This window comes from Varanus komodoensis, unplaced genomic scaffold, assembly GCF_004798865.1.
Source record: "Varanus komodoensis strain SLA01 unplaced genomic scaffold, ASM479886v1 scaffold50, whole genome shotgun sequence".
NCBI lineage: Eukaryota > Metazoa > Chordata > Lepidosauria > Squamata > Varanidae > Varanus > Varanus komodoensis.
In genome coordinates, this window is record NW_025336088.1 from 2,361,410 (window position 1) to 2,433,498 (window position 72,089).

Below are 72,089 nucleotides of genomic sequence, written 5' to 3' on the forward strand. Positions count from 1 at the left end.
GAACCATTGGTCTGATCCAGCATGGCTTTTCTTATGTTCACTGACAAAAGTGATGGAAGGGAGGGATGTGGGTGATGGAGAAAGACTGTAGTTCAGTTATGAAGTACATGCTTGGTATGCTAAAGGCATTATGCCTGCGTGTGTCCCTGTGAAAACTATGGGGAATCTGTAAAAACAAAGAAAGGAAACAAAAAGCCCTGTTAAAGGAAACAGAGTTTTGACAGCTTTTAAAAAGGAGTCTCTCACACTTTTCCATGTTCTCAAACACTTAGAGTCTTGGGAACAAGTGGAAAAGTTAGGGAAAAGTTAGAACCTGGGCAATTTTCAGTACCTTGGACCTTGGTATCCTTCTGGAGCAACTCTCTGAGATGGGAGAAGGCACACTGCAAGTCAGTGGTTCCATTTTAACTTGGATGGGATTCCTCTGGGGTTGGTCTTGTCCCCATGCTATTTAACAAATGATGATTATTATTTATGATAATTTCATTTCTATCCTGCCCATAGCCAAAGCTCTCTTAGTGGTTTACAACAAACCATGCAAACAACAATAGAGTCAAAAATTATAGAATAGTAGAGTTGGAAGGGGCCAAGAAGGCCATCAGGTCCAACCTCCTGCTGTTGTAGGACTCCAATTTACACCATCCCAATTTTGCCTTGAATATCCTAGTGTAGGAGAGCCCATGACCTCTCTAGCCAACTTGTCCCACTCTGACAGTGAGGAAACTTTTTGTGATATCTAGCCTGAATCTGGGTTATTCTAACTTAAATGGATTATTCTGTGTCCTACACTCTGGTATCAGTGAGATCTTGACCTTCCTCTTTGTGACAGTCTTGGAATGGCTTATAGAATGATACCATGTCCCCCCTCAGTCTTCTCTTCTTAAGGCTGAACATGTCCTGTTCTCTGTCTCTCCTCACAGGGCAGTGTTTCCAAACCCTGGATTATTTTTGTTGCCCTCCTCTGGACCTTTCTAAATTTCCTACATCTTTTTAAATCTTGGTGACCAGAACAGGACTTAGTATTCCAGATGAGGTCTGACTAGTATAGGGGAACTGTTATTTTTCATGGTTTGGAAGCAATACATCTATTAATGCATCCAAAAATAGCCTTTGCCATTTTTGCATCTGCATCACATTCTTGGTTCATATTTAGTCTGTTGTCCACAATAACTCCAAGGTCTTTTTCAGTTCTTTTGAGCCATACATTCCCCATCTTGTATTGATACATTTGATTTCTTTTTCCTAGATGGAGGACTTGGCATTTGTCCACATTAAATCTCAATCTCTCTCTCTCCCTCTCTGCTTTCAGTCCCACATTTAAGCATATCAAGACCTTTTCAGTAGTTGTCCACCCAGTTATGGAACAGGCTTCCCACTGAGGCCAGTCTTGCTCCAACTTTAATATCTTTTGGTGCAAGGTTAAGACTGTCCTCCATCACTGGGCATTTAATTAATTTACTATTATACTGGGGCTTTGTTAGCTGCTTGAACAGGTCTTATGATTTAATTTGTACATAGTATTGTAGCTTTTTATATTTCTTTTAAATTTGGTTTTAGATTTTACATGGCAAACTTTTATGATTTTTTTCTTTGCTGTGTGCATTTTATATAGTATTTTTATGTGTTGCTGTAAACCACCCAAAGAGCTTTGGCTATGGGCAGTACAGAAAACAAACAAACAAAATTTTTGGAGCCTCTCTGAGTTAATGTCCAGGGTTGGAGTTTGCTCATTTTCAGTTCTCCATTAAGTGCACAGGTGTACACTTCTGAAATAACAAAGAAGTTTTTAAAAAATATTAATGCAAAAGTATTTGAAAAATATATACAAATGTCTGTGCCCATTGGAGGGAACAAAAAAAAAAAAAGGTTGGCAAGGCAACCCACTTGGGCCCTTTGAAGGGGTTGTCAGAGGCTGCCATTATGGGAATTACAAAAGCCAACTGAAAATCAGGAAATCTGATCTTCAAAAAACAAACAAACAAAAAATGAACAAGATAAAGTGTGGGGTGGGGAAAACAGGGAGTCAGACATACTGTAGCTCATGATTATGACACTGACCCTCAGGTGCCTCTTGGGCACTTATGGGAAGTGGTTACTGGCAACGGCCTGCGCAAGCTTGGCAAGAGCTGCGGGTGTGGGGGCATTGCTGTTCTTACCAAATGGCTCGCTTGCTCCTTCCCTTCACCCTAGTGGAAGCAGCTGCCTGAATGCAGACAGCATGTTAACTTATTGTGGATCGAACAGCCCCTAGAACTAGCCATCTCTTGCCAGAGTGGCTTATAACTAAAAATAAGTCACAGTGGAGTATCTTGTCATGTGAACCCAGTTGGTGTGAATGTATTTATTTAAAGGAGAAGGCAACCTCTGGGAAAGAGGTAGCTGCAGTGAACCGATTAATTACTTTCCTGTGAAATTGTTTGGTGATTAACGCTGCCTCTCTCCACACTTACCTTTCCTGTAGGAGTCTTCAGAATGAAAAGCAGCTGATCCCCCCCCCTCAAAAAAGGCAGAAATATAGTTACTTGCCACCAAAACCCTTCCCCATTACTGCTTCTGTGATTATTTTTACTCCCACATTATTATATACAAAGGGAGAATGGATAATACCACTATCCCAGACCAGAGGGTTGCCACACACCCTTCTCGCCATCCCTCCCTTCCCACTGTGGTTATAGTAACACTGCACCGCATTGTAAATCACACTCTCAGCATTGGCCTTGACTGCAAAATAAGCAGAGTTGTGCAGAAGGACTGTCGCAAGCCTCCCCCTCTATGCCACAGCCTTGCTCACCTACCAGCACAATACCGGCTCTTATATTGGCCATTTTTGCAAATTCTGTGAAGTCAAATATCAGCAATACGTCATTCCAAAGTGATTTTATTTTGCATTGATGCAGTAAGATGCTGCCTTGAATGATTTATGGAGATTTGGGCCCTAATTTCCTTCTTTATTTCATGCTGGCGATTCTGTAGGATGTTACGGCGTTAGCTGCCCTGGAGATCCTTAGAGAGGGAAATGCGGTGGGGGGATTGAAATAGCCTCAAATAGATCCACTTGCATTTCTGGACTGATAACAAGGGGTATGTGTGCATTTCCATTAGCAGGACAATCTTGAATCATCCTGCAGGAAAGAGCCTCTTACGCCACCTTATTGAAGCTTCTGCTCAAGTATAATCTTATTGCTGCTTGTCTTCTTAACTGAGAGTTCTCTTTGCATTGACAGTTTTTGCATTTTATTTTCCGAGTTATATATTGTATTGCTTTGTTTTCTTGGTTTTATATGGCTTTAATGAATTGTGTTGGTTGTTGTCATTTTAAATTGTTTTGGATGTTTTATTGTAAGCCACCCCATTCCTAAAGTCCTGCAATTTCCATGACCCCAACATCCATGCATGAGCTAATATCTATCTATAGCAGCCTTCCTCAACCTGATACCTCCCAGGTGTGTTGGGACAACCCCCAGCATTCCTTAGCCAATACACAGGCTGGCTTGGGGTGCTGGTGGTTACGAGTCTGCAAGTCTGCGTGTAAGGAGAACAAGAAGTTGGGGAGAGCATACTCATGCATACAAGTGGCCCATTTTGTTAACAGGCCAAAGGAATATAGAAGCAGTTGTGAAGCTTAGAAAGGCAGCTGAGAGTGGAGCACTGTTTGCTGTATGCTTCACAACTGATGTAATTGTGATAGAGAAGACCACTTAAACCCCCTTCCCCCTGAAAATGAGGGAAGAGCCAGTGTGGAGTAGTGGTTAAGAGCATGGGATTGGGACTCAGACTATCTGGGTTCTAGTCCCCGCTCAGCCATGGAGCCAACTGGGTGACTTTGGGCCAGTCACAGACTCTCAGTCCAACCTACCTCACAGGGTTGTTGTTGTGGGGATAAGATGGAGAATGATGTAAGCTGCCTTGAGCCCTTTGTAGGAAAAAAGGCAGGATATAAATCAAAAAATAAAATAAAAAATCCATTAAGTCCAGAGTCTAAAATTATACAAGAATGGTAGCTATGGCTACTTAGGACTGAATACACAGAATGAGTTTGCTACTAGTATATATGATACATCATTCCTCGCTATTCCTATTCTGGGTGAAACCTTGTTCACACAACTTGAAAATGATTCCTTTATTTTATGTATGTGTCTTCCACTCACTGGGTACCTACCTTCTCCAGGAGAGATCATAGAGAAAAAAAAGAGTCACTTTTGTGATGGCTCCTAAGCATGTTATAGGTTCCTTATGTTCACAGATGTAGAGTTGTTTCTATGTGAGGAATTAATAGACAATTTGAAGTGGTGCTCTTACATTCCTTGGTCCTTTTGCCTTTGTCCCCCATCTTACACAATAATGATTTCAACATGATGGCACTTTATAAAATATTTTTATTCCCATGATAATGGGCTCGGGTCATTGGAGCACTGAAGAATCAAACTGTAATGATGAGGCAGAGATTTGGCAGAATTTATTTTCTATTGTCAATAACATTTCCCCCCCACCCCAAATGAAACAACAAAACAACTTCAAACTGGAGAAAAAATCTGAGCGGTGCAAATATAAGGCTGGGGTAGGGCTGCTTCATTATTTGAAAACTCAGTAGCACATTCTTTAAAATGCCTCCTCCCCCTTGGTTTTCCAGAACCACCTGTCACAAGGGTTTTCATAAAATCATCTGCTTCAGAGGATTCACATTTGGCCAAGGAATATCACTCCAAGGGACAATGCAGAGAATAAATAAAACAAAATGCTTTCTCTTAAAAGAACTTGATCAATGGCAGAGACACTTTTCTCATTGTTCAAATCTTGTTTGCAATCTTTTTGCCTGCTGGTAAGTAACAAACCCTCTCCCCTTCAATTCTCGCCCAGCAGTAATGGGTCCTTTTGGAGAATACATGAATTTGCAAATCTGTATTTCCACTGAAGTTCCAGGTAGCAGAAGAAAGACACATGAAATCCACTACAGAGACAAACTTACACTAACTAGATCTAGTAATGACCTTCATTTTGAGATGACAAAAAGGAAAAAAGCTGGTTTGAGCCTAAGGAATTAATATATTCTGTTCCTGTCTCCAGGGTCATTATGCTTCTTCACTCAAATGGTCAAAGGACTGCAAAGGTTCGCAAATCAACATTTTAAAAACAAGCACAATTTTGAGCTGTGGTGTCTGATATAAAGAATGTCCATTAAAGTGCTGTGGATTTGCAAGGTTTTGGAATAAAGGGTAGCAGCTTAAAAAAAGGAATCAAAGATACCAGGCAACCTTAAGAGATCACCAAAAAAAATAAAAAATAAAAATAAAATCACACGACAGGACCAAAAACATTGAGTGATGCATGTGGGAAGTACTATTTTGTAGCATTGTACAAGGACAAGAAAGATATCAGGTTCACCAGCCTTCTAACTACAGGGGTGGGATCTACCACGCATCAGCCATACCCAATCACCGTAGCATTTGGCACCTCCAAGGGTAGAAAGCTGTATGTGTCTGGTTTCCAACTTGCATTTTCATATTAGCAACTCATGCCTGTACACTGCAAGTGTTCTTTAATTTATACTGCTCATGTTAGATGTATTATGTAGACTAGATTATATGTCACATCAACCTCCTTTCTCCCACCCTAGCTGAGTATGTCCAGCTCTCTACAGCTTTACTGGAGAAAAGTTTGCATCCTAAGGCTTGAGGGGCTGATCTAAGGCCATGTATAATTTTTTTGTTTTTCTACCTGGCACTGAAGTTCTCAGTTTCTTCATTTGAAGAATGTTACATTCAAGCAGAGGACAGCAGTGCTGTTTTAATGGAGACTGAGGCATTCAATATATAAGCGACAGGCACGGGATGCACAGACAGAGGATGGTGCCCTGTTAGTCACAGACTTCCTTGGCGACCTTATGCAACAAAGAAGATGGACGTCACTAAACACACGCACACACACAAGCACAGCTCTAGACCCCATTAGAAGAAGGTGGAGCACGGTAACCAGTCTAAAATGCTGTGGGGCAGGAGGCAATCAAACTCCAGAGGTGCATGGTATCCAGAATTCAAGCTCAGTTACACGCTGTTCAGCTATGATACTTGGATAATTCTTTAAAAGGGAGGTCTTTGGGAATAAAGACAGAAGGCGAATTTTGGCACAAGTGTGGAGCCCACAAAGTGGGTTTGGATAAGGCAGGACCTACTTAGGGTACTGCTGACATTTGTAGAAGCAAATGGCTACTACTTTTCCATTAGGGTTTGTAGAGAGACAAAGTGCTCTAGGCTGAAGTCCACCTATAGTCCCTGCAGGTCCAGTTGGTCCTTAGGCCTGCACAAGATGAATCAAGGGTTGCAGATCAAGGACTACAGATAATAGCTCCATGGCCAACCTAATCCAGTGCACCTTCCACTTCTGTCCACTGCAGCCCTGTATTTCTTGCTGCATCTACAACTCATGCTTACCAGAAGTGCTACTGGGACGACCTTTACACATAATCAAGATCATCTTACTTCACAAGACAAAGGTAATTCATACTGGAGAGGGAAATGCCCAGAAAGGAAGAGACAGCAGTCGGATGGGCCAAATTCAAGCTTCCTACTGTAAGAGAAAGCACCTCTTGCAGCAAAGGTAGCAGGAAGCCATGAATGAATGTGTCCCTCTGCAGTTTCCGAAGAGTGGGAGTGCCTTCCTGCCTTTCATCTGCCCAGCTCCCCAGACCAAGCCATCACACATGCTGGAAAGGGGTTTTCAGAATCAGTGTTAAGAGCAAAACAGCACATTACAGGCACATCTCAAGGAGACGTTCCAAACCTTCTTCCCTGCCAGGCATGGCACGCATGACACACATGCATACACGCTGAAAGGGGGCCCAAGATCTGTCCAGGAGGTGGAATACATCCAAAAGGGTCATGAGCTGAGGCACTGGAGGATGAGTAGGGCAGAAGGGCTTCAGGTGGCTGGGGGTGGACTTCTATTGTAGGCACTGGAGAAGATCATGCAATGAGCAGATCCTGTAACAGAAAACGGGGAGTTGGCTTTTGCCCCCACATCCCCAGTGGTTGGGCTGGTACAGCACCATGAGACAGGCTAAGGAAGAGATCTAGTACAGCAGAAATTTATAGAGGGGGGGCATGTTCACCTGGGGGCTGTTTGGCCTTGGATGGGGGGGCCAGGCAGGAAGGATCTAAGAGGGACAGTACGTGGTCATCTGTCCATTACAGCTATTGGCTAAGTGTTCAGGGTGACCCTAGGCACCAATGGAGACTGCCCCCCCTCTCCAGGTCTGCAGGGGAAAGCCCCCTCTGCAAGAGTGGAAAGAGGCTTGTAAGGTATATGTGATTATCCATGACCTTGTGGGAAAAGCCCAGGCAGTGCTGGCTGGCAGGACAAGGGCATTCATAGAGATTGTTGGCACAAATGGCAAGGCTGAGGGGGATGGAGGGTGTCCCCAAAGAAGAATGGCAAGGAAGGGAGCTCACGCACAGGCCTAGCCGGTGGAGGTGTGGCTTTTGGGATGGAAATACTACGCCCACTCACAGCCGCCTTGCGGGGCGACTGCCAGGCCTCCTGTGGACCACCGCATCTACCCTCAGGTGCTACACAGCCGAAGCCAGTGCCTGCCCCCAGGGGTGGAGTGGGAAGAGGCCTCTCCCTCAGCAGAGAAAAGCCCTGCCCTCAGGGCCTCAGCGGATGTAGGCATCACGGCCCCAGTCCTCCATGTCATTATGGTTGTGGCCCAGGGCTTCCTCCTCGTTGGGGCCATACTGCTCCCGCCCCTTGGCACGCCCACGCAGAGGCCGGTTGTTTGGTCGGTCGGGCTCCTCGCCCTCCCAGGAGCCCTGGCTCTGGGGGCGGGAGTGGCGGTGGCCCCGGCACTGGGCGCGATGAAGCACGGGCTCCTCGGCCTCCCAGGAGCCCTGGCACTGCAGCGGGCGGTGGCCCAGGCATTGCGGGTGACGAGGCTCGGGCTCCTCGTAGGGGTCGGTCTCGATGTCCATGCAGGAATCCGCTGGATCGGTGTAAGCAGAATCGCGGCCGCCCTGCATCTCCGAATCAAAGGTGTCCTGGCGGGAAAGGCCCCGGGCAGCAAAGTGCGAGGGCGGCTGCAGGGAGCAGATCTGGCTGCGCCCAGCCGGCCGCCCCGCGTAGTCGTGCAGGCCGGCACGCTCGGCGTCGTGAGGCTCCTCCCCATGCACTAAGTAGGGTCCCTGATGGAAAGAGGCATTCACCGCACACCATGCATAAGGGGGAAAGAGAAGAGACAACATGAGGGTCAGTGCAGCCCCAGCATAACAGCAATCGTGCCTGGAAACCAAGCATGTTAGGACACGTTCTCATGGTCTGGACTGGTAAACCTCTCTAAGCTGGAAAAAATCATTCCATTTCCACACACACTTCCATCTGCCCAGCAACACTAAGGCAATAAAAGCAGCAGAGAGTGTAGTGACACCTTAAGAGTAGCAAATTTATTATGTCATAACATTCATGGGCCTTTTTCATCAGAGGCATGAAATGGACCATAGTCCACAAAAGCTTATGCCCAAATGGATGAATTAGTCTTTAAGTGCCATATGACTCTTTGTTGCTTTTGTGGCCACAAACAACATGGCAACCTCCCTGAAAACTGTTTCTGCAGAGTGATTCTTCTTACTTGCCCTCTTAAACAGTTTGAAACAGTTTAAAACAACAATTTATATCCCGGAGAGAAGCCAAAGGACTGTGCAAGATATTTTTGAGATGAAATTGCGAAGGAGCGCATGGGGGCAGCTTGAGATAGTGTCCTGGCATGTCATTTGAATATGGCTTTGTACAGACTACAATGTATGTGACAAAAAAAGGGTGGGGTATTTGTATGCTGTTGGACTTCAGCCCCATCCAGTACGGCCAACAGCCCTGTGACCAAACAGTGGTGGGAAACTGCAGCCCTCAGCCTACTTTCAGTCTCTCTGCAGGTGATCAGTTCAGATCTCTGGCCAGGCTGACTAGCCCCTTCCCTGGCAGCCCACTGTGCTGGAAAAGAAGTACAGCGCCCAACAGGTGTTCAACCCTGCAATTATCTTCACTTCAGAGGTGGCAGCACATCTAACCCTCAGTATCGGTCTCACCCTGTTCCTTCACTCTTGGGTGGCAGGCAGCTCCTGGCACAGTTGGGATAAATGCAGTCAGGCAAGGAAAATGAGGCTTTCCCACTGTGACTGCTTGCATCATTCGAGAGGTTCACCATCCTGCTTGAGAACCCATTAGTACAACGCCAGAGCACACTGTTAGCATCACACAGAAGGCATCCCATCCACCTGTGTTGACTGCAGGACCACGTGGATTCTGGGGGAGCTCCCACATTGTACTACTGGTGTAGGAAACCAGCACCCTCAGCCATCCAAAGTCTGCTGCTTCTCATCAGATCAGGCAATAAAACTGCACTGCAGCTGGGTGCAGAGGCGTAAAGGTTGCCATGAGCAAAGTCCACTGGGTTGGCTTCACTCATTACCTCAGGATCCACACATGGCTTTAAAAATCAACAGACATGTGATTCTCCCTACCATACACTCCAAGATGCATTTGAAGCATGTTCAAATCTGTGTCTGGACAAATGACAGAGATCAGTCCACCTTCAAAGGGACTCTGCCATATTCAATGTAGGTCTGCTCTGCGTCAATTCAAGCTTTCCGTTCAAATGAGATGAACTTGATGGGCTCCGTTCCTCGGTTTAGCTTGTTGTGGTTGGCAATTGGTCTGGGAGTCAGCCTGGCCTTTGGGTTGCAGTGGAAGCGCATCACCAAAGAGGAGGGCACAGCACAAGAGGACACTGAACCCTGCTGAGTCACCCTGTCACGATTATTTTGTCAGCTGACCCTTAGTGCTAGGAAACAGAAGGCACTGCCACTATTTTGACATTTTGTCTTCTATGGTACGAAAAAAATGATAGAAAATGTTGTAGGAAAGCAAGGGAAGGTTACACGTGAAAGATGGCATTGTCTATGTACCCTGCCCCCCACAGAATTCATGGCTGAGACAGGGTGACGGCACAGTGCAAACCACATCTGGTCGGACCCTGAGTGAGTGCTGAGAATCCAGAGGAAGAGGTTGCCTTCAGAAGGCCCAGCAAATGATGGGTTTTGCTGCACATCTGGAGGGGGTGCACAAAGCCCTTCCAGATTCCTTTAGGTAGCCAAGATCTACTGAATTCCTGCCATTTTATGACAGGGTGATCCTGCATGGAGGTTAGGGTGGGAAGAAGTTGCCTAAATTCGCCCTGTTTATGAAAAGAATAGAAAATAAGGATTATGCCCAGATCAAAGTTACTACCCATGGGCCTCTCTGCAACACAACGGACCAGCCCCTGTATTCACATACACACATTTGCAGGGAAGTCCGTGAGTAGATGGAGGAAAGCTGTTGCTCCTTATGGAAGGTCTGATTGAAATAGCCAACAGGACCTGCCCTAAGTTATGGACCCACCATTCATAGATCTGCGACTTCTCTCATGTCCCAGGAAGCATCCCTTGAAGGACAAAGGCAATGGGCAGAGAGACAGACAGGTGATGTGGTGAACTCGTCCTTTCAGCAAGATCAGCCCGAGCTGAGGTGGGAAGGGGCACTCTTAGGCAGTTCCTCCAAGAAAGGTAAGGCGGTAGGGAGAAGAGGGGGGTGACCTTTACTGAACAGCAGCACCAACAAGTCATTTGTGGGAAAAGAGAAGCCTCATCAGCTGGGCTGCCCTGTGCTGAATTCTTCTTTCTGGAGAAACAGCTTGCATTTTTCGGAGAGCTACAACTCGTGCTCCTCTACCTGAACAGCTCCACTCAGCCCCTGGTCCAGGCTGCCCCTCCCAGCCCAGAACCCCAGGTTGCGCTTGAGTGAGGTCAGCACTTGTACCTGGAGGTTGGAGACTGGGGCAGGGCTGGCAGCCAGGGCAGCAGTTGCCATAGTGCGGGTCAGCAGGGGATTGGGTGGGTTGCTGCTGGGAGGATGTGTGGCCTTCCAATAGGCTTCCAGGTACTCAGACAGGTGCTCGCATGCATCTTCCAACTGGTTTTCATCCAGGATGATGTCAAACATCTCCTGCAGGAAGAGAAACAGAGGATGGGAAGGACATGGCCCCATGAGTGAGAAGGTGAACAGAAAAATAGGGGCAAGGTACCAAGAGTAGAATAAGAAAACTAGGAAGTTGGATAATTTGCAAAGAGAGATGCCAGCGAATGGGCATTACTTCTTCTTCTTCTTCTTCTTCTTCTTCTTCTTATTATTATTATTATTATTATTATTATATTACTAGCGAATGGGAATCCCAAATGTAGCATCTATTTGGGATTAGTATTGGTGTAATTACTGCTTAGATCTAAAAGGAGGCGCATGGTGCCCAAAGGTACATTCCCAATTTTTCACCCCTTTGCAGCTAACTGGTATTGCTACTCCAAACAAGCAAGCAAAATGACCATCAATAGTATACCCAGTTTACACATTGTTAGAGATTTAAATGTTTAAATTAAAAATTCTTTAAACATTTAAACAGAATTGCCTATCTACACACAGAGAGAGATTTTTAAAATGTGAAGCATTATGGTATAAGATATCAGCTTTGGTCACATGACCTGTGTGCCTTGGGTGGCCCTGCACGGCATAGCTCATAGCTTCATTGAGCTACGCAAGCCCCTTCGCCATGACAAGGCAGTGATCCATGAAGGAGTTGGTCACAAATAGGAGTATGTTAAAATCTCACTTAAAAACTGAACCAGAACCAATCGGAACAAAGAACAGGAATTTTTAATTTAAATCTATGAAACCTCTTTAAAATATTAAACATTACACCTACAAACAATGATCACTTACCACTATTGGTGGTAATTCTGCTTCTTTGGAGTACTGTGGCATGCGCCTTGCCTGCATAGCAGTTGATTTGATAATACTACTGTGTAGCACTAACAATGCCCCTCCAGGCTAAGTCAAAGCAGAGCAAAAGTTTTGGCAGAACCATTCTGCGCTCCCCAAGGTAGATGGCAAAAGGGAAGGCTCAGAAGGAGGATGTGTCCAGGTGCCAGCTAGACCTGGAAATCTGGACGCAGGAGTGAGGACAAGTCATCTGGAAAGATGCACATAAGTACTGTGGTTGGTAGTGAGGGCAGGGCAGTGTGATGCTGATAGCAGTGGGAAAAGCAACACAAAGAGCATGATTGTGAGTGTCAGTGCCGCAGGACAGAGAGCAGTGCCCAGGGAGGGAGGGAGGGAGGCCAAGAACAGAACCCGGACGTCAGGAAGCAGTGCCACTCACTGGGGGGCACTGGGCCAGCTTGTCTGATGCCACCATCTGCACATTCAAGTGCTTGGCCTGAGATTTTCCTCTAGATTTCACCAATCTCTGCAGCACCTGTTGGATAAAGAAATGGGGGAAAGGCATATCAGGGTCCAAAAGGGAGGTTCGAAACAGGAACAGAATAGTCTCAAAAGGAGCAGCATGCCTACTGCCCAAAGCTATATTCTGAGTTTTTTGCTCATCTGCAGCTAACATAACAAGGAAGATGCTTCAGAAGAGGAGATCCAAGCATATAGCCCCATCAAGTAAGCCTCAAGGGAGGCTTACTTACCTGGGCCTGTGTCTACCAGAACAAAGCGAGGATCAGCACGCACTCCATAATGCAGCAGTTTTGCAGGGAGAGCAGGGCACCTTTTGCTCGCACAAGGTGTGCTGGGCTCCTGCTCTTCTGAGCTACAATGATCTCAGGCTGAGAAAAATCCCTTCCTGTCTGAGGTCCTGAGGAGCCACTGCTAGCCAAAGCAGAAAGCACTGGGCAAGATGGGCTAATCACTAAGGATGGCACAAGGCACTGACTTATTTATGACTGATTTGGACATGGGAGAAAACCAGCCACAGCCCTTTGATTCCATGATGTGCTTGAAATGGCTGCTCATTCTCGAGACTTAAGGGCTCCACCTACAGTAGGCGTGAAAACACATTTAACCTTCATTTCAGAATAGGAACATGTTTACAGGAAGGAAAAGCACGGACATTTATTCAAAGCATCTGCAAGAAACTGCAATGTCTGAAGGGGTGTATCTGGAGCTTCTGGGTATCTGGGCCTTTGGTCTTTCTATACCACCATATGCCATATTATGGTCGGTCATCTTTTTTCATGACCAATGTCTCCCACATGCCTCACTCCTCTCTCGCACATCAATACCCAGACAAAATATTCAGGAGTGGAAATTGCAATGGCAAGCAGTTACAGAAAAGGAATGATTTCTGACAATTATCCAGATTTTGAATGATTTATCTGGACAATAGTATTAGTGGCTCTGAGTTGGGAGGCAGTCACGGATGCTCTGTTGGGCTGTGTTTGTGACCAAGTAGGAAGACACTGAAATATTTATTTTTATTAAACAAACAGAGCAGGTTGATCTTTATCTCTGGGAATCCTACATTATCCTAATTACTAAGTACCTCCCACCTGTCTGTCCCAGGAATGAGCAACCATGCGGCTTCTGATTGGAATCCTTTTTTTAAAAAAATCTAAAGTCTTAAAAATGTCTTAGGGTTTGTTTAAGATGGGTGGATGGGTGGCAGGAATAGTTTTAAAAATGTGACTATCAAAACAAGGAAAGAAGATACTTAATTGAAAGGAAGTATACAAAACATCTTGTTCATTATCTGTTTAACTGACTACTTTTATATCTTAATTTTCAAGTGGAAAATTAAATATTTTCGCCATTTGACAATAACTATTTCAGAATATAAGTTTTGCAGAGTAAATTGTTCCATAGAAGGATTCTCTTCAGTGAAAAGGCAAATGTTTTGCCTGCAAAAGTTTGCAGGTCTGGCCCTGCCAACTTCAGGCAAAGTTCTTTTCGGCAACGCTTTGCTGCCAGGCAGCGTCAGTAACATGGGCTAGATGAGCCAAATGTATTGTTACATTACATGTATGCCCTGCCTTTCTTCTTTTCACAAAGAATCCAAGGCAGCTTACAAGGTTCCCCTCCTCTCCATCTTATCCTCACAACCACATCCTTGTGAAGTAGGTTGGGCTGAGGATAAGTGAGCTAATTCACCCAGTGAGCTTCATGGCTGAGTGGGGACTAGAACGCAAATCTCCCCGGTCCCAGCCTAACACTCTCCTAATGGCATCATCCACAGTGTGGCATTTGTTTGGCGGTGGCGCCCAATCTATGGAATGCGCTCCCCAGAGAGGTCCGCCTGGCGCCGTCGTTATTTGTTTTTCGGCGCCAGGCGAAGACCTTTTTATTCAAACGTCATTTTAATTGCTAATATTATTTCCTTATTTTATTCTTTGGCCAGGGCGACTTATTTTATATTGTTAATTCATTTTATATTTTTAATGTATTATATTTTAATTGATGTTTTGTGAGCCGCCCCGAGGCTTTGGCGTATGGGGCGGCATAGAAATTTTCTAAATAAATAAATAAATAAATAAATAAACAAACAAATAAACAAACAAATAAATAAATAAATAAATAAATAAATATTTTCAAATCATATTAACTTCTTATGCATGCACACGAAAGCCTTCTGATGTAATGCACTCTAATGAGCTGCTCTTTGTAATTCTGGGGCTGGTACAGAAGCCTGCTAAGGGCTCCTGCCAGGCTTTCCCCACACCGGATGGAAGACAGTATGCCAAGAGTGATCAGGAGGAGGAAGAGAGGAGGCTGCTCACCTTGGGGGAAGATATCTTGATGTAGACAATGATTGGGGCCAGTGAGGTCTTGGAGAGTTGAGCCGGGTGGTTGATGGTATCGGCATCCAGGGCCACCAGCTGCAGTGTGCGGGCCAGCTCAAAGATGCGCTCTATCTCGCTCTGCACTTCCGCTACCAAGGCAAAGAGCAAGCAGCGGGGAAGGAGGAAACACGGTCAGCACTGCGACGGGGAGACACCACGCTGCTATCCCCACATCCATTCTGCTCTTCCAGAAGAGCCTTCCCCAGCCCTGTGCCCTTCAGATATGTTGGACCGCACCTCCCAGAATCAAGCCAGCCCACGAGGGATGATGGGGAACAGGGCCAGGCACATCTGCAGGCACCAGGCTGGGGAAACGCTTCTCAAAATCTGCTCAGCATTAAGGGCTGCATTTCTGCAGCACTGATTGAATAACTGCCCAGTGACATACGCAGATTTCCCCATGATTCACGGATTGTTCGCTCCTGTGGGTTACGTCGCCACAGCTGTATATCTGCAAGTATGGAAGACGCCACATTTGAAGAAGGATATGCTTGGCGACTTTTTCTGCCAGTCTTCTGGCTCCTGGATAGAGCATAGTTACCCCAACCCAGAGATCTGCACTTACTGCCATGTTATGCAAACCCTAACTGTTGGCTGTGGGCACCACCAAGGACCGTAAAACCCTGGTCCGTCGGCATGACTGCTGGTTCCCCTGGCAAGCCTCAGGCAGATGAAGAGGAACCATGTGGCTCCCCTCCATTTCTGCAGGGCTTGCCTAGGAGCACTTGTCAGTGGAGCCACATTCATCGGTACTGGGAGGGGAGGGGAGAGCGGGTGGGGGGACGCCGTGCTACTTCCCCCACCCCCATTTTCTGGCCTGGCACAAAGGGAGCTCACCCCCCCCCCCCGCTAAGAACCGAGCTGGCAGGGGGCAGTCGAGATGGCCGTGCTACTTCCTCCACCCCCATTTGGTGGCGAGAACGCTAACGAGTTGGTTGCCTACCAACTGCTCTGTGTGTGAGACTCTGGACCAGGTGAGCAGGAAACTGGATATGGGGGTGCTAGTTATGCCCAGAAACCTCTTGTGCTGGGGTGTTGTGCTGCATGCTCAGCATGACTGCCAGTGTAGCTGGGTGCCTAATTGTGATTGTCAATTCTCCTTTCATCCATGAAGTTCATGAAGGAAGCGTGGGCCAGTCACTTTTAACCAATCCTTCAGGGATGCTGTGAGGATAAAGGTGGGTGGGGAGGAGAGACCATGCCCCTCCTTGGAGGAAAGATGGCCTACATTAGGTATAACCAATTAAATAAATAAGATTCCCCTTAGTAGATTGTGCCAAGTGTCCCTCATTTTTCTCTAGTAAGGAATCATACAAGAAACTTCATGGTTTAATTACATTTATAGCCACCACATCAAAATTGGGACATAATCTAGTCAAGTGTTTTGAACATCTCACTGATTTCCACAGGGAAAGGGGCATGTGGTTAACTCTCTTTCTATTGTAATTGGCAATATGGTTTGTTTGCTTTAAAATTCCAATTTATATTTACTTTTTTTCCTATACACTGTATATGCAAGTTACAAATATGGTGCCTATTCTATGGGTTTTTATAAACATTTCTAGGGGAAAAATGTTATAATTTTACTCTCAACAGAACAATCCTAGTCTCAGATGTAAATTCCACTGAATTCAATTAGATTTACTTCTAGGTAAATAGGAAGGATTATAGACAATTTTTGAAAAGAACTGTTGTTGTTCTTAGCACAAGCATTTAAAAACAAACAAAGAAAACGAACAACAACATTCTTTTCTAAGTCTTCCTTAGCCTTTTAGAATTCTGGGAACTGAACAACAAAAATTGCAAAAATTTAAAAAACAGCTGTGACTTGCAATTTTTCACTTTTCCAAAGCAATTAAACATTTCAAAATGAACAAAAGTCAAATACATTTTGGCAAGACCAAAGTGTATGCCTCTGTTCTGATTTTGAAATCTGCTCTGCTTCCACCATGCAGAAAGAAAACTTTACCCCATTCTACCAAGCATCTTTCCCGCCCTGGGATTAAGTAAGTGAAATTTGCTCTGGGGGCACCTGAGAGCTTGCGAGGCTAAAGGCTACGTACCCAAGACATCTGTATCAGAAGAAAGGAAGAGGAGGCGAAGGTACAAAGGAAAGAAAATTGTGGGAAGGGGGGGAAGAAAAGAGAAGAGTGAGTTGGACATATTGGGAAGCAGCAAAAGATGTCCATAAAGTCCAATGCCATGGCAGCGAGAGGGAATGAAAACAGGGGCAACAGGTAACAAATAGTCCACCTACTCCCTTTTCACTGATTTGCAAGAGGCATTAAGGAACATCTTGTCTCCTCATGCATGGAGGTACAGACAATTTGAAATCTGACAATTTCTATCATCATTTGAAATATGTCCCACCATCTTATAACTTGGGACCATTTGCCATGTTATGCAAATGTGAGAGAGCTCTCATATGCACACCAAGCGTGCCACACCTCCATCCCAAGGCATAGAGATTTTCTTGTTGTAAAAACAGCCTTAATGCCCTGCTCAACAGCGCGATTGTGTAAGAGGAATTTGTCAGGGACGGTGAAAGAAGAGCTCATGCAGCACAACATTATGGGAAGTCCAGGGACATGCTGCAAAAAGTTTCTCTCGGCTGATACAGATCAGAGTGAGACAAGCAAGAAAGGATCAGAACTCCTCATGCAAGAAGTCAGTGCCATGCAGTCATGCAACCATAAAGTGACAATGTTCTCTCCTTCCCACTATGCCCACAGAAAAGACCCTGAGAGAACGTGTCCAAAGATGGCAGAGAGTCAAGTCTTTTCCCCAGGGACACAGCGCAGCCTTACCCAGGCTAGAACGGGTGCTGGAGCGCTCAATGATGGTGTGTTTGCTGGGGTTGTTGAGGACCGAGCGCTTGGCCAAGGAGATATCAGCTGTCACACGTGTGATGGATATTCTGTGGAAGGCAGAAGTGAATGGATGTCCAGGAGAATAAACTTGATTTGCTAGACATTCCCACCTAATTACTAGTGGGAATTAAATCCTGGAATTAAATCCTAAAATCCCCAGCATTTCCCAGCAAGCCATGCTGGGAATTGTAGGACTTTTTTTGGTCTAAAAATGATAAGATTGCACCCTCCGTGGAATGTTGCACCTATGCAGGGAACCAATCTATCTACCATAGTTAGCACAATAATTTCAGCATCCAATTCAAAACAAAAATACCCATGTTTCTAATCTTTATGACTTAGGAAAAGTTCACAAATCCAATTCTTTGTGAAGAAAAACTGCAGCACTTGCCAGTCCTTGTGTCCTAGAGAAGGAGGGGCAAAAAGGGAGGAAGGACAAAAGGCCCTTCTCCGGGAACCCTCTGTGAAGGATATTAGCAGGGTAAGTACTCGGAGGAGGGCTTTCTCTGCGGCGGCGCCCAGCCTATGGAATGCGCTCCCCAGAGAGGTCCGCCTGGCGCTGTCGTTATTTGTTTTTCGGCGCCAGGCCAAGACCTTTTTATTTAAATGCTATTTTAACTGTTAATGGTTTACTTGTTGATTTTAAATCAACCAGGCTGTTTCCACTATTTTTTTATGTATTTTATTTATTTGATGAATTTTTTTGTATTTTATATGGGATTTTAATGATTGTAAGCCACCCCGAGGCTCATGCGATGGGGCGGCATATAAGTTATCTAAATGAATGGATGAATGAATGAATGAATGAATGAATGAATGAATGAATGAAAGATGGTTCACAATCAGTGGGACAGCAGAAACTCTGCCTCTGTCCTATGGCTTTCACTCAGGTTTCCCTTGTAGCCACCCCAATACCCAGACGTGAAGATGACTGCAACACAAATAGACACCCTGAGGTTCCCAGTCCTGTCCAGCCCTCAGCACAACCCCTATCCACACAGCTTCTGCTCACACCTGCCATCAAATCGCCGCTTCAGGAAATCGAATAAAGCCTTCTGCATCATGTCTGTCACCTGGGGAGGTAAAAGGGGTGTGGGGAGGCAGGCAGCAGACAGAAAAGAGAGACAAGTCAGAATCCGAAGGCTGGCTTCTGTGTGGAGCAAGAGATGGAAGGAATGGATGCCGGAGAGGTGAGGGTGAGTGTGTTTAGGGCACTCCTTGGCGAGGACTCATCCAAGGGCTCTGGCCTCACATGTACTTCTTCAATCCCTGCAGCCCCTGTAATGCAGGTATATGAGGGACTAGAGCACATGCTAGAAGGCTCGCATCCACAGCTGGCTTTGGAGGGGGCCACCTGGAACTCATTCCTTTTCCTTCCTGCTGTGCCAGAGCAAAGATTCATGTAGGCTGGCCATGCTCTCCAACAGTGGCCAGCTTGCCCCAGGTTGGGAGGCAAGTTATTGCTGGTCATCACCAACAAGTCTGCACATGTGTGCCTGTGTGGGTGTGAGGGCAATTCAGTGAGGAAAGGTGGCTTGAATGCCCACCTCTGTGTGTAGTTCCAATCTGGATCAGGCTTCCATGTGCAAAGAGAACCATATAATAGTAGAGTTGGAAGGGGCCAGAGGGCCGTCAGGTCCAACCCCCTGCTGTTGCCGGGCACTAATTTACACTGACACAGAAGTTCTTAAAAAGTTAGGATCAGGTACACAATGTGTATCTAATGCAGCATCTAGTGTAGCCCTTGTACAAGAATTCCATGGTGCAGAATAACACCAGATATAAAGTTCCTCCGTCTGGGCAACAAGGCACCAGGCAATCTCTGAGAGCTTCAAACTGCTTTCTACCTGCCCAGTCTTGGAGCTGAACATTTGATTTCTGGTTTGACAAACTTTTCATACATTTTCCAGGATGTACTGAGTCATTATCTGTGTATGTATAGATTGAACTATGCACCAGATTGACTGCACAGACCAAAATCAAAATTTGGGACTACCAAGTGAAATATATGGTAGAGATGGCTTTTCGGCTTGCAACTACAGTTCTTCAAAATGGTTGTGAGATTCTCTATGAGTGAGAAATAGAGGATAAAAACAAACATATGCTGGTGGAGTAAGGCTGATGGATTTAAAAACTAGGGAGCAAGTGTGTGTGAGAGAGAAATGGAGCATGACTGCACAAATCCTCTAAATATCTGAGCAGTACTAATAAAAGATATTTCATCTGCATCTCAGCAGGGAAATGACAAAAGAAAGACCCTGCAGTGATTACACATCCCAGGCTTCCCCACTTACTTCACACGCATAATTACTAAACTCACCGCTGGGAACTGGGGCTGAGAAACAGGGTGAGGAGGCTGACAAAGGGATGGCCCTGGGAGAGGTGGGATGCAGGATCTGGGTTCGGAAGGACCACACTGGGAGGAACTGGAGTATGCCTGGACATCTCAGCCCAGTTGCCACACACATACATTGGAGTGGACTTGAATGTTGGATGGGGGGATGTGCACCAACCCTTGATGGCTCTCCTGAGTATGCTGAGCACCCTCCTTCCCTCCTTTCAGTTCACTTCTTCCTTGGTCCCCACCCCATGTTGTCATTCCCTCTCTACATGCTTACCTCATACCCCTTCAAGGACGGGCCTACAAGAATGACTGGCCGCATGGAAGGGACCACATCGTATGGTGGCACATGCTCTGCCTGAGAGGAAGTAGGACAGAAGAAGGCATTAGGCTTGCTCTAGCTCTACACAACTTCAAAGGATGCAGGGACGTGTCTTTTGGATTGTTGCAATCTCAACTATTTCCTGTCCCCTTAAGACACCCAACACCTTCATTTTGTGGGCATGGGGAAGGGTGCTGGGACACAGGTGGAAAGAAGGAGAAAAAAAGGCAGAAGGGGTCCTTAGGGAGCATCAGGGGCTCAGTTCTTCAGACCGAACTGTGACGCTAGCCTGAATGCTGGATATTCAAGATGAAAGTAACCTGAGACCTTTATGGTGGTCATGGCCAAGGTTTGCTGCTGAGTTCAGCTTACAGAAACAGGTACCAATATGGGGAAAGGCAATCACACACTCAACTTTGGGGTTTCAAGGTCATCCTCCCATGCTTGCTTGTTGCTCGGGAAAACCTGCTAGGGCAGTGGAGAAATTCTAGGAAACCACCACCATCTGTTCTGATATTTCATAAGCTTACTTACCGATTTTTGCTTCTGCTTGGCTATGTCCCGTGATCGCCATTAATGATTGGGATGGGGACGGGGACGCAGGGGATGGGAAGAGGGACAGGCAAGAGAAAAACAAACAAGGCATGCGTGTTACTGACAGCTCACTCCAGCGGAAGCAGAGGCAGGCACAGGAAGAACAAACAGCAACTAGTGCTGAGGGAAGCAGAAGGGCGGCAGCTTTTCGGAAAAGGTAAATCATGTTGGACAACATCCTCCAGTGCTTAATGGCTGGTTCTGAAATCCCCTTCTTTTCTCTATGCTATCCTGGCCCACCTTCATTGACTTACCCAGGCATGGTAACCCAAAGCCATGGACCACTCTAAGCTGGACGAACTGTTACTGAGGCAGCCACAAGCTGCATGTTACCATCTGACAGCCCGTCTGGTATTGCACGAGGTGCTCTGAAGGGGCGATGTGGTAATGAAGGGTGTTCTGAATCTTTCCACTGCAAGCCATTCTTCCCTTCACTCCTCCAGTGCTCTTGGAAACACACACAGCTGGCAGGGAAGGAGTTTAGCATTGCCTTCGCTATTGCAATGCTCCCCAGGCTGTCAGTATAACATGTAGTTCAGCCCTCTGATACTGTCTATCCTGCATCCTGAAATTGCTTAGCAACCAGACTCCAGATGTCTTCCTCCCACTCTCTTCTAGTTGGTCTCAACATGAAGGAAAAGGAGGGCCTGCAAGAACACATCCCATGCCAGGATGGACAGGCACTAGCACTGCTACTGGACCATTCCATATCCCTATTTCTGATATGGAGGAATGGTCCAATCCCGTGCTGAAATGTAGTGAACATGCTCGCCTATTTTTCACACTTGCTTTCCATCCTGGAATGTTCCACTAGAAGAGATGCGCTTGGGTGCGTGCGTGTGTGCACTGCAGTGGCAAGGAAGTGGATTGTAGAAATGCTCCACTTCTATAATCCACAAAGGGGAGAACAGAACAAATGGAGTGTACTAGTTGCACAGTTCCCATGGGAAAAACGATCAGAAGCTCTGGCTTTCAGGGGTTCGTACTGGGGAGACAGAGTAGGAGAAGGACAGAGCACCGCAGCATTCCATCCGTATCGCCCTCATGGGAGGAGCCATTTGATAACTGCATTCCCATGGTGCACAAGACAGGGGAACAGGTGAACAGGTGAACAGGGGCTGAGTGTTTTGGACCAATCTTTCACCAATGCTCACGTGAAGGCATGAATCAGTTGCCAATGCATCGTTTAACTCATACACATGCAGAGAACGAGTGATCACCGAAACATATCATTTTTGTGCCTTGTCTGCTTGCCCACGTGACAAACAGAACATGCGTGACCTCTCTGTTCCTCATTCTCCAACACAAGGCCGCACAGACTGGTCTTTCCCTAGTGATGTGCCAACTGCCTTGGGGCATCACCATCTAAGCCCGTTGCTTATGCCCTGGGTGCAGCTCTGTCAATGGGCGATCAGTGACCAAATGGGAACCCAGGACATGCCTCTCCAGGTGATTCTACCCAATGCACACAAGCGCTTCACCTTGGGCCAGAAACAGGCAGGCATAACAGGAGGAGATGGCAAGCAGGTGTGGGTGGGAGAGGCGCTATTACCTTCTTAAAAAAGGGGATGCGCTTGGTGGTGGAGGGGGGTGTGGTGACGCTGCTAACACTAGTCTTAGGGGTTCGCTGGTTTTCTTCGGCTGACGCATCCTCCTCCTCCTCTAAGTCAAGGGCGTCTGAGTCATAAGCTAAGTTAGTCATGTCCAAGTTACCTGGGAGGGGGATAGGGGGAGAAGGAAATAAAAGGTAGAAAAGAATAGGGGGAGAAACCCAACAGCAACAACTAAAGAGAGGAAGTGCAAACTGAAAAGGGCAAGAAAAACAAATGAAAGGGAATTACCAGAAAGGAAAAGAAAATAAACTTATCTAGAGAATGAAAGGTAAAAATGAATGAATGAATGAATAAATAAATGGAATGGACATTCAACTTTTAACAGTACATGGGCATCCTTATAAAGCCAGACATCAGGCAGTAAGAGGTCATTATGAGGTTACTGTGGGGACCTGACTATGGCCCGAGACTTAGGCTGGGTCTACATGCATGTACCAGACTAAATAATAGTGTCTTGAAGTAGGAGAGAAAACTGTAGCATTTCAGAATGTAGGTGTGGTAAAACTCACAATTTCTAAAAGAAACAACTGCCTTGGAAGTTAAAATAAATGAACTAGGATAGCAGGGGCTGTATTGGAAGCTTTTTCCTGCATGTTTTTGACTTGCAGGGAACTTAAAAAAACCCAAAACCTAATTCAAGATTCCCAAACTGAATGAACACAGTCTATTCTACCACCTCAGGATTGTACCCCTTCAGTCCGCTGCACCAGCATCTCCAGCTGTAAAATAAGCAGTGTCCTTCAGACGCTTCCAATCTCCTCATCCCACTAAGAAGGTTGGGAAGGCGTCCATCAGGGCTGGTTTGCGGTGATGGTAGCAACACCACTGGGTGGGAGCAGCCTTACCACTGGCAGGTGGGGTGGGTCTCCGGGGGCCTGTCACCACATCTCCCAGGCTGGAGGTGGAATTATCTCCCGATTTACTGCAAAAAGAAAGAGCCATTAAAGTCAAATAGATAAGGCAGAAGAGGCTGAGGAACCAGTTGGGAGCGAGCAACCTTTGTGTCTGGGCTCAGCGCCGTTTCATGAGTGAAAATATTAACTTCTGCACCATGATGGGCTTCATGGTCCTTGGACATACATGGGTGACACGGCATATTTATTTATTTATTTAGACAACTTATATGCCGCCCCATCGCATGAGCCTCGGGGCAGCTTACAATCATTAAAATCCCATATAAAATGCAAAAAATTCATCAAATAAATAAAATACATAAAATAAAATAGTGGAAACAGCCTGGTCAATTTAAAATCAACAAGTAAACCATTAACAGTTAAAATAGCATTTAAATAAAAAGGTCTTGGCCTGGCGCCGAAAAACAAATGACGACGGTGCCAGGCAGACCTCTCTGGGGAGCGCATTCCATAGAATAGAAACCAGTAAAAACACTAGCAACTGGCTGCCCTTTCATGAGACCCCAAATCTGCTGCCACGGCAGCCGCTTCACTCTGCCTGAAGCTAGGCCCAGCCTTGGATGGTGTGCTTACCAATTCTAACCAAGTGGCTCAGGTCCCCATCTGTGACATAACCTTTTTGTGGAAACTTCTGGTTTATCTATACTACTGATGTAAACAACCTGGAGAGCAGTCTTAAATGAACTCCACTGCCATGGATCCAGCACCCCAAATTGTGGCAATTGTAGGTTTCCAAAGGCATAAGGAATCATTCCTTAGCAGAAGAATTTATAGACAAACAGATCCCAGGAATCCCTGGCCAGGGTGAGGGTGGGGAATCCCAGGCTTGGCTCTTCAGCTGTGGTTTTCTGGGTTTGGCCAGACCTTGCCTAGGCCTTGGTTTTCCAGGGTTTGTACAGTTTTCCCCATTATTAAAAGCTGGTGTACCTCTCATAAGACTTAGTTTTGGGGAGGAAGAGCTTTAAGCTGCAACAGTATCTGATTCATTGTGATTTCAAATGATATCTTTGGAATCAGCTCTCCAGAGAAGCTCACCTGGAGCTTTCTTTACAATCACTTCAGCATCAGGCAAAACCAGCTTTATTTTCCGATTATTTTAATTACTAACTGAATAGTCCTGAATTAATTTTAAATTTTAGTTGATTGATTAAATAAAACAATACCATTGATGATTTATCCACTATTTTCCGATTATTTTAATTACTAACTGAATAGTCCTGAATTAATTTTAAATTTTAGTTGATTGATTAAATAAAACAATACCATTGATGATTTATCCACTATCCTGACTGAGGATAAATTTTGCTAAAATACTATGTAGCAGTCTTATTAGCATTAGTTTATGCTTTTAATAGTTTTTTAAAATATTTTAAATCACTATTTATGTATAATTTTATATAATATCATTGAATGTACACTGCCAGAGAATCCCATTTGGGACTATCGGATGTGGTTTTATAAATCAAATAAATCCATCAAATAAATAAATGAGCTGCATTTTTTGTATATTAGACCCACCCCTTTGCCTTTGGCTCCACCCCCTTTGCCTTGTGTCCATCCACCACTAGCATGTAGCCTCTGAGAATCTCTCCGCCTATTGAGTTTGCCCTGAAAGATGCTGAACTCCTCTGATGTGCTGCATCTGTTCACTTGCTTAAATAAGTTCTCCATGTTTGAAAGTTTTCTGCACGCTCTCCAAATGCCTTACTAGACCTTTCATGCCTTCAGTACATTTACTCCCTCTCTGCCCCAATCTCTTTGGAGGAAAGATAAGCAGTTGGCTTTATTCACAGGCAGGCATACGGTTCAGATAGCTCAAATTGTTCATAGAACGAGCACTTTTGCAAAAACAGCAGGTGATCGAGTACAAAAACCACTCCAACTCTCTCACATGGTGTTTCTCAGCTCCGTCCTTTCTCTGAGACATCCATGCAGCTGTCACCCCCACTTCCCCAATCTCACACTCCTCATCCTTGCAGAGTGAGTCATAAGTCTGTATGGACTTGAGATCTAGGAACTTGCCTTATTCTGTGTCAGGCCGATGGGCTGTCCAGCCGAGGATCATCAACCACAACCTGCGGCAGCCATTTCCTCAGGAAAGGAATGCCCCTATGTAGGGAATCTGGTAATGCAGGTACTGGGAACTTGCCTCCCTGCAGATGTTGTTGTACCCCAAATCCTATCAGCCTCAGCCAGCAGGGCCAGTAGTTGGGGCTGACAGGGGGTGTAACCTGACAACAACCGGAAGGCTGCTCCCTGCTCTACCTGAAAATGCCAGAGCTGAATTTGAGGCGTATTCCACACAGGGCAAGTGCTTCTCCCAGGCTGTGCCAGTCCACCGCATGGGGTGGAGGGTTCTCAGCAGTAGGGCAGCCTCTGTCTCCTCATCCTCGTCACCTCCTCCTATCCCACCTGGAGCTGAGCCGGTGTTGCCTCATCTTTTGCTCCTGTAGCATCCTCATGTTTTCCAGCTTGACGGGGCTAGGGATGAAGCCAACCTCACAGCCTTCTTTGACCAGTCGTCCGATCCACCAATCATTGTTGTATTTCTGGAATGGAGAGGGCAGAACCAAAAGCATGAGGCACGCAAAGCGGGTGGGGAGGAAGAGAGGGCAGTGACGCTGGTGTATCCCAGGAAGGCTGTGTGAACGTTTCTGTAACAGTGCAGATGGGAGAGAGATTCCCGTACCCCACCAGATCATGCATTATCACAGTTCAGAATCTACTGCCCTTACCTCTTTGATATGAAGGAAGTCTTTGGGTTCAAAGGAAATAGACATGCCTTGGACTGGCACATCATCATTGGGGGAAGGATTATAGCCAACATTTGTCCTCACAGCAAATGCCACCGGCTTGGTCTGTAAAGCAGACAAAAACAGTTTGGTAAGGTGGAGAGCACAGGTGAGGTCAGGTTGTATGGTGCCCAGCGTACAAGCAGAAGCCACCTGGAAACAAGGAGGAGCAACCTGCCTCGCTATTCCAGCTGCAAAAAGAGTCTTTAAGGGAAGTCGCCAAGTATCTTTCCATACTCAAGTAATGAGAGGGGAGAAACAGTTAGTGGATTGTTTTGAGACTGCACGTCTTTGAAGTTACATTTTCAAGCCAATGAGCCAGGCTGGCCTACTGATTTCTCTGAACAGGCTGGGCTGGCTGACTGAATGCCACTTCCGGAGGCTGGGAGGTACAGCCTCAATGTTTCTTATAGCTTGCCCTTGCCTGTGACATACAGTACAACAGAAATGACAGAAATCACTGAAATACATAGAATGAAAAAATGAATCATGCACGCTTTTATCATAGAATTAGCCTCGCTGGCACACTTATCTCAAGTTGGGAAAGCAGGTGGCATTTTAAAAAGGCCAGTTTCATGCTCTGCTCATCCTACTATCTGACTGTCGGAAAGACACAGGAAAGAAAGCTCCCAGCCGTTCCTGGCACAAATCCCACCTGAGGCAGGAAGGCTGCAGTCCCCTGCCAGGCCCCACAGTGAACCTGAGGCTGCAGTCAACAGAAAGTGACAAGGCACTCTGGTGAAGGCAAAGGATGAAACTTGCTGGCTGACAGCCCAGAGCAGAGCGCTTGGGATGCTCTCGGTGCCAACCACTCCCACCTGTTACGCCCCCCAGATCATCCTGGCAGCGAAGAGGTTGGGTCAGATCCCAGTGGCCAAAATGCCTCCAGCATCCTAATTGCAAGGCTGCTGCGGCAACAGGCGGAGCCAGGAATGGAGCCTGAATGGGGGGAGGGGGCGGTTAATTTGCTAATTGCATCTGTCAAAGTCACAGTATTGCAGGCAGACTTTTCCCCTCTCCCTCTCTCGAAAGGACAGGGTGGTTTGAAATTAAGGCCCAAATGACTGGAGTTCCCCCAGCCACAAGCAGGTGCTTAGAAAGCTTGCTAGGCAGTCAGTCCCACAAGCTTAGAATACTGCACAGTGAGGCTCCTTCACTCTGAGTGCAAGCCCAGCATGGAGTTTTGGCTTCCTTGCCACACTTTAAATAACCGCATTCCAACCATCACTTCCCTAAAGCAGGTCAGATCTGCTAGACTTGGTTCTGATGCTCTGTTTTTCTTGTAATGAATAAATCCCTTTTTTTATCTTTTTATTAATATATGCATTGTGTTTTGTTCTTAGTGCATCTGAAGACAACAAACACAGATAACAAAGAAAAAGCCAACTAAAGCAGAACAAAAATGTGACTAGGGAGAGCCAGTATAGTGTGAGAGGTGGACCTGGGAGATCTGAGTCCCGTCCCCACTCAGCCATGGAGCCCACTGGGTGACTTTGGGCCAGTCAAGAATCTCAGCCTAACCTACCTCACAGGGTTGTTGTTGTGAGGAGGAATTGAGCGATGTAAGCCACCTTGAGTTCCTCACAAGAGGAAAAAAGGCAGGATATAAATGCAGTGTAATAATAACAGCAATAATAACAGTGAGAAGAAGCAAGGGGAGAAGAGGAGGATGTGAAGCTGGCGCAAGGCCTCCTGAGACTGGCACGCACAGCTGCTGGATGGGCCTGTTAGCCATCATTTCCGCCGGGGTGAAGGCAAGTGGGCTGCCGCCAAGAGAGGGTGCAAACCTCTCCTATGCACCACTGCAGGGGGCTGTCGTCACTGGAATCAGTGTGCGTGGATCCGTGTGTCAGCTGCCACCAGGTGCCTTTCCCTTGACACTGTGATCGGGGGACCCTTCCTCAAAGCAAGGCAGTGGTGTGCAGATGGCTGCACAGGTGATCTGCAGAGTCACCTCCCTACCTTTGAGACGGAGGCATTTGGGTTGGGCAGGCTCAGCGGGGAGATGCACAGACACTCTCTTGCTAGAGCCACTGTGACTCCCCGGAGTGGCCACCTGTCTATGCATTGCTCTGAAAGGTACAGTGCAGGTGGTGTTGCTGGCACCAGGACCGCTGACATGGGTCAGGCAGGATTGGCTGTCCTTCCAGATTCAAGCTGATTCAAGAGGATTCGTCCCAACTTCTGGGAAGGCCGGCCTGGGAGAATGGTATATCATTCATAGGTTCTACTTAATCCTTAAGCTTTAAATTTACAGTTGTGCCACACAAGCTGCCTTTACATTCAGGTAGGCAGAGAGCTCAGAGTTGCTGATTCTGTCCTGTAGACAGGAGAGCAACCCAAGAACTTGTGGCATGTACTCTCATCTTTAACCAGGGATGCTTCCAGGCAGACGGCTCCTAGTGGTACCAAGGAAAATGCAGCTATTCCAACTTTCCCTTTTCCTTTCTGGTGATAAGAAGCAAGATGGAAGAAGCAGCAGGCAAGCACAGGAAGCTTACAAATTGAAGACTCCCCAGTTTCGATTGCCTCTAACATTCTGAGAATAGGGCAGTCAAATAAAGGCCCTGCCTGGAACTCCTGTGGCAGATACTTTGTCTCTTGCTGTGCTGAGAAAGGAGCTCACAGAACCGTGACCGTGTTCCTACAACTCTGCCAGCGCCGTTACATTTTAAGTCCCTGTTTTAAGTCTGATAAATGGGCTTTAACTGACTCCAGGCTCCTTTTCTGCTACTCCTAAGATGCCTACTGCTGATACACACAACATTTGAGACAAAGCGGCAGCGCAGGACACTCCGTATGAGGAGCTGAGAGAAAGGTAACGGCCCTGTCCGTCCGCTGACTGTCCCTCGGCTTTGGCAGTGCTGCTTTATGCAGGCAGTTCCCTTAATAAAAAGACACGACAGCCCAGGTTGATGCTGTGTTACCAGGCTATTAGCCAAATAAATTTGCTGATGCCTGGCCAGTAGGATCTGTGGGCTGATGCCAGCTGCAAAGAACATGACAAGAAACGAACTTTGTGGCCATCTCAGTGGAAATGGATGTGGGAGGCCTGGGATGGGCAGACAAGCCATTACTCCAACTGGCCCTGACTGAGCTTGATAAGGTCAAAGAGAAAAATAAACCTGGACGAGAAATGTAGGCACTAGATTGACAGTTGCCCAGAATGATCTAGAATCCACCTCACTGGAGGGAAAGGAAGCAAGCTAGGTCAATTGTTGGAGATTAGGCAGGGGAAAGAAAGTGGTTTAAAGAGAATTCTTTAACTGATACCTTGCTAGGATCCCATCATATGTGACATACAAGATGGAGACACTGATCTCCATTTTCTGGGATAAGAATAATTAAACCATGGAGTTATTCTAACCCTTTCTTTGGGCTGAATAGTTTCTGTAGCTTGGAGGCTTGTTTGAATTTGTTAAGGTGGGCAGATAATCATATCATAAAATCAGCCATAAATAATGCTCTGGAAAATGAAGGAAAAATGGGAGTGATGTCATGTAGTGCTGCTGCTTGACCTGCAGGAAAATCACATGGGTCCATCCTCATAAAGCCAGGGGGCACAACTGGGTATTCCTTTCCTGCAATTGAACTTCAAGTCACCTTTTGCAAAATCACATACACTTGCTGTTCTCTGTCTGTAAAGAACAGTTTTGGAACATTCTAGGAGAGACGTGATTCTCAAGTCTCCTGCACTCAAGCTGACCTTTGTAATTGTTTTGCACTTATCCCAAAGGTGTGGAAAGCAGCTTTCCACTCCGTTCCTCTGGACTATTGGATGAAATATGACAGAGAAAAAGACAAGACCCGAGCAGGAGTGAAGGAGGGCTGGTTGCACAACTGCACAGAACATGGGCGAGCAACCTGTTTCTTTTTTATGATCTCTGTGTAGTCTCACACATATGTGACCATTAGGCTAATATATCCGGAGGAAAGAGATGGAGTCCTCAGAGCAAAGTGTGTAAAACTGTTAAACTGATGGTCACGTCCATTCTTGTGCGTTCTTTGAGGGCACAACATCTGATGAAAGCTGATGGCTTGGGCCACGCAGCTGCCTTGCATAAGTCAGCAAGTACAGGACTCCCAGTACGTAGGTAGAGGAGGAAGCCAAAGCCCTAATGGAACAACCTTGACTGTGCCTGGTGTAGATTGTAAGGCACTTTCAGAGCAAGGTCAAGACAATCCCCCAACAGAGCCACTATGGTTGCATACCCTGCATTTTCTGTCAAAAAAGAAAAGAAAAGTGCTGTCTCATGTAGAGAGATGGCCAAAGGGTTCCTGGCATACAGAGTATTTTTATTAAAAACATGTGTAACAAGAAAAACTTCTCTTGGCACTGAAAAGACAAGACAGAAACCTGCAGATGCACATGGTGGGAGAGGAAGTCCAACATCCAATATCACCAATAAAAAGCCAACTGCCTAACTTCAGAAGGCAGAAGCACCTGAACAAGGCACTCCTAAGCTTATTTGAACCATCCAGCAGGTTTACATGGGATAAACCAGTCCTTTAGATACCAGCATCCTGGGCCATTGAGGGTTCTAAGGCAGACACAGGCAAACTTTGGGAGTTGTATGGCCACATTTGGCAATTTGAGAAACCTGTTCTGGGTACCACCACAAAATGGCTGCCATGGGAGGCGTGACAAAGAGCAAGCAGTGTGCCCCGAAGATTCTGCCCCTGCCAGGCGGAGATGGCATTTGAGCCAAGCACATTGAACACCTCCTTTAAACTCACAGTTTTTAGAACTTAAATGTATTTCAAAGCAATCCCATCAGTTGGAAAGAAACAGTCTGTATTCTTGTTTTTGTTTAAATTAGGTGAGTAAGCCACCTTGGGTGGGCACCAAGAAAGGTGCCTGCGAGCACAGAAATGCTGGCAATTATTGTAGCCCCTTTTAATTCTGCCATGACGTGTGCTCTACAGACCACCCCAGTTAACATGCTGGCCACTGCATTCTGCATCAGCTGACATGCCTCAAAGGCAACCCTAATCTAGCCTGGATGTTACTGTAGCATGGATTATAGTAGCCAAAACTTCCCTCCCCACGGAGAGATATCAGTGCAGATAGTTTACTGCAGTTTTCTCCAATGCGGTTTCCTCAAGATGTACTGGACTACAACTTCCATCTTCCTTAACCCCAGAAAAACCTCACAGCAGATTGAATGCCCTCCATTTGGAAGCAGTGGGAGTTTTAGGTCTGCTGTAGGCTCGATTTCGTTTGGTCTCACTGTGTACTATCAGACCATTTTCTTTTCTTTTTTGCTGGATGCTGCTTGGCTAGAAAGCACAAGAATGAATGTTACTTGGACCTCACACAGCTGATACTGAGTCCTTGCTGTGGCTGTGTAGATGCCAATATTATCTACAGGGAGTGAGCTGCCAACTTGGCTTTACGTAGCTTTTCCAAAGATTGCTTGTTGTTTTGCTAAAAAGGCCCTCACCACCAAAAGATAGATCTTTGGGACTGATGGTCTGGCATCAAGACAGTGAAGTGAAGCCAAACATGTCAACCCAAGCAAGGGTGTTTTAAAGCATAACTTTAGAGCTGCAGTCTACATTATAACAGGTAATGTATATCTGCTATTTCAATAAACAGAAGACTTCAGCTTGGAAAAACATGAGCTTGGCGACTGTTTATGGGAGAGGGGACTGTCCCAAAGATAATATTAGTAGTGAGACATCCATAGCTCAAAGAGAAGCTGCTGAATAGAGCTTACAGGTGCCTTTGTCCATCTTTTGGTATAAAACAGGGAATTCCTTAACTCCTCCAACCACTTTGGAAGATGCCTCATACCCAGTCAGTCATGTGTCTGTCAAAGCTCCTCTACTTGGATCAGCGGAGGCTCTCCAGGGGCCACATAACCTGCTAAACTATCCTTCTAAGTGCAGATGCCAGGGTCCTTCTGCAAGCAAAGCCCATCTCTACCTAGCTTGAGCCTAAAGCACTGCAGTGTCCACAGACACCAGTGCTCACTCCCCAGGCATTCCCTTTCCCAATTTTAAAACATCTTAAATAATTTCAAAGACATCTTTGCCATGGGCATCCATAAAAAGGCCAATGCTCACTTCCTGCTGCCCACCCTCTCCCTCCCCTCCTCTCCCCATCACACCTCTGGGGCAGGGGCTCTCATCAGCAAGGCAAGGAAGAGGATGGGCCAACTGGAGCTCAGCTTTCTACCATGATCAACCAGTTGGCTAAAAAAGTTCAACAAAGGGGAAAGAAAAAAGAAGCCCATTGCTACTTCCTAGTAAGTTCTGGGGCCCAGGGGAAGCTGCCACTAAGCTTTCCTTTGCCTTGGTTTTTTGGCATGGATTTTTTTTGGAGGGGAGGGGCTCTGTGTGTATGTGTTTGGAAGGGGGTGTTTCAAAGGAGGGTGGGTAGTTTTCCTAGTGTGTGGGTATGTACATTTGGGGGTGGTGGGGGTACTGTGGGTAGCTTTGTCAGCTTATTGCTACATGGATGGGTGTCTGAGCCAGGCAGGTTTGCAACTACATGGCTGGAAGGAATGGGAGTACAATGGGCAGTGGGAAGTCTGTTGTTAGAGAAGGGGTTTCTCTCAGCATTGCCAATTGTTGTGTTTTGTGGGGCAAATACTTTGGCACTTTTGCCTTAGAGCCAATCTCTACCTTGGATTCAGTTTCCTGCCTCTGAGCCTCAGCAATTTGCCTTCTCATTTCGTGTCTGAAATGGGCGATTTGTTGTGCTAAGTGGAGTCAAACAGGTAGATTGGTAACTGGAGATTAAACCCAACCTCTTCCTTTTATTCAGTGTCTTGGGGAAGTTACCTGTTGTTTGTAACTCCCAATCCCTGCAGCAGCCATTTTGCAGTGGAACTTGTGACAATATCACAGGTTTCAAAATGTGCCCACAGACCCAAAACATTTGGGGACCCCTGCCCTAAATTGATTATCCAAGGTATTCTTTCAAGTGTTCACACCAAAGGAAGTGAGGTGGAGTAGCTACAAGAAAGAGGACCTTTTCAGTCCCCTGGGATAGCTGTAGGAGGGCTGAAGGCAAGTGTCTGTTGGGTGTACTGTAAGTTGTTCAGGCAACAACCTACTCCCTGTGGCTTATTTCCAGGGTGAGTTAGCCAGAGTGTGACATGTGAGCCCACCCTGTGTCTCTGGACTAGCCTGAGTGCAAGCTCTCCTCTTAGAATAAATCTCACCCTTGTCCACACCATTCTCTATGCTCAGTTCCAACTCTTTTTCCTTCCCAAGATCTTGATTCCTAATTCCCTCCTTCCACCCTCTCACCCCTACAAACCATTCTGATGGCAAGGTGAAAAGTCAGTGCATGTCTGCATTCTAATTCTAGCCCTGAAGCAAGTCTCTGCAGCAACTCAGCTAATTTCTCCACAATTCATGTTCTTGTTACAGGTTTCTGTGCTATTTTACTCCATATATGTACACTACAATTGCTCTATCATAATTGCTTCCCCAAAGAAATAATTTTACATTTTCAACTCTTGTCTGAGCTTGATACATATCTATTCCCAAAGTTGTGAGCATTGTTTTAAGTTCTCTTCTTTGCCAAAGACACACTATTACCAATGTTCCTTGTAGAACATGCCAAGATATTACATTTCTCTAACAGGAGCACATTCAGTAACACCATCCAGCCCCTTTCCTTTTTCTTAATTTCCTGTAAAAAGATGGCCATATTAGAATGGCCCAAGATGATAGTAATGCCCACATGGCACCCCTCCTCTCCATTTCAACCTCACAACAGTCCTGTGAGGTAGGTTAGGCACTTAGTGAGCATGAAGGTGAGGAAGGTTAGGCACTAAGTGGGGACTAGAACTCAGATCTCCTGAGTCCTAGTCTGGCACCATAACCATTAACAGCACACTGGCTCTGGGACCCCAGAAGCAGGGGCTACTGTGTTCAAAAGCTTAGAGGTAGATAGCAAAGGTGTTGAGGCACAGCCTAGAAGTTCTATGTGCATTTCCATTGGCAGGACAATCTTAAATCATCCTGCAGGAAAGAGCCTCGTACGCCACCTTATTGAAGCTCCTGCTCAAGTGTAATGTTATTGCTGCTTGTCTTCTTAACTGAGAGTTCTCTTTGCATTGCCAGTTTTTGCATTTTATTTTCTGCATTATATATTGTATTGCTTTGTTTTCTTGGTTTTATATGGCTTTAATGAATTATTTTAGTTGTCATTTTAATTTTTTTTAGATGTTTTATTGTAAGCCACCCAGAGAGCCTCTGGGCTATAGGGCAGTGTAGAAATACAACTAATACATAAATAAAGTTAAACTGGAGTTTTGGCAGGTGGCTACATAGGATGATTATGTGTGTGTGTGTGTGTGCGCGCGCGCGCGCAAATGCATGCACATACACAAGATTGGGTTAGCTGGAGTTCCATAAACTGGTGGAACAGAGCTGCTGCTAGTGATCTTGCCTGAATATTGCAAAAATCAATAGTGGTAAGATAGTGTAGAGAATTTAAGGCACTGTACACAAGAGTTCATTTGATGGAACTCATTCGAAACAAATCCAACACTGGCTTGTGACTATCTGTTATTGGGACCTTTCTCTAGCAGATGCAGGTTTAAGGAAAAATGAAAAAGCTTGTACTGCCATAGGTGTGCAGGAAGTGAATACAGGAAATTATTCACAGGAAAACAGTTGAGGGTGATGCCTGTTGATAATTATAACCCTGAAGAAGTCCCCATTTAACATAAAATCAAAGAAGTGGAGGCTATTAGAACATGTCCTCAAAGCGGCTACTTTCGTAGTCGTCAAAAGAACTACACCAGTGAGCTGTCCATCTGGAAACAGCCCCAAATGCCACTTGCCCAGGTTAAAGCTCTACTGTGTTATAAGGCTGTTTCACTCACGCAAACACAGAACACTTGAATAGGAATGCACCAAAATGACTGCTGCAAACAGAGACCTTCCTCTGTTAAAGCCGTCTTGAGACAGGGAGGAATTCTAGCCAGGGTTATTCAGCTTCAACCAACTTAGGAGGTAGTTGTCCACTGAAGTAGCTGTTTTGAGTTTCTTGGCTGCACAACACTAGTAAGAAAGTGGAACTCATCTGGCCCTGTGTCACACCCACTTAAATTTGTAGTGTTCGTATATACCTTATATGCAAGGCCATGCTTCCTTATGGACAAATTCAGGCAAATCTTGCTCTTGGAAGTCACATGGAGATGTATCCTGGAGATGTCCACCTTGTTTCTGAGAGAGGAAACATTCTCTCTCAGATGCATGGTAGAAACCTCAGAAAGTACAAAGTCAGGAACTCTTCATGTGATCAGGCATTCTAAGAGCAGGGGTACACACTTCTTTTTAAAGAGAGGCTCATATTCTAGCTCCTCTTCATGTTAAACCTCTCTCTCAAGTGAGCATACAACTTGGATAAATGGGACCTCTTGTGTGGAAACACACATGGGGAGAAGAGTGAAATGAAGAGCATTCTGAAGAGCATGATTTTGTAGGACAGGTCAGTAGCTGCTATAGAAGCAGCAAGGAATTCCTTGTTTGCCTAGAGTAAGACAAGGCTTCTGTTCTCCAGTGTGGCAGTGAATAAAAGATACAGGCTAGGTTTTGGCAACATGATAAACCATAGTGGATTTTTACCATTGTTTTTCTGTCTTGTTGTCAATACCAGTTGTGGTATATCACCATGAAAAGTTTGGTCTTTAGAAACAACAGTAAGAAACAATGGTTTGTTCTATGGTTTTCTTGTACCACCATGGCTTGTCATGTTGTCTGAATCCAGAATCATGATTTCTGATCCACAGTCCTGGTATGGAATTACCACAGAATACCCTGGAGCTTCTGTATGTGCAGATCAATGAGGAAGAAACAGGCAACCCAGGAAGTGGTGCACCTTAGGATTGAATTTCAGGTGCAGTGGCTGATGGGATACATGTCAACAGTGGGAAGGCAGAACAAAGAGGTTGGAAACCACAATAACAGAGAAACCACTGGATTGTCTGTCCAGTAGATCAGGGTAAAAAATTGCAAACTGTCGTAACCTGTCCTGCTGTGTGAACCCTGCCACAGACTGAATAAAGGAGACACCTGCATTCCACCAATTGACACAAACTGCAGCCTTTTAGAAGGACCCTCTTCCTGAAGCCAGACAAGCCAGACAGATATGTATGGCATATTCGGAGGCCCCCAGCATTGCAGACTGCCTGCAGTTACCTTGGCTTTCTCCAGCTGTGCCAGGGCCTGGCGTTCGGCTTCCTTGCGCAGGGCCTCACGATCTTCCTCTAGTGACACATCAGAGTCAGATGGACGACTGGTGTAGGACTCAGCAGAACCCTGAGGAGCAGAGTGGGAGAGAGAAAATAAAAGAGTGGTGGAGATTAAACTTTTAAAGGCCTTATGTGGACAGCTGCTGTGGTACGTACAATGGTGAAGAGTGCTGTACTGAGACTATGGAGAACTGGGTGATTTAGGGCCAGTCACAGACTCTTGCCCTGACTTGCCTCTCAGGGTTGTTGTTGTGAGGATAAAGTGGAGAGGAAGAGAACTTTGAGTTCTTTGCAAGAAGAAGGAAGGTTGGATATAAATGTAATGCAATAGGAATAAAACTATGTGGCAGATATAAAGTGCAGGGACACTGTAGGGGCACTGCAGTCCCTCCTCGAGTCTCACATTGGATTCAGCACTCTTTGGGGGATTTTGTTCATTCATCCATCCTGGCTTTGCTTATGCTGATGCACTCCCTCTTTCCCCTACCATGTTTGCAAAGGAATCCCATCTGTTGCTTTAAGCAAGCAAAAGTGGATGTTGAGAAGCTAGGCAAGCTCCTCATTGCCCATTCAGGGGCAATGAGGAGAATCCATGGATTCTGACTCCTAGTCCGCATGAACTGCTCTAGGAGAACCATTCTTGAACTGATTCTTTGTACTGTGCTGAACAAGCAAGTCATAGCTGGAGACAACATTCATGCTCACTCAAGACAACAGGCAAAGTGAGGCAGCTACATCATGAAGCTGATCTTGTGGGTCACAAAAGGGCAGCAAATGGTTAGTTATTTGCTAAGAGTGGCAAAAATAACTTGATTGGCTCTGGCTGCCATGCACTGCTCCCCTTCATGTCTTTGGTTTGCCCTGTTTATCGTAAAACATGAAAAAACAGAACAAAAGTTACTCTGTTGTAAGAGCTCTTAACACTGAATTAAGACAGGAAGCTAATTCTGAAGTGTTCACAGACATTGTTTGCTTCATGTACGTAGATATCTGGTATTGGAGCTTTTTGTTCTATCGAACAGAAATGGTCTGAAAGGAATGCTTCGAGTGCTCCGTTGCTCTTTTGGAGCTGTCTGCTTGCAATAATCCATTTCCAAGTCTTCAATGCATTGTTGTGAGCAGGAGACTCTAAGAGAGTGACTACGTTCAAAGGCAAGTGTGTGTGTACGGGCACATGCGTTTACCAAGGTGATAAATTTTACACATTGACCTGATTTGTATAATACTTGTTTTTGGGTTGAGAACTATACTGCAAACATTTTTCCAAAGCAAGAAAAATATACTTTTAGGTATAATATAGAAGTGGAAAACTCTTAATGTATTTAGTTCTGTATTAGTAAATTATCATGAGCTATCCAGAACATGATAAAACAATGCCATCTTATCGTAAAAGCTGTACAATTGGCCCAGTCCTTTGCTTGTTTACTTAGAAGCAAGACCTGCGGAATTTATTTGAACTGATTCTATGCAAGTGCACACAACATTGCAACTTTATTAACAAAACTGGTAATTTTCTCTGTAGTTGGTGAATCTTGCCATAGCCAGGATACCACACTGAGCACATGCAAATATTTCAATTTTTACTGCTACTGGTAAACATTTCACAAAGTTATAATCTGCCTTCTTAACAAATCCATTAATAAAGTACCATTCCCCCTGGTTTTTCTGTTAATCTGCAAACTGTCATTACTGTGGTTCTTTTTAATAATTCTCTTTCAAAAGGATTTTCTTCTCTTAATGAACAGATTATTAAGCCTCCCATCATTCTTGAACAGAGGTAGCTTGACTGGGGTGAGAATGCGGAGCTGAAATGTCACAATTAATTAGTGGCTCCCCTATGATGCTACCAGAGAAGCGAGGCTCATTGCAATGGCTGAGCCGAACCTTCTCAAGGCAGTCACAACTCCACAGGCAGCTGCCCGTCACTGTAGCAGGTTGGAGGCCCACTTTCACCCAATTTTATACAGACATTTTCGGAGGAATAAAAACATCATACACTAACCTCTCCCTGTCAGAAGCTGACTGCTTAAAGTAATAAAATGTTTTCAACTCCAGGGAATACAGACCATGTAATTAAGTTTGCCTCCAGACAAAGCTTTTTGGCACCGCTACTTTGCTTCATCAGTAGAATTGTACAGATGATCCGTTAAGAAAGAAAAGGTGGAATAGTTCCACAATGCTTTCCCTTCAGTAGTGCTAGGAATCCTCTGTCTCAAAGCACCTCAAGCCTGTGATTTGCTATGGATTTCTACACCTCCTTCTGTGAAACACATGAACACAATGCAGGCCCTCACCAAATTCAGCACCAAGACGGTAAGAGTAACATGTATGCCAACATGTATACCATGGCATTCTCTAAACCTAAAGAGCAACTGTACCACCAAAAAGGTGGAATTGAGTTTAAAGTAATTTCTTTCTGTTCCAGCTTCCCAAAGGTAGGGAAGACTGGATACCTGGATTTTCCACAAGAAGCAAGGAGGCAAGGAGGAAAAGGTAAGTATCCTGCAAGGAAGACACCTACAGCAAGACTAGCTAAGAGTTAAAACAGCAATGGACTGAGGGGCTGAAGCACAAAAAGTGCCTTGCAAGCACAAACTAGCTATTGGTGATGCTGAGCAAAAATAGCAGCGTGCTCCTTGTCTTTGCTCGGGCTCCAAATGCCCTCATGTGAACTTTACCCTCCAGTTGTACTCCAAAATGAAAAGGCCACATGGTGAAAAAGCTTCTAAACAAAAAGGATGAGACAACTCAGAGGGAGGGAGGGAGAGAGAGAAACTTTAGATACATCAAATGCTCAAGATCCAGCCCTCAAAGGGTTTGCATGTCCAGGGATTATTAATTTAGCAACATCTGCCTGATGCTCATCAACATCTGAAATTAAGGAAGAGATCAATTTTCCTGTATGCAAATTAAGTCATTTCCAGAAACTGTGGCAGCACCTGTAGCAATTGCACCAAGACAGAAGCCTGGACCAAATCCACTAATACAGAAAGAAACAAAGAAAGCAAAGGAGGAAAGCCAAGTATGCTACAAAACCTTTTTCAGGGATAAAGGATAAGATGGAGCCAACAATACATGGTGTGGAATGAAACTGCCAGAATAGGAGATGAACATTAAGCACGGCTGATTTGCTGCCCCAACTATATGTGAGGAGTACACTGGCCTATCCAACTCTGCAAGGGCTTCTATTCATTCCCCCCTCACACACACACACACACACGCACACACACATAACATAAGTTGCCATGGGGAAGAGCTGTCATGTTGTCCCTCTTTTCAGGAGCATCTATTTACCTAGATGCTGATTATATTCTTGTAAAAGAGACTAAAAGGGGGGATTAGCGAGAGAGCAACAGGAATGAAAAATGGGGTCTGGGTACAGAGGATGGATGGATGCCAAGAATGGGAGTACTGTGAACAGTAGTCATCTGGAGAGCTGGGAGTGAGGAGGAGACGAGACTCTTCCATGATGAGCTATTAACAGTCACACACCGGTGGTGCAAGAGGATAACCCAAATTAGCCACAAGGCATTACTCACCGCCTCTGAATCATCATCCAGCTCATCCAGGTACATCCTGGCAGGGAGATGTGGGCACGCCACCAGCGTACTCTTCCAAGTGGGCAAGAAAGAGCTTAGAGGGGAAGGAAGAGCTCGACGCCTCCAGAAGCTGCAGGTATTTGAGAGGCAAAACTGGCAAATCCACCTGAAGACAACAGCTGCCCTTCCTTCACTTTTGAAAGGAGTGGGGGAAAGGGAAATCTCGGGGAGGGGCTTGCTGGTTTGACACCTTCCTTGCCTCCACTGCCTTAGATCTACTGATCAGAGTTGGAAAGAGTCAGGGGCTGATGACGTGCCTCTGAGATGCAATTGGCTTATGCATATATGTGTCATTTATTAGCAAAGCTGGTGTGTGGCCCAGTTGTGTAAGGCTTCACTACTGAAGAAGCCAGCTTAGAAATGGGGGCTGTATGTGTCAGGGCTTTAGAGCACCCTGGACTTGTTTCAACAGCAAAACGGTCTGTTCACATAAACCCTTGTTTGGTATTAATAACCCTGCCTTTTGCCTTTCCAAAGCAAACAGCAGCAACTCTGCATACTTGTCTGTGGTTTTCTGGATCATAGACAACGCACTTAAACATATGTGGTCACAACTGTAGCACAAATTGAGGATTTGTATATTCACCAGAGAAACCAACACACTCTCCAGAGACCTGAGAATCACAGCTCTCTTTTTCAAAACAAGAAGATTCTAGATTCCATCACTGCACAAAGGAGGGGAAAGGCTTACAAATGTAACCTGGATTCATAGCATATAAAGACAGCTAGGATCTGAAACAGCACTACCAGCAGCCAGGAAGCAAGATGCATCTTCTGCTCTATACCGTCTTCTTATTCATGTTGGTAGGGAAATGCCCTCCAGAAACTCATTGCCTAAAGCAGCCTTCCCCAGCCTAGTGTTCTTCAGATGTTTTGTGCCACAGCTCCCATCACTGATATCCATGCTGGCTGGGAATGATGGGAGTTGAAGACCAACATATTCAGAGGGCACCAGGCTAGGAAGGCAGGACAGATGCCTTTCACTGTAGTGATAAATTCTACCCTCTGCACATTCACTCCACTCCTCCAATATTTAGTTAAAAATAAACAAAAGTTTAAAAGACAGCCACACGCACACAAATTAATTTAAAGCAAAATCATAGTAGTAATTCCAATTGTTATTATTCAGCATAACATTTGGCATATTTATTTCCAAAATTCTGACATTAAATAAAAATACATAATCAATTGTGAACCAAATGAAATTTGCTCAATTTGAAGAAGTTTTCTGATAAATTTGCTAATTTATTCCAAGGACACAGTGCTTGAATTATTATATTTTAAAGTCTGAACATCTTGGATAAATTCCACATGGGACATTAGATGGCATTGGGCTTTCTCTAGTGGCATAAGTATAGATTCTGAAGTGCATACATTCTGAAAGTTCCTATAGACACTCTCTGAAGGAAAGTCCAAAAATGTAGACAGCTGCATTGATCCATCTAAACAAACCAGTTCTGGTAGTTTACATCTCCATCAGGAGCAGGTCTTTTATAAAGTTCTTAGATCTTTAATGCCCATTCAAGACCAAGGCACCCATCCCCAAACCGGATGCATTACATTAATTGGCAGTAACTCTCCAGAGGAGCCAGGGATAGAACCTAAGACATTTTGCCTGCAAAGCATGGGCTCTACTACTTAGCAGGGTGCTGTCCCATCTTCTAACCCCATGCAGGTTATATTTTTTTCTAGAACAGAGCTCACCTTATTGTTCTGCAGCATCCAGGAATCACACAATTCTCCTGTGCCTTCACAGCCCTCTCCAGCATCATCCACCCCCTTCTAGCATCATCCACAATTCCAAAATATTAGTCCTGATCTTCTTGGAATAGCAGAGGGAAAGATGCAGCCCCAACCCCTTAAGCCCTAAGCTCTAGGCATGAGCATCAAGGACTGGATGAAGCTTACTGTAGATTAAAGCGAGCTTGGCAGTGGGTGTTGCATCTCTTGCGGGAATCTGGGCTATTGGGGCAATACAACAATTTCAATTCCAGATCAAATGTCAGAATGGATGGATAAGTTTTAGGGTAGATGGCACATGAACAAGACCACATCATTTTATTCCGGGTTCAATACATCTGGCACTACCATCTTTTCTGATGTTCTGCTCTCAACTGCTAACTTGGATTCACAATGCAAGTTCACACCATAAAAATACATTCTAATATGCCCTTTCAGCAATTTGAACTATGCACACAGTAAGGGTGTTGGAAGCACATTGTGAAGAAACTGGTCCACATCATTCCTGAGTTATCAGGAACAGGATTTGGTAAAGGAGCAGGATGAAGAGAGGATGAAGACTATAAAACACTAGATTTCCTGCAAAGAAGCACCCAATACAGATCTCCAAACTTTTTGGGTCACTGGGCATATGTAGGATTTGAGGAAGTGTCATGGATATCATTACAAAATGGCTACCATGGAGGAGTGTCCATTCAGAAAATAGCTGCTATGATGGACCTGGCCAATCACAAAACACCCGTTTCACAGGAAGGCAAATCAAATAACTTGCCCAAGAACCTACATACATAGCAGAAGTGGATTCTGAGCCTCAAAATATAAGTCCCCTCCTTGATCTTCTTCATGAGCATCCTCCAAACTCTTCTTCTTTCACCCACCCATATATACAACCCTTTCCTGTTTGCTCTTATCATTCTGCCCCCCCCCCCACAGTGCTTTCCACTGTCCTCTGCATTTCCCATGACAGCATCAGAGTCCCGTTCTCCTCCATCAGGTCTCCCCCAGCCCTCTCCCCATTTCTCCACTGCTGCTTTCAAGCCCTCCCCAGGCAGAGCAATGCAGCCCATCCCCTCCTGCCTTTCTGCCTAGTCCCCAGCCATCCACCATCTTTACATTCAAGGAATGTCTCTGGGAATACATGGGACCCAGAGGAATTCAGGAAAACAGAGACAGCAGGTGGTGGGAAGCCAGCGCTTCACTTTAAAGCATTCCTGACCATCCAATCTTCAAAATAAAAATAATACTCAAACCCTGCCAGTTAAGCATTTCATGGGCCCTGGAGATGCTATCCATGGGTATATCGGTGCCCACATTACAGCACAGAGCGACAAACAATTTTCATGAACAAAGCTGTGTGATGTCTCATAAGAAATCTAGACACTTTAATTTAAAAACTTGTTTTCCTTTCATCCTTGAATCTCCAAGATTTACACATATACATCACCAATCTCAGTATTTTAAAACATTTTCTGTACATCTAGCTATCAATTGGTACTGTTTTCAAGATTTAAATGTTTAAAAGAAATCACAGCTGTTAGAAAATCTGATTCCCAAACAAGCAAGGGTTAGCATCCTGCCAATCAAATAGGTACAGATGGAAGATATTACAAAAACTTGGGACAGACCAGCAACTAGCACACATACAGAAACAGATCACAATGATACATTCCAATTGCAAGGGAAGATTTTCAGAAGGGGGTTGTGTCTGCGGGTTACAGGTGGATCTACTGCGCAAAAGTGTGAAGAGGAAGGACAGGGAGAGGGAATGTTTCAGGATGAGAATGCCAGGTTAACGGGCTTTCTAGCACAGTGGCATAGAAAACACAGAGAATAGTCTATTCTGAGCTTAAAAGCCCCGGCGCACATCAAGGCTGAGGCGCTCACAGCATGGGGCAGGGAACAGCAGGGCACAGACAAGGGGTTTCTCCCAATGCAGATGTTCCCAAGCCTGGGAAGCTGAGGGGTGCAAGTGCTCACCAAGATGGGCCTGGAGTCTTTGTCGCCGGGCGTCTCCATGCTGCCTGGGCCTGGTATTATGTGGACAGAGGTGGCTGTGCCTGATGGCTGGTGGCTCGGGTTACAAACATACTGCTACATTTGCAAACTGCTAGAGTATATTTAGCCTGGGGACTGGACATCCCAGCAGTGGGGGGTGGGGTGGGGGTGCAAGGCTATGCCAAGAGTCATTCTGGTTGACTCCTATATAGGAGCTAGTGCTCTGGCTTGTGGGGTGGGGGGATTAGAAAGGAGAAAAGAGCAACCCCTTGTGGGAAGCTAGCATCTGAATGGGCAGTTCTGTGATAGGCTTTCTTAGGGGTCAGAACTGATAAATGCTCATTACACAGCTCAATCTGTTTTAAGCCCAGTTCTCTCAGCGCACGGATCTTCCCTTTCTGACTGACTGCGATGGCGGACTAACCCAAACCATTTTAAGAGCACCCAGTTTCCACAATAGGCAAAGGTCCCATGTCCCTCAGGTTCAGAAACTTACTCTGTATGTAGTAGATGCATCAAGAGCTTATTTGCTAAGCTCAGGTTCATCTAGGGACACCACTTCCCCTGCTGCATCCAGGATGGTTCAAATTCTCAACAGATATAAGAGTGCAATTCAGCAAAATGCATGCTGATCATTCTCATTGGGAATGAAGTCTCCTTTAGTTTGCATGCTTTGTCCTGAAGGAAACATTCAAGGAGGTGTGAATACATTGGGGAGGGTTGTGGAATGAATGGTGTGCTATCAAGAAGGAGGTATGATTGGGTAAGCAAAGGATGGTTGGAGGTTATGGGTGAGACAGAAGAATTTACATTGATCTGGATATACCGGCAAATCTCTGGGTGATCTGCAATACATTGGCAAGGAATCCTGACTCTAAATTGTTTAGCAGCAGCAGCAACATGATCTTCCCACACCACCCCAGCCTCATTCACCATCCTAAATTATACTGCTGAAATGAAGAAATACTGTGGTAACCAGGAATGGATTTTTGTGTGGAAGTTCCACCGACACTGTTCATTTCTAAAACCAAATACACATTCTTTAGTTCTTTTGCATCGGGTTTCAGTTGGAGAATCTCAAAGTTCTAATAACAATTCTCCGCCACTCCTGCAATAGATCCTACAAGCATGAAGCTGTCTCTCCTGCCTTAGAATTAAAACTTTGCTCCACCCTAGCATGTGGAACAGCTAACAATGAGATCAATTGATCAAGTAGATTGAATATTATTTTCTTATTTCCATTTATCAGTGCGGCATGGAAGGGCTAGTATGGCATACTGGTTAGATTGCTGGACTGAGGTCCAAGAAGATCTGTGTTCTAATCCTCACTTAGCCATGAATCTCACTGGGTGTCTTTGGACCAATCACAGACTCAGCCTAACCTACCTCACAGTGTTGCTGTTGTAAGGATAAAATGGACTGGAGGACTACATAAGCCATCCTGGGCTCCTCACAAAAGGAGGAAAACTGCTGTATAACTGCAATGTAATAATAACAATTCTTTCTCTCCTTTACGATTGTGTCTGTGTTATGGGTAGCTGACAACGCTGAGAAGGCTCTTGATGAGGAGGCATAATCAGGGAACGAGCTGAAGAACTCCCTGTGCACTTCCTTCAAAATATACAAGCAGAACTCCACTTTCAAGACTGACACACCTGAGGCAAGTGTCTCTTTAATTTTGGCATTCCAGGTGGATGCTTAATTTGTTTCTATAGTTGGGCCATCCTTCTGTAGGGTGTATAAAGTCTGTCCTCTAAACACTGAAGTCATAATTTTACTCTGAATCAATAAATACAATCTGCTTGAAGCACCGTGTTTCTGCACTTGCATTTATTTATTTTATTTGTTTATTTAAAATATTTATATATCATCTTTAAATTCATATAGGATCTCAGGACGGTTTACATAAGAACAAGAAAACAACAATAAATTCTGCAACAGCACTTAGAATACAATATACAGTATATAAAATGTATAATAAAATCCTGTTAACTATTAAAATACTGGGTAAATAGAAAGGTTTTAGCCTAGCACCGAAATGAATAAATGGTCAGTGTCAGGTGTACCTCTCTGGAGAGCAGATTCCATAATCAGGGTGCAACCACTGAAAAGGTCCTTCCCTTGGTAGCCACTCTCCTAGATTCTTTCAAAGAGGCCTCCTGGAGAAGGACCTCAGCAGATGATCTTAGGGAAAGGGCAGGTGTACATGGAAGGAGGCAGATATCCAGGCCCTAAACCATTTAAAGCTTTGTATGTCAACATTAACACTTTAAATCAGGCCTGGACATCAATCAGTAACCAACAATGGTGATAAAGGAGTAGCTTTATGTGATCTTGTCTGCCAGTCCTTGTCAGCAGCCTAGCTACTCTATTTTGTACCAAATGAAGTATCTGGACTGTTTTCAAGGGTAGCCCCACGTAGAGCATGTTATAATAAATCAAGCGCGAGGTTACCAGAGCATGGATTACTGTTGCTAGGCTCTGCCTGTACCAGATGTGACAAAAATGTGTTGCTAGGGTTTACACATCTCTGTATATATCTGTAAAGCAGTAGTGGGGATCCCTTTAAGCATGTATGGCTCAGTCAAGGTCCCCATATGGGAACCTAAGTGAAAGGGAGAAAAGAAACCTGAGTACATCGTGTGTCTAAACTTCTCTCAGGAACTAGGTTTTACTTGGGATTCTACAGACACAAACCCAAAAAAGGTAAATAGTGTTGCCAATTGGAGTACTCCAAAACACCCCAGAAGTAGTTGGCCAGAGGAAGGCCCCAAGAATAGTTGGCCAGAGGGAGGCAACGTAGTAAAAACACCACAGTTATACTGTCCCAGAAGGGAGGAGGGATAAGAACAAAGTGAACTTTGTGTAATCCACAGCTAACAAGCTAGCCTGGCCTCCAATACAGTAATCAAAGGGACAGTGGAAACTGGTTCTAGCCACCATGAAAACTGCAAATGTGCAGAGAGTAAGAACATAGCGAGCCTGTGTGAATCTCAAGCAGATAAGAAATAGACGTGGGAAATGTCTGGTCCTTGACAGAAGAAAAGACTCTTTGAAACTAACAGCAGTGTGGGTGTGGCTACATTGATGTATTGATGCATTAGATGTGTATTAGGTGACCTAATTGCTTACCTAGGGTATAAACCGCATGTACTGGGGTGCAACTTTCGAGACAATGCTTTGGACTGAACATCCCCTTTCATCTCCCTTTATTCTACAGTGCACTAGCATAAAGCTGGTTTTGGCTCTAAGTCTCGTCTCAGCCTGCTTTTGACTCGGGTTTGGGGTCCACCCGGTTTGCCCTAGCTGTTGACTGGCTGAGTTTGGTAACGATAGCTTGGGAAACAATTTTTCTCTGTCATAGAGAAACGTTTCATTCTCCTTGATTCAAGGATGACTCCTCCCTTGGCAACCTTGTATTTCCCCCCTGATTCAATGTCCTAGATGAAACTTTGCTTGAATACTGATGCATATGAGCAAACCTTGCTTGACCGCATCTTCCATATCTCTGGTTCCTTGCTTTAGACACTTCAAGGTAGTACTCTAAATCTAGTATCTCAGAAACCTCTGCATCTGTGGCCTCTTTCCTGTGAATGGCTGTATTAAGCTGTTCACCTTTAGATGTATATAAAAGATACACTTGCATTCATAACTTCCAGCAGGGAAACCTCACAGAAACCAAGACTCTGTGGGGGCTTATTCTGAAAAGCAGCTTACAAAAATAGCAAATCTCACACAAAAACTAAAAAAGTGATGCATTCATTAAAAATAAATAAAATGCATAAATACATTATATTGAAACTTAAGAGACAGTTTTGGTCACAGCTAAACCCAGGAGTGTTCATTGTTACACAGTGGCCTGGGGCACTAACTGTGCAGCTGATCACACTCCGTGTCTGCACATCATTGTCCCAGGCTCCTTTCCCCAGTCTGTAAGAAACAAGATAATAAAAGATCTGGGGTTGTGGGGAGAAAGAAGAAGCAGCAATTATGTACTGGGTTGTGGCTTGCCTAATTGGGATCCACGGTCTCTTGATTCTAGCATGAGAGTTCATGGACTGCCCTCTGCTGGGTAAAGACAGGACATTCAGTCTCAAGAGCAAGATGGGGGAGACTATGAGAAGGGACTGGAGGCCTAGAGTTGTGCTTTGTTGAGGATCAGTCCAGATGAGGCTTTAACTGTGCCACTGGCCTGACTCTGTAGCTGACAGAGAATCTAAATTATGATAACTTCAGGTTGTAACCCTCCTGAGCTTCCTTCTCGCTTCTGTCTTTTTTGCTCAATACAAAAAGTCTGTTAATCAAGAGCTGCAGAAGGCCTTCTGATTGCTAGCCCTAGGAGCCCTCTGTCTGGAAACATTCTCAGATTCTAACTGGAGTTTATCATTTCCTCCAAAACGGTCTGAGCTTCTCACTTCCCCCTTGTTCAGAAACCCTTCTTGACTGCCTCCTTGCTGAGGTTCAAAAATGACTTTTTGCCATGGCATGTACCAGTGCCCTTGCTCTGAACCTTGCAGGGTTTAGGACCACAGTGGGCTACAAGGTGGATTAAGGGAGCATGCAGCACTCTGGCCCTTTAAATAGGTTCTGGTGCTCTGCTGGAGGCCTGTTCAAGGAATCGCCTCCATAGCAACTGCCTCCTACGTCATCACTATGGCAACGCAAGTCCAGGTCATCCCCTCCCTTCCAGCTCTCCTTCCACTTCCCTGATTCTTTCCAATCACAAATGTGAAACAGAACGGACATGTGTGGCAGAGAATCACACAGACTGGGATGGAAGTGCAGGCTACAGAGTACAAGTTATAAAAATATTGCCCCACCCCAAGACACAACTCAAGAAATGAACAAACTGAAGCAAACGGACTTTCTTAGATTAATTCTTCATTATTTACCACCCTGTCTGATTTTAAACAGAGTAGACTCTGGTTTGCCACATCTGAGATTAAAACAACCAGTGAGGCTCAGTATTATGTAATAGGCACAATATAACCTCTGCATCTATATGGCACATTCATGCTTCCATCTTAAATATATTCATGTTGAAACTGGTCAACATGGTCAAGTATCGGATGATGCGAGTTTGAATTCACCAAGATGGAGAGGTCCCCTATTTCTGTTCTAGATTTTTTTTCTGAATTTAAGTAAGACTTGATCCATGTAAACTGCAGCAACAGCATTTAATGCCCAAAAACAGGTGATGAGAGGATTGTTTTTAATATGTGATAATGTTGTAGGATTTTAACTTATCATTACCTGCCCAAAGTTTTTCAGATGCGGCAGGTTTGTTTGTTTGTTTGTTAAAAGCTTTTCTATCCCCTCTCCTACAAATGTCTCGGGACAGCTTACAAATAGAATATGACTATTGTTCCTTACTTTCATCTTTCTCCTAAAGTCTGTCTGTAACCTGTCTTTGTTTCTTCCCTCCATTTTGTCAGTTGTTATTCAAAAGGTGGCAATGCTTTGAAATTCCTTGAATAAACTTTACAATACAAAACATGCATTTGTCTTAATTTATATAATTTACCTGAATATTATAATGTGGGCACAAGCCTATGGCACCATCTGGGAGACTATAGGATTCTTCAGAGACCCTAAAATTGCAGAACCAGGATCTGAAGGCCAAGTCCCTCCCTGGCTGCCTTACAGCTGGTACGGAAAGAAGTGTGCAAATGGGCCGGGGGACGGGGACACATGCAAGGGGGTGGGGAGGAGAGAAGGTGGGGCTTTGGAGTTTGGCCAGTTGCACCTGGGCATCCCAGCCCTTCTTCCCTGGTGATCAATCCAGATGGCCAAAAATGACCATCTAAAGAAAATGCAGCAAGGTGCTGCAGTAGTGCGGATCACTGCCCCCACATGACGTGCCTTACCTTGGAGGCTCATGATCCGCTATATTCAGAGACCCACAAGCACTACCATGGGGGTAACCAGATTGCACCCTTGTTACAGAATATGAAGTCTGAAAAACGGTGTGTGCACATGTGCAGTCATGGTGGCACAGAGGCCAAAGGACAGAGCTACCCCTTAAAAGAAAAGTATGATTAACTCAGGTCATTGAAAAACCCAGGCCTGAGCTTCTGGATCAGTAATGCACTACAACCCTGGAACAGATAAGGCTGCCAGACTGAAAATGTAAAGAAGACTGAGACAAAGGTTGCTTTTTCTTGCCGTAGGAAGCAATAATTGGCAGTGATTGCAGAAAGTGAAGAGATAGAGTTACACCTACATGGACATCTTACCATGGTAACCTGTTGTTTTTAATGCAGAAAGCGGTGGGTTCTGTTCTGAAGTACGAACACCACAATGATCTCCATCAGAAGCAAAGATGTTCTGACTTGGCTTATATCTTGCTTATAAAATCTACTTTGTGAGGAGTTAGCTTCTTCACTTCTTTAACACTTTGTCCCAGACCCTCAGCCAGATGGAGAATTGCTATGGCAACCTCATTGCTTCTAGATGTGATACATGAAGAGGTTTCTCCTTGTTTTTAAATAGCTAAGGAAAGAAACTAACAGAGAGTTTCTCTACATGAAGCATTTAACTCATCACTTTACTGAAGCTTCTGGTTCCATATACTTTGCAGAAGGAAATATTGGAAATTTGCACAGTTTTTTTTTTTAATCCTGGGTTTGTCTTTCTCTTAGAAATATATGTCTTTCTATATATTACAAAGTGGCACTGTGGTAAAGCTGCAATACTGCAGAATTGCAACAACACAAGGGACTTCCTTTTGGTTTATTCCACATTTGAAATGTAATAGCTAACTTTTATTGCTTTAAAAATGGCCAGAAAATGGCTGAAAAACACAGGACAGGCCCTGGGAGATGTCAGCTTTGTGGAAAGGATCCACAAACTTCCATGAGTAAAGTTACACAATAAATGTCTCCAGTAGAGATGCCAAAGTGGCAGAAAAGTGGAGGATGAAACCCCAGGTTTTTGGTCTGTTGTCAAATGTGTCAATAAATCGACTGCAGAATCATTGCATATCCATCAGCAGTAGTTAAAAGGAAGCAAAGACTTCCAGATGAGTTTACACCCTGTTAATATTAGTTTTGCCTAAACATGATTATAGAATGCCAGTGTGATGTAGTGGTTAAGAGAGCAGGATTAGGAGTCAGGCAATCTAGGTTCCACTCCCTGATCAACCATGGAGCCAACTGGGTGACTTTGGGCCAGTCACAGACTATTGGCCCAACTTACCCCACAGGGTTGTTGTGCAGGTAAGACTGAGGACAGGAGGAGAATAATGCAAGCTGCTTTGCATTCTTTAACAGAAGAAGGTGGGATATAAATCCAAAAAGTAAATAATATGCAACACTGCTACAGTTATGGGTGAAATCTTCAAGAGCCAAGCTGGCAGCCAAGAAGTAAGATGAAAAGAAGTAGCTTGTGTTTGACCTCCAGCTTCTAACTACACTTCTAAATTTTCCCTTTGTAGGGGAATGGGCAAAACAACCCTTTTGTAATGCCACCCCTTACTATATTGCTAGGTCTTCAATGCAATTCACAAAGACACCACTCTTGGTGCCTGCTAGGTTCACTGCCATTCCTATTTTGTTTTGTTTTATTGCGTGTGATTTAACATCAAGAATAACAACAACAACTTGAATCCCTGCATAATGTAAAATGGCACAATCATCAAAAGACTGGCTTTGAGTATTGGATCTCAAACTCTTCCTGTGCCTTTTATTTAGCTTCTTGGGCAAGTTACTCTTTTAGTTTCACCAGTTTATATTCTGGAAAAAGAAAGTTTTGTGACCTGCCATACCTACCATGGCAGCCATTTAATCAATGAACAATCTTCCCCACAAATTGAAGCCATTTTGTGAGAGTGCCCATGACTCACTCCCAAAATTTCAAAGGCTGGGGACCCTTGCTCTATAAAGTGCTTTATAAATACATGCACTAATTTTCAGGATAAGAAGCTGATGGTTCTTTTCTTATCAAACTGCTCTTTGCTGTGTTTATAATTTTAGAAATATTTACATTCTTCATTATGCTGCAGTCTTAGCTTTTGAATAAAGCAATCCTACCCATTTACTCAGCAGGAAGTCCCACTGCGTTCTGAGAATGTTATTTCCAGGGAACTGAGTACAGGATTGTAGCCTCTGCTTCCAACAGCCACCTGCCTGAACTGCCAGCTGCCACTTTGTTTTCAGAGCTCTTTACAACAGGAGACCTGGTGGGTCTGCTTAAAATGCTCTCTAACAAATAGGCCACTTTTGCTCTTCATTGGAGTTCTTCCCAACTAGCTGGCTTTTGCACTGTGGAAAAGGTACAGGTTTGCAATCACAAAATGGAAATGCAGTGGGTGGCATGAAATGTAAAATATTTTTAGGGGAAAAGGGCCACCTATGGTGCCTAGAGAGAGAAGAAATCCTAGTTCTGCATCAAGGTAGCACACCTCTGTCTTCAATAAATGGTATTTTAAACTGTGTACATTTAACCCAAAATATTTCTGCATAAATGTGCATTCTCTTAAAATATTTTGGAAATAAGTGAGGGAGAGAAGGGCAAAGAAAAGAAGGGAGGGGGCATGGCAAGTGACTGCGAAGTTGCAGCACAGGGTCTCTGAGATGTGAGGAGGGACTAGGACTGAGTACTTATGAAGGAACTTCTCCCACCTCTCCCCTCAGGAAGTTGTCCAATTCCCTACCAGTTTTCTGCTCCTACAGATGGAGTTTGCTGTGAAATGCAGTCCATTGGTGGGGAATTACTGCAAATTCTAGGAATTTACAGCTGGAAATATTGCATTCAGATGCATAGTTCCTTCAAATGTCCTGAACTAATAAGCAGTGAAAAGCATGTGACAGACATCCTGCTTTTCTTTCCTTTGAGCTCAGTTCTCCCTCACTCCATCTGCAAAGCTCTTACCTGTCTGACGAAACTGTTTGAAGTTGTGTCTGAGGAGGTACTGCCATCAGAGCGTTTGAAACGGTTCTTCCTCTTGCTGTATTTCCCCTAGGAGGTAAAAAAGGATACAAAGATCAGAGACAATGCAAATATGGTAAGAATGTGAGCAAGCAGACAAGTGCGTGAACTCATTGCTAAACTAACATACTCTAATGCAGAAGTTGTCCTCCAGATGTTGTTGCACTACAATACCCATTCTCCTGGTGTTGGTAGGGGCTGAACATCTGGAGGACCACATGCAACACATCTCTGTCTAGCTTAACAGGTTAGCACTGCTCTTCTTGGCAGGATCCACCAATACTTAAGGCAGGAGTAGGCAGAAAGTAGATTTCCCACCTTGTGGACTTGAACTCCCAGAAGCCCCTGCGAGCATGACCAGTGGCCAGGAATGCTGGGAGTTAAAGTCCAACACATTTGGGGATCTGCCCACTACTGACCTAAGCAGAACAAAGCAGTGTCTTAACATTGTAAAGAAGGTGGGAATGCTGAAAAACAGCAACTATTTAATGAGGTCATGCTGAAAGCATAGTTAGTTCTGAGGAGAATTACTGCAGCCCTTGCTCATAGTTTTCATCTCGGTAAAGTGGGCAGGGTGAAAGAAAACAGAGGAAAACCTCTTCCAGCTTGACACTTTCCATAAGTGTTGGACTACTGCTCCCATTACCCCCCAACCAACAGGCCATTTACGATGCTAGCTGGGCATGATGGAGTTGTATTCCAATGCAGCTGAAGGTGCCAGGTTGAGGAAGTCTGATGTATAGAATTGGGTCCAGTGAAGGCAATGGGAGGATGTGTGTGAGAGGGCTTAACTGATATATCTACAAATCTTGGAAGACTCCCAACATGGAGCAAAATGGCAGGCAAGTCACGATCAGCGGCAATCCTGTGCTCTGTTAGATCCTGCAATGCAAGTTCAAAAGCGTTTCCATCTTCATGTGAGGGCTGCTGGCCATCAGCCCCTCGTTCAGAGATGAAATTTTGCTACATGCAGCACAGGGGTGCTCTAGATGGAGGGCTCCTAGCACCACCCATGAAAAACCCATCGTGCTACAAGGATTTGGGAAGGAGGGGCGGAGATACACATGCACACACTTCCCTCTCATACACCGATATAATAAAAAGTCCAACCCTGCTTGGTGCCGTCATGAAATCCCCTGATACAAGCAACACATGCATCTGTCGGCTGCTTAGGGATTTCGGTGTCCTTGATAGGTTCACCAACTCACAGCATGACAAGTAAATTATCAGAGCAGAGGGAGATGGTGATGGAAGGATATTCAACCACTAATTATCTTGCCAAACATATTAAGAAGCGTAATGGAAACTGTACTCACGGAAGGCCCTGGATCAAAACAATTCACATTTTCTCCAAAACCACACAGGAGAAACACTAAAGAAGAAACTCTGTAGGAAGGGGGAAGCGCATGGGGCGCCCACCTTGTTGCCAGGATCAACGAGCGGTTCCTGATTGCACCCTAACATTTGCTCATGGGATTAGAATTACCACTCTCACAATTGTGTGTAGAAGTGATTCAGCTGGATATGTTAAAGTGTAGCTCTATTCTGGATGATTTTGCCCCTAAACCTGCTACAGGCCCTGAAGGGATAAAAAGATACAAGAACAGTAATATTCATAACGAAAGGAGAAAGTGAGGCACAGGTCTGCAAAAGCCTTTACAGTACAATGCCTTTGCCTCACTGACAGAATTTTACGTGGGGTTCAGACTTCCTCATCATCTACTCCCATGTTTTCCCAGTATTAATTAATTTATTTATTGAACAAATTTGTTTAAAAGCCACCTGTTAGCAACATGCTCTCTAGGTGGCCATTACAGTATAAAATCAACGAATTATTGTATGAATAAAATTACAATTAACATATCATAATAAATAAGCAAAATAATATCACATATATATGTTATGTTGATTTAATTTAATAGAATTAAATAAAAAACATACATTAATATAATTTTTTAAATGTGCATTGATATAGATAGTCTAAATGGTGCCAAAGGTGCACCAGAAAAGGAAAGCTTTTGCCTTCACCCCCTTTATTCTGCCTTTTATCTTCCTGCAGAAAATCAGTTAGGGAGAAAAAGATGAAATAGCTACACAATACCTTCTGGCTGATGACACTAAGAATGTTCTGTCTGGAAATATCACAAACTCAACAACTGTATGCAGGTTACACAGAAAAAGCCTGCAATGGAAAAGCAGTGCTGAGGATGACAGAACACGGCTGTTCCTCTCATACTTATGGAAGGCATGGCAGGAAAACATGAGAAGGCTATAAATTGAAGAAGGACCTCTCCCAAAATTCTGTAAGTAAGTCTGGATGATAGCATGATTAAAGCCACATTTGGAATAACCCCTTTTTATTTAAACGTCATTTTAATTGTTAATATTATTTGCTTATTTTATCTGGCCAGGGCAACTTATTTTATATTGTTAATTTGTTGCATGTATTATATTTTAATTTTATGTTGTGAGCCGCCCCGAGGCTTCGGCGAATGGGGCGGCATAGAAATGTTTTAATAAATAATAATAAAAATAAATTACCTGGTGGAAAACTTGAGAGAGAGATGAGACTCCTATTCAGGATTGCAACAAAACTTAGACGTGATCTGAAGGGTCAGAGCCACTTCGCACATGTTAACCACAAAGTACTGACTGCAATTTGTACATCTTTCCCATATGGCATTTCAATGCAGCATCTGTTTCAGCTACAGTTGGGTACATTTACATTAAGATTCACAATCTAAAGTATGAGAATGTTGATTGTGAAAAATCCAAGCTTATTTCTAATGAAATACTAGTGGAGAGACATCTAGCACCCCCTGCAAGAAACAGAGCCCTACGTAATGTAAAACAAAGCTGTTCAGATCCATGATTACAAACCCTGAATGAAAGAGGAGTTTGAAAAGTTGCTTCCATATATCTGATCCTTGAAAGCAGGATAGGAACCTTTTTCTAGTGAGGGCTCCATGCCTTCAGGAGTGATCCCTCCGGGGAGCAGGGGCTGCTGGGAGTAGGCAAGACTGGACAGGGCTGCTCCCCTCCCCTTTCCTCCCCAAACAACAGGCTTAAACAACTCTTGTATAAAGCTAGAACAGCCCATGGGCTATGTGGGGCTTGTTTAACCCTCACACAACCCCAGCCACTCGGGTTCACATGGTATGACAAGTTAGTTAGGCAGGAAATATTCAGATCTTGCCACTAGGACTCACTACAGTGCACAGAAGTGTTCAGTCATGAACCAGCTTGCTGCGTGTGGATCAAGTCACACTCTTACAAACAACTATGAACAGAATACACAAAGACCAACTAATTTACCGCCACTGTTGTGTACACATCTGTGTATGAGTGTACATACACAAGCCCACAGAGATAGAGATTTCTCTATGTACATGCAAACAGACTGACGCACTGCCAGTGGATGCCAGGTTGTTTACCCAACCCCAGTGGAGGTCATGTCATGTGAACCTGGTGAGGATGGGTTACACGAAGGTTAAACAGTCTTCAGTAACTGTATGTGCTCCGCCTCCCCACCATGAATCAAATAACCTACCCTGTCCTGTCATGTAAATAGCTTTGCTTCACACAAGTCAAGAACGGTTAAGCTAATGTGTGTCTCCTCTGATATGAGAGCCAAAGTCTATGAAATATATAACTAAATAAAAACTTTGTACACCACCGACCAAGAGCAAAACAAAACTCAGTTGCATATTTGCCATAGCAGCCAAAACAACATGTTGCAAGAATTGAAAATGCAGTAAAACTCAGATCCATATTGGACTGCACTTGTGACAGTGGAATGTCAAGCATGGATTGGCTGAGCTGGTACTATGTCTGCAAACATTTTGGTTTAGCTGGGATTAAACCTCCTACAGAGGATGGCTGAGGTTGGGTGAAGGAGATAAGGAAGGAATCCAGAGGCATGGAGATTGAAGGAAAAGTGCAGCATCCACTCTGGACTGAAAGGAAAGAGCCTGAAGAAAGACCACCTGGACCATTGTAAATGGACTGAAGCAAGAATGAAGCAATCTCGCAGAAAGGGCTCCAAAGATACTTTATCGTCATTATGATTGGGAAGCACTCTATGAGATGGAAGGAGGGAGACAGAGATAGGGGAATGAGAGAGGCTGATCAAGAGACATGGCTGCTAAAAGGAGTAGGACAAATCAAACAGTGCCCTGAAAATCGAGGACCTGAGGAAGCTATTGAGTTGAAGCTACAGTGTGTTGTTCCATTATATGAACCAGCCATTATGTACAGATTAGGTCACATTCTTTCAAACATCAATGAACACAATACCCATAAAGCAATTAATGTGGTACCACTGGATCAAAAAGAAAATAGTACTAAGGGAGGGCCAGAGCCAGAAAGAGCTAAGCAGAGCAGGCAGAGAAGGGAGGTAGGTGAGAGGACACAGAGTTTCTAAAAAAAATCAGATTTTGTTTCTGAGATTAAATTTCCAAAATCTTTACAACACTTAAATGTCTGTGACTTGTTGATGAATGTTAAAGCAATAATGTTAAGTTTCAAATTTGCACATGTTACCAATGGCATTTTGTAAAGCTCTGAACACAGCAGCATTCTTACCCAGGAGCCTACTAGGAGAATGTAAATTTACAATTTTACAAGCAAATTTGAAATAACAGAATTGGTTCCAGAATGCCCCTCAACATTCATTACATTCCTATGTAACTAAGAGCGCACATGTGCTTCTATTTAAAAACAGAAAGAAATGTATACGGAATAATCCATTCAATGATCCTGCAGCACTGTACATTGGTCTGTGCATGCACACATACATACAGAGACGTGAAGACCTGGAAAATGGGAGGAGCGGGCTTTTAAATATTTTTTAACATGTATATTAAAATTCCCCCCACCCCTCAATTTTCCTAAGCCTTCTTACATTCGGCTGCAGGGCAAACCTCTATCTTTGCACACGCAAAGCACAAGAGCCCAGATGTCATGCCATGCCCACAGGTGAAGCGAACTCCATGTTTCCCAGAGGCTGCAAATACATCCCTGTGGCTTGCACACTACGGATGCCCTTCTCTCTTTGCTTCTTTTCATGCTCAGTTGACTGTTCCCTCAGTGCATATGTACAAGACACAAACAGGTGAGCACCTACGGCTGAGTGCAACATCTGCACGCCTGCCACCACCGTTCAACAAGTTGCAGCCCAGCAACACATTAAACCTTTAGTAAGAAGTGAAGAAACACCTTATTTTTAAGAAGCACTGTGCAGGGAAGCCTATGTTTAGGGTGTGCAAGGAAATATTGGACAACCACATGTTGGGAATTACATGGACGGAGACGGCTGGAGCTGGGGGTCAGACTAGATGGCCCAGGAGACCCCTTCTGACTTGCTTTTCTCTATGTTTCTGTATTTTCTATAATATCAGAAAAAAGCCTATTTCTATAGTTATTAGCCAATAACTGCTGATGGTTGAATACAGCAGTTCCTTGTTCATTCGTTACAGTGCCCCCTTTGAGAAAGGCTACAACTGCTGTTGCCGAAAGAGGTTCCTGTCTCTTCTGTCCTGTGATGTCTCCCTCTAGGTAGGACAGGGCTGCAGCAGTCCAGTGCTTTCCTATTCTCACGTCCCAGAGCTATTGTAGGCCAAGGATGAAGAACATGAGCAGCAAACTGCCGAATCCCACTTTAAATCTCAGTTCAACCACAAAATCGCTGAGTAGCCTTGGGGAAAACAAGATTCTGGGATATTTTCCCAGATGTTAGATAGAAAAGATGGTTGGGTCACTAGTGCCATATTCACTGGCAATAGGGAAGATGACTGTGAAGTCAGCAAAGGAGGAGAGGAACATGGATTCAAAGTGCGGGGGGGGGGGGTAGATGAGGGCCTCCCCTCCCCCCAAGTGCAAAACTGCATGCCAGACTTTTGCAGTGGATCCACAAAGCCATGCTTCCTTCTCTGCTAATTTGACTCCCATCCCCACTGGTTCCAACTCGCCTCTATTTATTTAGAAAGAAATGCAAGCATCACAAGGTTCCTTTTTAAGATGAGGGAAATAGATTAAATAGCTTCATTCTTTCACCTGCTTCTAAAAATCACACCCCCCTCCATGCCTCATGGATGACTGTCTTTTTGCAGCAGGACAGTCCCCTGCAGAAGTTCCCAGAAAAATCCAGGCCCTTCTGTGCTGGGCGTGTTGAGAGAGAGATTGCCAGAGGGAGGAAGGGCGGGCCTGGAATGAACCAGACACTTCCCAAGCATGTCTGGGGAGAGGGAGAGGGACAGCTGCCCGACGAGAAGCCAGTTGCTACCAGACCCCCGCAGACGTGGTTCTCGTGGTTCTAAGGCCAGGCAGGGCAAGGCAAGGAGGCAGAGCTGAAGTTGGTATTTTTAGGCTTTTCCTCCCCCTTGTTCTAATTAAGGCACGTGAGTCATTCTTTGCTGCAGCAAGCAGTTGGGATCTACCACCTGGGGGGCCACGAAGAACAGTGACAAAGGAAATGCTTGTAGGAAAGGGTGGACATGCTCCTGATATTCCACCCATCACCCCCACTCCACACAGTGAATTTTGCATGCTCTTTCTGGGTTTAGGATGAAGTGGGAAATTGCTAGAGCTGAAGGACAACCGGCAGAGTTAGAATGGATGAGTTAGGGATCATATTTTCCAATAACACACCAAGGGATTATGTGATCCTTAACTGGTCCATATTCTGAAGTGGATCTAAGATAGCTTTTTTCATGACTACAGCCTGGTATTCCCTCTGAAACAGAGCAGTAGAGTTTAGCTACAACTCTCTTATCTAACACCTAACCTACCCTGTTTGCCTCCTCTGAGATCAACCTTTAAAGTGGGATTTTCCACCACTCTTTTAAAGCTCATCAAAAGCCTGAGTAACCTGATGTTTCCTGGCTCCCTCAGATCATATCAACAGGCCTGTGTAATCAAGCATTTTCTACCTCGCTTGGTATAGTCTGCCACTGGCACCCACTGATTCTATTATTATTCAAATGCCCCAAAGCAGAAACAGCCTAGTTAGCTCCACGATCTCTCTCACCTGTGGTCTCACCGGATTGGTTTTCTCCTGCTGTCAAGACTTGTTCGTCAGAGGCACTGACATTTAGTATCTCCCACACTTCCTAAAATAAATTAAACAGAATAATCTGGACTAGGATTCTGCCTCTAGCTCATTCCTGCTTACCCTTGGAATTTATCACTCTAGCTTGACTAACAGTGTAAAAAAACCCCCAAAACTCCAGCCCCATCTATGTTCCCCCACAGAATAGCAACCTTCATCCCTTCTCAGTCAGACTCATAAGATAAATTCCCACTCTCTCCTGTATCCAGCCAAGAGCAGTCCTCCACACACTAGACAGTACATGAATAGTGGATGATTTTTTCATTTGCTCTGTCCATTTTTAGTAGACCATCTAGTGCCTATTACTTCTTGGGATCCTTGCAAAAAAAAAAAAAAAAAAAAAAAAAAAAGCTGTCAGAGCTGGCCTTGAGTCTGTTCCATCAAGACACTTCATAAATTCTCAAGCAAACAAAAGATGAGAACCACCACAAGCAAGGGAAGCAGTGAGATTGCCATCTTGTAGTTGGGGATGATGGAACAAAGAAGTTTGAGTCAGAAAGTGCAGAACATGCATCCACACACAAACAAGCCCCTCATTTTTGCTTATATTGCTATATACTGTCTTGGGAGCCACTATGACTACATACAGTATACAAACAAACATTCAGGACTGCTCAACACGGCTCCATGATGCATTTTTCAATGCATAAAAGAGCTGCTGAATATGCTCTCTAGCCAGGTCAATGCTTCAACCTTTTTTCCTCCCCCTTCTCCATCTTTTTCTTGCAAAAGGTTTCCTTCAAACACAGGCAGCCCTCCACACCTTCCATGTCTATCTCTTGTACATGGGCCAGATGCTACCAAGATATGCTGGCCAAGTGGCTGCTCTCCAGCTGGACAGCGCAAACCTGTCCAGTAACATCCAAGAGCAGGTGAGAAACTGGCCTACAACTTGCTCACATGAGGACAATTGGGATTCTAGTTAAAACAAAGCAACTAGCATAGACAAACGTGAAATAGGCTGGCCCTTACCTCTAGAGCTGTCCCCCTAGGTATTCTACCCTACATAGAGTCGTCATGGACTCTTTGACCCTTCCTGCCTTGCCAATCCCTTCTGAAATGTTTAAATATATTCATCCATTGTCTATTGGCTGTGGTAGCTGGAAAAGCTGAGGTGGACAAGAAGTTTCTGTATATCTGTATTTACTCAGAACAACTTTCCTCAAGAGATGATGCACCCCAATCTCTCCTTGGAGCTCATAAAAGTCCCTCTCATACAGAATCTGGGGAAGCCATCGAGACTGCTTGAACCATTGCTCCAGATTCCCAGACAAGAGGAATCCAAAGACGACAATCCAGGCTACCATCTAAGCCACGGGAGACAAAAATCAAGTCTGGCAGAAGACAGATAGCCTCTTTCCTTCACCCCCAAAGATGCTTCAGCCTCTAATCTCTTTCCTGAGTCAGGAACAGAGCTCAGGGGCTATGATGCCCATTGGGGTGGTGCAGTCTCCTCGTTCCCTTCCAGACAGGCACAGGTTACAGCCATAAGTCCTCCCTGGGGTCTGGGCTTCTAGTTGGCTTGCACGTGTGGATGGCTGGATGGGCCGGCACTGGTTCATCCCACTGGCTTGCCTGGAAAGGCACAGCAGCAACAGCATGAGGGGAAACAGACGCACCTTCACTTTTACTAACTGGGCCCTCCTGAAAGTGGAAGTCACACGAGAGCCGGCTAACTTAACCAGATTCCAGTAGCGGAGAGAAGGGATCTGCAAGCCACAGTCCTCGAGCATCGGTGTGGCCGCTAGATCAAGCCCCCTTAAAAGCCTCCACCACCTCTCTCTCTTCTTCCAGTTCCATGAATTCCGCATCTCCCTCCAGTTCCACGCACCCACCCACCCAAGGTGCCTGCCTATATGGTGGCTGGCTGTTCAAGATCAAAGGCAGAAGGGAGGATCCAAGGGACGAGAAAGCTACTCCACCCCCTCTCCCCGCCTGGACAGCATCACAGCCTCAATTACGTGCGGAAAACACCCAGGGGAAATAATTTAATGAGGAACGGGGCAGGATCAGCTCATGCCTCGAAAGGATGCCCGATTGCGTCCATGCATCTATTTAGTCCGCCGCCGCTGCCCTCTCTCTCTCGCCAGGTTGCTCATTTCCTCTCCTCTCTTCCGCGTCCAAAGTTCCCCGAACCCAGCCCAAGAAGTCCTCCACCGAGCGGGCTGGAAGGAGACAACCCGATCGACAACGGATCGAGCTCGCTGGTACTCACTTGCAGGCCAGGATTGTCTAAGACTTCCATCTGAATGTCTTGGCTGGAGCTGTAAGGTGTGCGTGACATGCCGCCGTCCTGCACCATGGAGATGCCCGTGCCGTCGGCTGCGCTCACGCCGGACTCATGGTGAAGGCAGCGGAGATGGTTGGGCGCGCCTTTTGCCTGCCAAGAAGCCCAGCCAACCAACCTCCTCCCTAATCCCGGAGCCTCGGCATGGCCCCTCCTGCCCACTCCTGGTAGACACGATGCGCAAGCAGGCGCCCTACGCGCGCGCCGCCGCCGTGATGGATGAGCCAAGCGTTCCAATCAGAGGGCATCGCCTTCGAGCGGCTTCCCGGCAACTGGCAAGGGCTGGCTGCTGTCTTCGGCTCCCCAGGGAAGGAGGAAGGGGTGGGCGTGGCCTGAGGCCCGGTGGGGCTGAGCAGATGGCAGGGAGGGGAAAGGAGACCAGGGGGAGGCGGAAGATGGAGGCTCCTAGAGTGGCCTCCATCAAGCCAGCCTCCAGCGGAGACCCCAACGGGATCCACCTGCTGCTGACAGGCAGGGAGACAGAACGGAAGGAACGCAGAGCGAGCTGCTCGGCTGCCCACCCAGCAGGATGGCTCCCTCTCCTACACGTTACATGGTCCTTCCAGCCCACAGCCACCCTCCGTGGAGCCGGCTGGGGAAAGAGGCATGCTCCCATTTTGCTCCCGACCAAATCTCCCCGCCCCCCTCCAGCTCTTCTTGTGCATCGCTGCAATGAATTCCATACCGTCATGCAAAATGATCCAGAGAAAGCATACTCAGAATGGATTCACCTCAGTTCCTCACCCTTTGCATTTTCAAGCTGAGTGGCAAAAGGCTTCTTTGCCCATTGCAAGATGAGGTGGTTGAGGAAGGGCTGCCCATTTGTACAATTGGCTGGTGGAAGTGGGATATGTGGACATTTCTCACAATCCAGTAAAGGAGAGCAGCCCCGAGTATATGGCACAAATGTCTTCAACACACTAATATTGTAGGGTTAGTTATACACCCCCCTACAGTATTAGTAGGGTGTGTGGGTGTGTGTATATATATTTACTAATGCTTTTTGCTAAGAGTTTGCAGATCAAGAACATAAGGGGTGCTCACTTTTTATATGAACTTTGTTTCATTTGAATTTATACAGAGAGGTCCAGTCCAGGTTATTTCCCGGGTCCATTCTTCTCTATACACACTTCTTTCTTTGCTTTAGTTTTTGCCAACTTGGTGCCCTGCAGATGTGTTGAACTAGAATCCCATCTGGGGGGTACCAGGTTAGGAATGGCTGCTTTCCTGTCCCACTTCTGCTTTCTTCCCTAGATGGCCACTTTTGCCATGCAGTGTTGAAGTCACCACATTCAAAGCCAAAAGGCATAGCCTCTACCACTACCACTGCTTCTTTCTTCTTTTGGTGAACACACCTGCTTCTCTTGCATATTACAGTTCCTTCTCACACTCTCTTAATCCCACACTAGCAAAAGAAGCAAAAATGCTTGCTGGAAAAAGCCAAGCATTTACATTTTAATAGTCTAGAATATTTCTTTCTTAGAAATGTCCACAAACTACATTCTCTTCTCCTTTCTTTTTCCCCTTTAATGACAGCTTTCCCACTCCAAGGTAAGAACATTTGGCTTGAAAACTGTTTTGTTTCCTTCTTAGAGATCTGCTCTCCCAATTTATCCTTTGTTTTGCTCTGTTTCATATTAGTTAACATGACCCAAGTATTGTTAGTTGCAGTAAGTTTGCAGTCCTAAACTAATCCGTTTTCTGCCATACTAGGCAGAAAAAAGGCCACTGAATGCAGCAGGTTCTGAGTAAACACCCCTGATGAAGCAGAGCCTGAGTTCACAGGAACACAACACTGGCACTTTTCTTAGGGAAGTCGACATCATATACCATCAGTGATACAGAATCATGGAATAGTAGAGTTGGAAGTGGCCAAGAAAGCCACTGGGTCCAACCCTATGCTCAAAATGGGGTGGAACTTTTTCCAAAATTATTTTCTGGAAAATGTTTTTACATCTGTTTATCCACAACTGTCTGGGTTACTGTACTTCAATCAATCATGTTAGATGGGATGATGATGATGATGATGATGATGATGATTATAACATTTCTATGCCGCCCCTTGGGATAAAGTATATGATATTCTATAAGCTATTCTTTTAAGGCAAGCATGGATAAACCTGCGTGCTTAGTTGCCCTTGGGAAATGAGGTATGACATGCCCTTCCTGTGCACCATACAGTTGACTCCAGGCTAGGTCTGGACCAGACCTATCCACAGCATATTTGCCCTCTACTGCTAGATTCTGAGGCAAACTGAGTCTGACACTAAGACTGTGATTACTATTTGTTTCTCTTTCCTCAGAATAGCCTCTAATTTCTTCTCTTGAGTTCAGGAAGTTAGAAATGTTTGCATAAGATTCATTACTTATCTAGCATTAGTGATTACTTTGAGCCAAGTCATAACGCCAAACACAGGAAGACTAGCATGTGGCATCACTACATTGGAAACACTGTAGTAAGGAAGGCAGTTGGTAAATAAAAACTTCGTAAGCAGGTTAAAAATAAAACAAGAATAAATAACCATTTAACATATAGAAACTGCCCTGAAAAAATACAAGGCATACCAGAGGATACTACAAAAAATATGGTGGAACTCATTATGTAGACCACTGAAAATTTCTCTGGAAAACTCAGATCACTGCTTGCCACCCTCACTAAAGAATTGTCTGATCCCTCTGAAGAATTGTCTAAAGAATTGTCTGATCCCTCAGGTCCCTCTGAACCTGCCCTCACAAAGGGCAGGGTGGATGAATTGGCCAAGCAGACCCATTTACTCTTGGATGAAACGGATTATTCAGATCCATTTCAATCAGGGTTTAGCCGGTCTTTGGCACAGAAACTTAATCACTTACTTAGTCACCCTAATCACTGTTGGTGTTTCAACTGTCCAAGTGAGTGGTGTTGAATTTTTCCTGGAAGGGGTGGTACCTACGCCTAAAGAATAAAATCTATAGTTCTGGAGTGCTTAGAGATACAGCTTTGTCACCTCTTCTGCGGCTCAGGGAGCTTTTTATCAGCTTACTCTTGCATTTCAGCTACAACTTTACCTGGACAGCAGCAGCCTGGCTTCCGTAACCCCTTCCCTGATAACCTTGTGGATTAATGCAAAGCATTGTCTGTGCAGAAACTTCAGCTTGTACAAAATATGGCAGCCATGGTACTGGTTGGAACTGGGTGTTGTGAGCATATTATACCAGCATGGTACTATCTTCTCTGTTTCCCATTTTGTTTCCAGACCAGTTCAAAGTACGGGTGTTAACTGGAAAGTCCTTCATGACATAGGACTGCCTCCTCCTGGATGTTCCTGCATGTGGCCCAAGATAAGTCACCTGAGGCCTTGCTCCCACATCTGAGATTTGGCGGATGGCTACAAATGAGCAGGTCTTTTCTGTGGTAATCTCCAAATTATGGAGAGAGTTTCAGCTGGTGCCTCTTTGGTTGATTTTCTGGCATCAGGCATTTTTTCCAGCTCCTTTTAAAACTGCTGCTTACTTTATTTTTAAAATGTGTGCTGCAACATTTTACAATTCTTGGTTTTAGCTTTTTGAAATACTGATCTTCTGTTGTTTTAAAAATATTTTAAATGTTCTTCTTGATTTGTATAACTGGTTGTTTCCCCCCAGTTAGTTTGTAGGTGTCTGTGAGAGCTTCAGCTATATGGCTGAAAAAATTGAAGAAATAATAATTTTCCAGCAACCACATATTGTTCCATGGATCAATGAAAACTATTGGGGTGACGATCTTAAAAAGGACCTTAAGACAAGAAAAATACTATACATTTTACTGAAGAAATCTAAAAATTGAATTTTAAACAATTTAAACTATGACGATACACTACTACAACGGCTGTGTTAGAACTGCTGACATAGCCCACTCTGCCTGCTAATTAAAATTATTAAATGTCTTGGGATTGAAAGGATATTAGATTACTGCAATACACTCTATGTAGGGCTGACCTTGAAGATGGTTCGATAGCTTGTGCAAACTGCAGCAGTCAGATTAGTAACTGGGACCTGTAGGTCCAAACACTTATGACCAATTCTGGCCCACTTGCATGGGCTGCCTGTGTCTGGATCCAGTATCAAGGTGCTGGTTTTAACTTACAAAGCATTGTACAGCTTGGGACCACAAAACTGGTTGACGTATCTCCTACAACAGCAATCTTCTTGGACACTATGCTGAGGGAGGCTCAGAAGATGGCAACAAGGGGAAGGGCTTTCTCTGTGATGGGTCCCCCATCTATGGAACAACCTCTCCACTACAGCCTGGTTGGTGCTGAACTTATGTTTTCGGCACCAGCGTAAGACTGCTCTTTATGCCTAGGCTTTTAAAGATTTACTCAGCCACCCAGGGGCTTGAAGAGATTACCTATCCCAATTGTTTTTTTCTTTTGACAAAATCATTTTACCCTAAGTTTTACTGTTTAAAATGTGTTTTAATGCTGCTTTGATTTTATGATATTTGTTCTCTGTTGGTATTGTTTTGTTATTATGCATTGTTATAAAGTGCACGGAGAGCTTCAGCTATGGGGTGATTTAGAAATGAGATAAAGAAGCGTTGGTCTCAGGTGAGCCTCAAGTGGGGAGTGTATTCCATATCTGGGGGGTTGCCACAGAGAAGGTCCTTCCACCTTGTTGCCACCAACTTAAGCCTTCCTTGGAGATAGCATTCAGATATTGAGTGCCATACCTGGATAGAGTGCAAGTGGGAGAGGAATTCCATCAAGTATTATGGTCCCAAGCAGTCCTAGCATCTTGCTGTACTCTTCTATTTCTTGTACCCCGTTGTCTTCTTTTAGTGCCCCATCCATAGCCTCTAGCCATGCTGCTTGTTTTCTTTTCATCTCTTTAGCCCACTTTTGACTAGCCAAGCCCTGACTGCAGCTGTTAAGTGGCTAGCCACATCCAGAACGGGAGTCATTTTGTGATGGCATCCACAGGAAACTTCCAGATGTGCCCACAAGGTGCAAAAGTTTTGAAACCCCTGGCACAGACACACACATTCAGGGAATTGACTGATCTGGTGTCAACTGTAGGAGTAAGGAAGCCAAGGCCTTTTCTTCAAACCCACTTGTTTTCTAATAGCTACATTGCAACAAGGAATCCTAGCTGCTTTAGGACTGGTAAATGCTACACTACAACAGTGACTGTGACTAGTACTCCGAAACTGCTAATAGTGTGTGCGCGCACACACACACATGTACAGGGATGGACTGTTTTGGGGTTGCTGGGGAAGATCACCCCTCCATGGGCCCAAACTGGGATTAGCTTTTTGCTGCTGCCAATAAAGGTAAATCAACAATCTTGGCCTTTTTTTTGTGTGTGTGTGGGGGGGGGGGGGGGCTGTCACTGTTCTGGTGTACTTTCCCTGCAGGCCAGCTCATTACCTAATGGGCATGGTTCATTACAGGCTAACAAGCCATACAGGGAGTGGTAGAGGACCAGATCTGGCCTGCAGGTCATAAAACTACATCCTTGAACTAGTTCCAAAAAAAGAACTTTGTGAAGTACCTATGCACAGGTTAGATACTTGCAAGACAACTTAGCCACTTTCAACATTAACAGAAATTTTGCTAAATCCAAGTTTGTGCAAATCGAAGATCTGAAGATTTCAAAGGAGGTATGCGAGACTTTAGCTCCATTGCCAATTAATCAAGGAGAAAGTGTGTATTAGAATTGAGTAGCCTGATGGTCTGCTTTTGGGTTTTGGATCCTTTATGAAGCTGCTTTTGCTTACACTGAAATATGGTCAATTAGCATTGAACTGATTCTAATAAATATTTATCTTGTGGTTTTATGAAGCTTCAATTACTCTCCAGGGAGCTTATCTCATTCTGTGGAATATAAGTGCATATGTGCCTGTACCAGTTTCCATTCTTTGTAATTGTCTGCATCAGATTTTCTCAGAGAAGAAATCTGGCTTGTTTTGTTGCTTCCAGAATTTCATTCCTCTCATTGGTTCCTTTACAAGCAACCATTCTCTCCCAAGGGTCCAAGTACCCAAGAAGTGGTTGCAATGAAAGAACAGCAAGGATGAAAGGGCAAAATAAGCTGAATAGGGAGCTTCAAGTTAGAAAGAAAACTACAGTAGGTGTATAATGGAAACAGGGAATCTTGAAAGAATTGCAACGTGTAATTATACTTAATACACATGGGAAATCTATTGCCCTGTGTTGTTGAAGGCAATAGTTCACACATGGTTTCTGTAGTTTGTATGGTGTTGCCCTCACTGCAAATTGCTAGTGTAGATCCTTAAGGGATTACTAGCATGGAACAGCACACCTCAAAATGAACCTTCAACTAGTGAGAATGGAAATGAAAAGGAGCCTCTAGAGTCCCTAATTTAATCTCCTGACATCTGGCAACAGTGATTTGATTTAAACCATCCCTACACAATTCACATGTAAGGACTTCAAGCCTCAGAGGGCAACCAGGCATTTGATTTTCATCTTGAGGCCTATCTTGGGAGGCTCCACTTCTGGATTATGTTCTTTCAGGCCAATAGAATGCTAGAACACAGATGTTGGGAGAACATCAAAGTATTGTTTCAACACATAAAACCAGCAAAAATCTTTGCAATAATTTAAATACTTCTTTCCCTTGCCTGTTCTTCATACAACTTCAACTACCTGTTTTCTGCCTTCCTTTCTGAAACATGCATTGGCTAGGGTTTTGCTAAGTTTCTGGATAAAAGCAATATGACAAGTACAGCTCGATTATGTTTCCATAATGTTTTAAATCAATACAGTGTAGTGAATAGAGTTGGTTTGCACATAATAACCCAGTGGTAACCCAACAACAAACCATGGGTTAACTGCTGGGTTATTTAGCACCTCAAACCCCCAGTAGCCCAGGTTTTCATATCATGCAAAGCATGTTCTGTTTTAAGCAGTTTTTAAGCCTTGCTGGCTATGGCTGTGGCATATAAATGTAATAATATAATAAATAAAACGTATGAATGGTCTGATCATTGATCAGTATTTAAAAGCAGAAGAGACTCAAATGCTGCAAACAGCCCTACACCTTCCTACTTGTCGCCAAGTGGGAAGCATTCTTTTAGATAGATCTAGTCCACAAGAGTACCATTAGGAAAACAGAAGGAAAAGAGAACAGTAAAAGCAAGTAGCAAGGTAGGTTACAATATACATCTGTGCCGTCAGTGTGATGTAGTGGTTAGAGTGCTAGACTGGGACTCAGGATATCTAGGTTCAGTCTCCACTCAGCCATGAAGCTCGCTGGGTGACTCTGAGTCAGTCTCTGACGTTCAGCCTGAACCACCTCAGATGGTTGTTTTAAGGATAAAACAGAGGAGTGTTATGTGAGCTGCTTCAGGCTACCTGCAGAAAAAAGTGGAATATAAATATAATATATACTATGCACATAAGCTTTTTTTCTCCTTAGGAATGCAATTTTAAGCTTATTTCTCTGAAAATGTTTGTTGGCCTCTGAAAAACACACATTAAAGATTAGCCTGTAACTACTTACATTCATCTGTAACCTTAAAACTTGTCTCCCCCATCATCTTTTCCAAGGAATTCAGCATGACATATGGTCCCCCACCCATTTTATCCTGCCAGTAGCCCTTGTATGCCGAAGCAGTGTATTCTGAGAGACTTATTACATGCACTCATAATGTCACCATCCCACAACCCACCAGATCCCCTCCCCGCCAGTCAACAACTGCAACTACCCCAGTGGAAACATTCAAGTTCTCACATGACACAGTTCTTACTGCAACAGGCCACATACTGCGCAAGCGCTGTTTTTAAAGACAAGTTCGGACTTGTGCGTGCACGGTAGCAAGCCAATTTAACCAAAGACTTCTAAATGTAGAGTCACACAACGGGGCGTGACTTGCGAGTTCATCTTAGACACCATTTTTGTTTCTGTTCTCAGTGAAACTCGTCTTCATAAAACGTTAGAGAAACGTAGCATTTTAATATCGTACCACCGAGCAGCAGCGTTGCCCACTTCATCCTAACCAAGAACAGCAGTAAAGTGAAGGTTTTCTGTTCCTTCAATTCAGGTCCAATCTTTTTCATTTTAAGTAGACTTTTGAAAGCACAATGCGTTACCGTGCATGTCGATTAAGAACTAAGCTTTTGCGAACAAGTGAGTTCTGAAATTGCTTGAAGAGGATTTGAAGGCATAATTTAAATAGATTAACCTTTACTGCGATCTGGGGTGCTTTATATTTGGTAATTTTGGGTGGAAATCTAAACCAGTCCCAGATCTCTCTGTAGTATCAACTGTAAACTACATGCAGGATATTCCAACCAAGAATACGGGATGGTGGACCGTATTGGTGCTGATAATTGCAGGGCTATATGATTTTTTTAGCGTTACAATTTTAAAACATTTTCCCAAGCAAATTAAAACATGAATCATAAAGAGGCTTAGTTACAGCTAATTTGTTTTAGCTGGGGTGAGGAACAGACAGAAGTTTACAATCACAGCTATGTTAAATCTTGGATTTCTCCATTGATTTCTGTCGGGGGAAAGCGGTCTCACAAAACTGCAAAACTTTTATTTATTTAACTGTACGAATTACACAGCAAGACCGTAAGAACATTATACGCACACTTCTGCACTTCTGGACATGCGCAAAGCCTGCAATACGTTTTAGACCCAGGCGTAGATCTTCCGGAAAAACCTGACACGTGACGACACGACCTGAAATATGCGCAGGCGCAATGACGTTTCGGAACATACCAATCTTAGCTCTTTGGGGAAGATATATTTCATTTAAAATGATTGTTTGGTATGCCGTGCCATGTGTTATTTCCATAAATTCTTTAATGTGAGGGGGATTTTTCAGTTCTAGTGGAAATGAAAGGTGAGCTGATGAAGATAGAACTTGATAGCGCTGGGATCCGAGTGGTACAGCTCAAATACGCGTTGGTTAGCGGCCCGCCCCTTCCTGCCTGCCTTTCTTTCTTTCCAGTGCCGTCGGCGCTGCCGCCATGAGGTGAGGAGGTGGCTGGGGAGCTCTTGAGTCTTCAGGACGGGTTGTTATTATATGTAAAAGTAAACAGATACCTGAAAGCAGTCACTGAGGGATGGGTGGGAAAGAAAAGCACTTCGAGGAGAGGCGCCATTCATTCGAGGAGAGGCGGGAGAGATCTAAGCGAGACGCGGCCTAGTGGCGCTTGAAGCGGGAGGCAAGGCCTGAAGAGGGGAAAGGGGCGGGGAGGGTCGATGGGGGAGAAGCCAAGGCGGTTTTTGCGAAGGGGCTCCCGTAAAACGGAGAAACTAAAGGGTTGTGCGTGGTTGGGGTTCTTCATGGAAAGGCTTGAAGACGCGGGGTGATTGCCGTGAGGAACCCGGGAGGGGAAGCAGTTTCAGCGGGTTTTGTAAGCGGAAAACACTTAAAAGGGATTCATTTCGTATAAAACTTAACTGTTCGCCTCATCATCCTAGCGTTTAAGTATTTAAACTGCTGTTTTCCTCCTCACATCCCGTTTGCGGTCTAAACCTTCCCCAGCCTGTTACCCTGCAGATATTTTGTGCTTTAATTCTAGCTCAGCCTTAAAATGCTAGCTTTGCATTTTAGATCCTGGTGTAGAGGAGCCTTTCTTAAAACTTGAGCATTTCGAGGCAGGGCTAGAAAAACTGCTTCCAGCTAGTGTTGCCAGTATTACTTAAATGGGTAATGGTCTTATTATGTATAAAACATCTTCCTATTTTCCTTACCCTTGTCAATCAGAAGATTTGACAAGACTGGCTGCTTTACACATTCATGTAGAAGTCTTGAGTACAGCAGGGCTTACTTCCGGTTAAGGAGGTGTGGAATTTGTAAGCAAGATAGGTTTATCATTTAAAAAACATCTGTGTGAGTTGCTGGTGTAAGTCAAACCTTTTCCTCAAAGTTTTGCACATTCTTTGAATAATGTATATAACTTTCATATGGGTAAACAGCTAGCTAGTTTGGTATATTGAGGAGTGTCAAACCAGTGCCATCTCAGTGCTCTGTTTAAGCCCATGTTCTCACAGATGGGCTGGCTTGTTTCTTGCTTCTGGTAGGGGGTGCATGTTAGGAAATTTGCATTTCAGCAAAGAGTCTTACCCCA

General features: G+C 44.7%; 2 protein-coding genes across 2 annotated transcripts in view; one reads left to right on the plus strand and one right to left on the minus strand.

The window, feature by feature from the left end:
• Positions 1–7,649: 7,649 nt before the first annotated feature.
• Positions 7,650–39,943, minus strand: CACNB1 (calcium voltage-gated channel auxiliary subunit beta 1). Its single transcript, XM_044447063.1, has 13 exons — positions 39,902–39,943; positions 36,310–36,429; positions 26,086–26,208; positions 25,763–25,899; positions 23,282–23,358; positions 20,764–20,783; positions 20,185–20,265; positions 18,581–18,639; positions 17,504–17,613; positions 14,634–14,785; positions 12,236–12,331; positions 10,843–11,028; positions 7,650–8,174 (listed from the first exon to the last, which is right to left on the minus strand). The coding sequence occupies exons 1-13, from the start codon at positions 39,935–39,937 to the stop codon at positions 7,650–7,652; spliced, it is 1,722 nt and encodes a 573-aa protein (XP_044302998.1). The 5' UTR covers positions 39,938–39,943.
• A 30,963-nt stretch (positions 39,944–70,906) lies between these two features.
• The window catches only part of RPL19 (ribosomal protein L19), a 5,926-nt gene continuing 4,743 nt past the window's right edge, over positions 70,907–72,089 (plus strand). Inside the window, exon 1 of the mRNA XM_044447122.1 lies at positions 70,907–70,987. Within this exon, the coding sequence (XP_044303057.1) occupies positions 70,983–70,987 (5 nt within the window). The 5' untranslated portion in view covers positions 70,907–70,982. The remainder of the gene's footprint in view (positions 70,988–72,089) is intronic.

Excerpts from the sequence above, each read along its gene's own strand:
- CACNB1 (XM_044447063.1), bottom strand. The coding sequence starts at position 39,937 with ATGTACCTGGATGAGCTGGATGATGATTCAGAGGCG. Across the intron at positions 36,430-39,901 it reads TGGATGATGATTCAGAGGCG|GGTTCTGCTGAGTCCTACAC; the intron begins GTGAGTAATGCC and ends TCTGCTCCTCAG. Across the intron at positions 11,029-12,235 it reads AGCTGGCCCAGTGCCCCCCA|GAGATGTTTGACATCATCCT; the intron begins GTGAGTGGCACT and ends CTCTTCCTGCAG.